Source organism: Oryctolagus cuniculus, chromosome 5 (assembly GCF_964237555.1).
Source record: "Oryctolagus cuniculus chromosome 5, mOryCun1.1, whole genome shotgun sequence".
In the NCBI taxonomy this organism is placed as follows: domain Eukaryota; kingdom Metazoa; phylum Chordata; class Mammalia; order Lagomorpha; family Leporidae; genus Oryctolagus; species Oryctolagus cuniculus.
The window spans coordinates 95,932,011-96,004,099 of record NC_091436.1 but is presented as its reverse complement, the minus strand read 5'-3'; the positions used below and the strand labels follow the sequence as shown (position 1 = coordinate 96,004,099).

The 72,089-nt window shown below is 39.1% G+C and overlaps 1 pseudogene; it reads left to right on the top strand.

The window, feature by feature from the left end:
* The first annotated feature begins 15,597 nt into the window (after positions 1–15,597).
* Positions 15,598–52,195, top strand: LOC127493257 (mannose-P-dolichol utilization defect 1 protein-like; annotated as a pseudogene).
* The last annotated feature ends 19,894 nt before the right edge of the window (positions 52,196–72,089 follow it).

The following is a 72,089-nucleotide window of genomic DNA, read 5'->3' as shown; positions in this document are numbered from 1 at the left end:
CACAATGCAATAAAACGAGAAATCAATAAGAAAACATATGTAAACTACTGAAACACATGTAAATTAAAGTACTCATCCCTGTTCAACCGATTAATTAGGGAAAAAACCAAGGAGGAAACAAATGAAAAGGGAAATACCACATACTGAAACCTATGGGATAGATCAAAAGCAGCACTAAGAAAGTTTATAGCAATCAATGTCAGGATTAAATTCAAATGTTACCACAAAAAATTAAAGGAAACAAATAAAAGGAAGGAGGGTTGAGGGATGGAGGGAGAGGGAATAATGGTTATCTTCTTAGAATAGTATCTGTGAAATACATGCAATATGTTCTCTTTGTATTAATAAAACTTTAAAATTGAATTAAAAACTCTAAAAGATCTCAAATAAGCAACTTATCACTGTACCTCCAAGAACTAGAAGAACAAATCAAATTCAAAATTGGTAGAAGAAGGCCAGTGCTGTGGCGTAGCCAATAAAACTGCCTCCTGCAGCACCAGCATCCCATACGGTGCCAGTTTGAGTCCTGGCTGCTCCTCTTCCAATTTGGCTCCCTGCTAACGTGCCTGGGAAAGCAGCTGAAGATGGCCCAGGCGCGTGTGCTCCTGCACCCATGAAGGAGACCCAGAAGAAGCTATCGGCTTTGGATGGGCTCAGCTCTGGCCATTGTGGCCATTTGAGGAGTGAACCAGCAGATGGAAGACCTCTCTGTTCTCTGTAACTCTGCCTTTCAAATAAGTCAGTCTTAAAAACAAAAGAACAGAATTGGTAGAAGAAATAAAACAGTAAAAATAAATGCCTTAGGGAGTAAAAAAAAATAGTGCCAATACTAATCAATTACATATTGAGTTGGTTGTTTGAAAGCAAAGAGTTTATACTCTTAGCTAGATTCATCAAGAAAAAAAGAAAAGCTGGCATTGTGGTACAGCAGTTAAGCTACTGCTGTGATGCCAACATCTCATATCAGGCTGCTAATCTGAGTCCCAGCTACTCGAATATCCAGCCCAGCTCCATGTGAATGTGCCTGGGCAAGCAGCAGATGCTGCTGAGTACTTGGGGTCCTGCCTCCCACGTGGGAACCCTGGTTGGCAGGGGATGGAAGTGGGGAGGGAGACATTGGGAACGGTTGATTGATGAGCACTTGATTAAATATAGGTAGTATTAAGAACTTCGGAGGTTCTATTGCACTGTAGGGTAAGGTTAAAAAAATGGTAATTTACTGTATTTTTCTCTATGGATAACAGATAAGACTTTTGGATGCTTTCTCTTCAAGGAGATGTTAAATGCTTGAAAGAATAAATGTATTCATATCAACTTGACGTTATACAATGTACTCATTTAAAGAAATATCACCTCATATCTTGAAAATATGTATAACTTTACATTTCTGTTAGCTTTTTAGTAAGGAATTGTTTAACTCTGGAGTTTGTAACAGGTGGACACATCTTTTTTGGAGAATCCAGTTCAATAATAGATATAGGGACTGGGTGAAGGAAATGAGAAGAGGGAAAATATTGGAGATAGGGTGACTTTAATAAGTTTGTCATCTACAATGTTTCAGGTTACTTGATTTTAATAGTTCAAGTCCTTACTTCATTTTTTAAAGATTTTATTGATTTGAAAAACAAAGTTTAGAGATAGGTAGAGAGAGAGGTCTTCCATTTGCTGGTTCACTCTCCAAATGGCTGCAATAGCCAGAGCTGTTCCAATCCAAAGCCAGGAGCTTCTTCCAAGTCTCTCACATGGGTGCAGGGGCCCAAACACTTGGACCATCCTCCACTGCTTCCCAGGTGCATTAGTGGGGAGCTGGAATGGAAGTAGAGCAATGAGGATTAAAACCTGCACACATATGGGATGCTGCCACTGCAGACTGGGACTTTAACCTGTTGCACCATAGCATAGCCACCCCCTCCCCCTTCATTTTACCAGTTTAATGGTTTGAGAATATCCAGTGTAGGTACAAATTAAACATGTAAAGTAGTTTTTCTGTGAGCTGATAAATATCTTCACTTTCTCACTGGCTACATTAAAAGTCATCAAATAGGGTAATTCCATTTTCCACCACTTAAGCTTTACAAATGAGGAAGTGTCATATTTTTGCAAATTCTCCCCCAAGGGCTGTACTGAATTTTAGTTTGCTAATGGACTTAGAATTTTCTAATCGATAACAAATATGACATTAGAAAATCAAAATGATTTTAATTATTTTAATTGCTCTCTGAACCTTGTCTGGTACATTTAGAAAAACAACAGTGACCCTTTCATCATTAATCAACAAAAGATGTATAAATAATAGAACCCAGAAATGATGTATTTTTCAGCAGAATTCTTAGTTTAAAATATTGAGAGAACAGGCTGCATTTATTCCAGTTCATTGGCACTGGGCCCTTTGGGGTTCTTCAGTCTGAAGAAAGCTAAAGCTTTCTCTCCAGAAATACAATGAACATAGACTCTTTAAAATAATTTTGGTCAGTGAAGTTTTTTGCAATGGGGTCAGGGACCCAACCTGCTTATTTTTCTAGTTCCTTTAAAAAGCTTCAGAAAAATACCTTTCTATGAATAACATTGTATTTTTCTGCCATAACATGTAAATACTGATTTTATCCTTCTTATTAATAGCCTAAAATGTTTTCCAAATGTCCATTTAAAATGACATAATCTATTTTACTTAAGAAGCATGCCCCTTGGGGCCTGCGCTGTGGTGCATGGGTTAAAGCCTTGGCCTGAAGCGCCAGCATCCCATATGGGCACTGGTTCTAGTCCCAGCATCTCCTATTCTGATCCAGCTCTCTGCTACGGCCTGGGATAGCAGAAGATGGCCCAAGTCCTTGGGTCCCTGCACTGTGTGGGAGACCTAGAAGAAGGTCCTGGCTCCTGGCTCCTGATCAGTGCAGCTCCAGCTGTTGAGGCCATTTGGGAGTGAACCAGCAGATGGAAGACCTCTCTCTCTGTCTCTACCTCTCTCTGTAACTCTTTCAAATAAATAAATCTTTAAAAAAAATAGAAGCATGTTCCCAATGAACTGCCTCTTTCAATATCAGTAAGAATAAAATGCCACATTTCACAAGACCAGTGACATATTTAAAATTAACTACAAAATAAACAATGCAATTAATAATACATTCTCATCTTGCCAGGCTATGTAAATTTTATATAATTACCATGTGAGATGGTGTTGGGACATTAACTTGCTTTTGAACAAAAAGTATGAGTTACAGATGCATCTGATATGTAGCTCACACTTAAGAAATATTTGGTGAATAAGTGGCCCAATGCTGCCTTTGAGATGGAAGTGAAGTAGGCAGGCATACAGGATAAAATAGATTAGGTTTGTGAGCTGGAAGACCATGCCTTCGCCACACCCCTGTGTGACCTCATTCCCCTACCTGGCCACACCTGGGTGCCCACCGCCAATCAGGTTAATTAACCACTCCCCTTTGGAAGTGGGTTAAAAGCCTGGGACTTGGTGTGTCCTGGCCCCTCTCTTCTTCGCCCTGGCCTCTAGTCAGGAGGGGTCTGGCTGTAGCCCTGCGCCTCCAGGGCACAAGGCCTTTGGGCCACCCGCCCTAGGCTTCCTGGCCTAGATGCTCCTCCATGTGGCTGGTTCCTGGTGCTCAGTATGAACCCAGATTTACCTCTCTTAGATAAAGCTCTCACTCTCCTATGCATCTTTCGCACTAAATAAAAGCCTAAAATGTATCATGCTGCCTCGTTTATTGATGCCAGTATTTAGAATTCTTCTCTAAATATTAGGCAAGAACTCTCTCAGGCTTATTAATATTGGGATTTATTAATAAGGATATAGTGATATCATAAGTCACCCCAAATCCCAGTAACATATGTGGTATTCCAGATGGCGCTTCTGGGGAACTTTAAGAAGCCACATTTTGGTATAGATTTTAGGGGGTCACTCCCGATATCAGAAGCAAGTGAGAGAGTGTGTGTTTAGGGAAGCCTCCACAGCATGTCATATTATTGTCCTTATTAACATTAACATTCCTTGCTCATATCTAACATTTTCACATCTTACACTAGCAGTGCGGCATATCTGCTATCAAAATGTCATGAAGTATCCAAAATGCACTCATTTTTCAACCAGGGGACAGGTCTACACAACTGTTTAATAAAATGTATATATTCTTCTCATTTAAGCTGCTGGTCCCTAGGAATAATTTAACCTTTTCTTATTGATTCATGTTCACCTTTAACAACATCAATAAAAGCAAGAATTCAAGCCTCGGGAGTATGCCCTCACGGACACTAAAATTGGGTGTGACAGTTTTTACTTAATATTAAACAATTACAGGAAAACTGCTTAAATTATTTTCAGAGAAAAACTTTTGCATCATTTTGTTTGGGTTTCATGGATTTTTTTCCTGTTCTCCCTGTTATTGCCAGATGAATAAACATTTCAAGATTGGTTCTATCTTTGCTGACACAAAACAGACAACTTCACTTTTCTAAGCTGCTCTGTCTGATCTGCTTTCAATTAGCACAAAGGGTAATTATGTGCAAAATTAGACTAAATGATCAGTTGAGTAAAGCCTTGAGGGAAAAGTAATACTTGGCTATTGGACCTGTATGTCTGATACTTGTTCTGTAGTATTTGCAGTTGCCAGCTATATCTATGTGTCATAATTACTACACATAGGATGAACACTGAAAGGATAAACATTGATAAGATCCACACTTCTTTGTTGAGGTTGTGTTTTATAGGCAAAGGTCCTCCCTGTGCTTGTTATGTGTCTGATAATTCCCATTAGTTCCCACCTCCTACTCTACTATGTCCAGTTGATTTGACCAAGGAGGGCACTCGAAGACAGTTAGATAGCTGGAGGAGGGGGAAGTGAGTGTATTTTCCCCACCACCTGCTTAAGTGGCATTTTTATTTGGTCAGTGGCTACATATCCTTAATATTCCAGCTTCCATTCAACAGCTGCTCCCAATCTGGGTCCAGATGCAGGCTTCTGAGTCCTGCTGATACCCTCTTTTCAGCATTTTTTCAACTCTGGGAGTGCTGTCACCATCCTCTTATTGCTAATCTCTGGATAGAGTTGTCATGACATTGTTTACAAAACATAACCTGTCAAATATTGCAGTTTCACTCTACATACAGTAAAGGAGAATGACCACTCAGATTATCCATGAGCCTTTAGAATACACGAAGTGAAAGTATATGGATATTCACAGCTCGGCAGTCTAGAAAAATTTTTTAAAGCTTCTAGATACTACTTACCCTTTGCTTTTTTATTTTTTTTTTATTTGACAGATAGAGTTAGACAGTGAGAGAGAGAAAGAGAGAAAGGTCTTCCTTCCATTGGTTCACCCTCCAAATGGCCGCCACAGCCGGAGCTACGCCGATCTGAAGCCAGGAGCCAGGTACTTCTTCCTGGTCTCCGATGCAGGTGCAGACGCCCAAGCACTTGGGCCATCCTCCACTGCCTTCCTGGGCCACAGCAGAGAGCTGGACTGGAGAGGAGCAACCAGGACTAGAACCCGGTGCCCATATGGGATGCTGGCGCCACAGGCAAAGAATTAACCAAGTGAGCTACGGTGCCGGCCCCGGCAGTCTAGAAATTTTGTCCTGTCTCCTTACACATTTTTTTTATTTGACATATAGAGTTATAGACAGAGAAAAAGATCTTCCTTCTGTTGGTTCACTCCCCAAATTGCCTCTACAGCAGGACATGAGCTATGCTGAGCCGAAGCCAGGAGCCAGGAGCCAGGAGCTTCTTCTTGGTCTCCCATGTGGGTGCAGGGGCCTGAGCACTTGGGTCATCCTCCACTGCCCTCCCAGGTCACAGCAGAGAGCTGGACTGGTAGAGTAGCAACCGGGACTAGAACCCCATGCCTATATGGGATGCCGGCACTGTAGGCAGAGGATTAACCAAGTGAGCCAAGGTGCCGGCCCTGTCCTTCCACATTTTAATGTATTATTTTATTTGAAGGGCCAACGCAGAGATGGAGGGGAGAGGGAGAGAGGGAGATGGGTCTAGGGGAGAGAGGGAGATGCGTGGAGGGGAGAGAGGGAAATGGTTGGAGGGGAGAGAGGAAGATGGGATACAGGGGAGAGAGGGAGAGAGGGGGAGAGGGGGAGAAGGAGAGAGGAGAGGGAAAGAGAGGGAGAGAGGGACCAACCTTACTTCTGCTTATTACTCATTAAATGCCTACAACATCCAGGGACAGGCTGAAGCCAAGGGCCAGGAACCTACTCTGGACCTACCACATGGGTTGCAGGGACCCAACTACTTGGGTCATCACTTGCTGCATCTGAAGGTGTGTATTACTGGGGAGCTGGAATTGGAAGTTGAATTGAGACTGAAACACAGAAACTCCAATACAAGATGCAGGCATCCCATGTAGAATCTTAACTGCTGTGTCAAATGCCTGCCCTCTTCTCACATTTTAATTTTAGAAATGTGTCCTTAATCAAAGGCTAGAAGAGAGGTTATATAAACAAACAATACAGGAATAGACAATTTTGGCCTATGTGGCTGAATAGAAAATCAGCATGGAACAAACCAGAAGCTTCATTGTGTAATTGCTGAGATAATAATGTGACAACTACAAGGAAGGCAATATACTTTATAAGAACACAGTGTCATTGCCAGGTAACTAAGGAGCCCTGATCGTGTGGGGCCTCCCACAATAATTGCCCAAAGTCCCAGCTGTGCCCTGAGTCTTCCCACATACCCTCAGTGTTTTCACATTCCCAACACACAAGCCTCTCCTAGTCATGGGCACCCAGCACCCTCTATTCTCCCCACCAAGCTCAAGAACCTCTGCTTGGCTGGTTGCTGGGCATGGACATGAGCTAGTGCAGCTGTTACATATGTCTAAAATGGCACATGCTTTCTGTCAGCCTGTTATAGGACGCTTTTGCTGGGTGATCAGGGAAAAAAGAAATTGTGCCCCTGCCCTTTGAATTTTCTCCTCTAGCTTGGTGGGTACACATCCCTCATGGGGCTCCCTGCAGCGTTTCTACCAGTGGCTTAGGCTGCTCTCTTCTTGCTCTCCAACACTGGTGTGCAGGTTGGTGGAGTCCCAAGTAGTGCGCATCTTCACCCTCCACATAGATCCACTGTGTTCCTCCAATTTACATAGTTTCCTTTGCTATTTTCTCCCTGTCTTCCCTGAGTCTGTACTCTTTCCACTTTTTTCTTCATATTCTTTCATAAAGATAACTATTTTATGTGCATAGCACATCACTAAGAATCATTTGTAAGGCTGGACAAGTAGTGACAAATTCTTTCGGTTTGTTTGTTATGGAACATCTTTATTTCACCTTCATTTATAAATGTACTGGGTACAGTATTCTGGGTTCACATTTCTTTTTCTGTTTTGACTTGTACTATTTCTCTCCATTCTCTTCTAGCTTGTAGGGTTTCTGATAAGAAATCAGCTGTTACTCTAATTGAGTATCTTTGCACGTAATCTGATGTTTCTCTCATACACGTTTTGAAATCTTTTCTTCATGCTTTACTGTGGAAAGTTCGACTATAGTGTATTGTGGTGAAAATCTTTTCCGATTATGTCTGTTATCAGTTCCATATGCTTCCTGTACTTGAATGTAACTTTCTCCCAACTAGGGAATTTTTCTGCTATTATTTCACTGAATAGATTTTTAATCCATCCTTTTTTTCAGACCTTCAGGAATTTCTAAGACACATATGTTTGGTTGGTGATAGTATCCCACAGATCTCAAACTTTCTGGTTTTTTATTTTTAAAAGTGTTTGAGAATTATCAAATGCTTGGGACAATTAAAGTTTTTTGTAAATGGTTTTAAGCATTTTGGAGGCAGATGTTGCACTTAGCAGTGATGATACATGGCCCATCCATATCCTACATCAGAGTGATTGGATTCAAATTCTGGTTCCATGACCAATTCCAGCTTCCTACTGATGAACATCCCAGGAAGGTAGCAGTGATGGTTTAAGTAGTTGTGTTCCTTATACCTAAGTGGGAGACACAGATTCAGTTATTGGCTCCTGACTTTGACTTGACCCTTTCCAGCTGTTGTGGGCATTTGGGGAGTCAAATAGCAAATGGGAGAGCTGTGTGTGTGTGTGTGTGTGTGTGCCTTTCAAATAAAGATTTTAAAAATTCAGTAAATGATTCCTTAAACATTGCATTTTGCTCAAATACAATTTGGAATCTTTAATAAAAATATTCAACTGTGATTATTCAACACTAAGCCTACCAACAGAAAGGCATTAAAATTTCTACCTTAAAAAATCAAGACAAGTTGGGGCTGGTGCTGTGGCTCACTTGGCTAATCCTCCACCTGTGGTGCCAGCATCCCATATGGACAACCAGGTTCTAGTCCTGGTTGCTCCACTTCCAGTCCAGCTCTCTGCTGTGGCCCCCGCACCTGCATGGGAGACCAGGAGGAAGCACCTGGCTCCTGGCTTCAGATTGGCACAGCGCTGGCTGTGGCGGCCATTTAGGGAGGTGAACCAATGGAAGGAAGACCTTTCTCTCTGTCTCTCTCTCTCATTGTCTATAACTCTACCTGTCAAATAAATAAAAAAAAAATCAAGAAAAGCAATAAATAGGCAATAAAGCATAGGTTCTATAAAAGGTTTAATTTAAAAAGTTTTAAATTGTAGTTTTGTATCTTAATAGTGGGAAGATTCTCGGAGCCAGCATTGTGGCCCAGCAGGTTAAGCCACCACCGGCAACACTGACATCCCATATGAGCCCGAACTTGGGTCCCAGCTGCTCCACTGCCAATTCAGCTCCCTGCTAATGTGCCTGGAAGGGCAGTGAAAGATGGTCCAAATATGTTGATCCCTACCATCCACATGGGAGACCTGAATTGAGTTCCGGTGTTCTGGCTGAGTCCTGGCCCAGACCTAGGCTGTTGTAGCCATTTGGGGAGTGAACCAGTAGATCAAAGATCTGTCACTCCCTCTCTAACTCTGCCTTTAAAAATCATAAATCTTTAAGAGAACCTTTCACTTTTTTAAATGTAACATTTATTTTTATTTGAAAGATGTAGGTTTCATGTCCTTGTATTAGCCTATTTATTGCTGCTGTAATAAAATACAACACACTGGGTAATGTATGAAGAACAGAAATTTATTTCTTAAAGTTCTAGAGGCCAGGAAGTGCAAGGTCAAGAGGCTGGCATCTGAGAAAGACTTGTACTGCACAATTCTATGGCAGAGAATAAAGGATTGGGATAACCAGAAAACTTTTACAAGAAACTACTCCTTCAACGATGAAATTCATTCGTTCATGAGAACAAAACCCTATGGCCTTCTCACCTCTTAATGGTCCCACTTATTACCATTGCAATGAAAATTGAACTTTAGTCTTGTTAAATGAAAGCAAGAAAGTTTACAGTTTTGTAGCATGTAAATTTGATAATATTTTTAAAGAAATCATAAATTACAATAACATGTTAGCAAATATTTCATGCTAAAAGCATTTGTTGGAGAGATACTTTGAACAGAGGGAAAGCGACAGCGTGAACTAAGTATGTAAACTCCATTTGCATCTGTCTCTCTGTGTGACTTGTAGCCTAGTTCACAGAGATCTAACCTGAGTTACTATTATGTTACTTTTGTTCTTATAAAGTATATTGCCTTCCTTGTACTTGTCACATTATTATCTCAGCAATTACACAATGAAGCTTCTGGTTTGTTCCATTCTGATTTTCTATTCAGCCACATAGGCCAAAATTGTCTATTCCTGTATTGTTTGTTTATATAACCTCTCTTCTAGCCTTTGATTAAGGAAAAATGAGCAAATGGATATAGAACAATTCTCACTTACCCAAAAGCCCTCTCTCAAAAATAAGTATGTAGATACATCTCCTGCAACTATGTGTGTAAAGTTATTGCCTTAATGCACATAAGACAAGGGCTAACATTTTAGTAGGTTCTGATAATTTTTAGCAGTATTAGTGCTTGTTTGGATTTTTCTTTGAATTTTTAAATTTAACATAAAATATCTTTACACTTTTGGGAAAAAGTGTAACATTTCAGCAACTTAATGCAATTATGCCAGGCATCTAATCCTTCCATTTCCTTTATCACATATTATAGTTTTCCTACTCTTCGGTGGAACACCAGAATCCACTCCCTTGACCTGCATGCACTTTAGTTTCCTTTTTTAAAAAATTTATTTGACAGGTAATGTTATAGACAGTGAGAGAGCGAGACAGAGAGAAAGGTCTTCCTTCCATTGATTCATTTCCCAGATGGCCACTATGGCCAGCGCTGCAACGATCCGAAGCCAGGAGCCAGGTGCTTCTTCCTGGTCTCCCATGCAGGTGCAGGGGCCCAAGCACTTGGGCCATCCTCCACTGCCCTCCTGGGCCATGGCAAAGAGCTGAACTGGAAGAGGAGCAACCAGGACTAGAACCAGTGCCCACATGGGATGCTGGCACCAAAGGTGGAGGATTAACCAAGTGAGCCATGGTGCCAACCTCAGTTTCCATTTTCTGATCACCTCTATCACCTTACTCTTTCCAGCCTCTAAGAATCACTATTTTAGATAGACTATATATAACATACATATTTTTATTTATTTTATTTTTTATTTGACATGTAGAGTTAGACAGTGAAAGAGAGAGAAAGAGAGAAAAGTCTTCCTTCTGTTGGTTCACCTCCAATGGCCGCCACGGCCAGAGCTACGCCGATCTGAAGCCAGGAGCCAGGTGCTTCCTCCTGGTCTCCCACGTGGGTGCAGGAACTCAAACACTTAGGCCATCCTCCACTGCCCTCCCAGGCCACAGCAGAGAGCTGGACTGGAAGAGGAGCAGCTGGGACTAGAATCTGGTGCCCATATGGGATGCCGGCACCGCAGGTGGAGGATTAGCCCAGTGAGCCACGGTGCCATCCCAACATGCATATTTAATATGTAGTATTTGTCTAGATTTTTTCAGTAAGCATAATGATCTCCATCTCTGCCACGAGCGTCTCGGGGAGTCTGGCCAGCAGACTCAACCCAGGGCCCCCAGGGCCGTGACAACGGTTTCTCGGAAAAGAACGAACGACGTTTATCCGTCTTCAGTAGACTTTTTATTAGAGAAAGTAAACGTGACAGAGGTAGAGAGGAAGGAGGAAAGGAGAGGAGAGAAAGAGAGCTTCCTCCTTACACCCGCGGCTTATATACAAAATGCGACCAATCAGGAGCAAGCTAGAGTCCATGCATCAGGCACACCAATCCGGTCTCTGTTCGTGTGAAGGGCACGCGTCATTCGGGCAATCAGGTGAGGTGTCACGCAGCAGGCAGGCAGGGGTCCTGCCGCCATCTTGTTGCCTCGATCCCTCTGCCTCCGGAGAGCCCCGCCCTTAGGAAAGCCCCTGGTCAAAACCGAAAGTAAAAACCTCCGCCTAGCGATACTGCTGCGGACTATTCCCTGACACATCTCATCTGTATTTTGCAAATATAATGATTTTGTTCTTTTTTGACTAATATTCTAATAATATGTTTTATTCATTTATCCATTAATGGGCATCTATGTTGATTTTGTATCTTGCTTGCTGTGAATAGTGTTCTAATATACAAGAACATTACAGGTACATTTATAAACTAATTTCTTTCAGTTACATTTCCAGATTGGGATAGCTGTGTCATATGTATACCTATTTTTAGTTTGAGGAACTTCCATACTGTTCTCCTTCTGGTTTTAATTTTATGAATAATCTCTCTATAGATTTCATGGGAGATGTAAATATTGATAGACATGTACAAGTTGCACAGTCATCAACTTTGAGATTCAGATATTCAATTTTAATGTTTAGTTAAGCATGTGGTCACATTTTTTCATTTACTGCTTCCAAAATGCATATTGATAAACTGTTTATGAAATAAAGGATCTAGTTGAATATTTACATCTTATGATAAATGACAGATGATAGCAAACATGCTATTGATTTCTACATGTTCTAGAGAAGGTTTAAGTCTTCACTCTCTGTAATAATATTTTCCTTCTAGAAACCTTTTGTTTAAGGTACACAAACTTCATGTATTTCATAAGCACAACTTTAGGAACATAGTTATTCTTCCCACCCTACCTGACCTTTCACCCTCACTCCCACCCTTCTTCCTCCTCCCTCCCATTCTTGATTTTTACTAAAATCTATTTTAAATTAAATTTATACATATATGATTAACTCTATTCTAAGTAAAGAGTTCAACAAATAGTATGGAGGGAAATTATGGGATATGTACACCATGTAATACTATATAGCAGTTTAAAGTGGAAAAAAAAATCCTGTCATTTGAAATGGATGCAACTGGAAAATATACTGAAGTAGGCCAGTCCCAAAAGGACAAATAGCATATGTTCTCCCTGTTCTGTGGTAACTAACAGAACACCTAAAAGGTAACCTATGGAAGTGAAATTGACAATTTCAAATGTGATGAGTTTGAACAGCCCTTGTCTCAACTACAATAATATACTTTACTGAAATATACTTCAGTACATGTAATCTACAATTTCCTACATTTGTTTTTGTCAACTTGAAAGCTTGCAAGTTCAGCATTAGCCAAACTCAGGCCAAGGCACAATAGCTAGTACACCAAAGACCAGCAGAGACAACAGAAGATGTGTTCCATCACTACCTAAGATCTACTGTGGTGCCTAGGAAATCTTTATTTCAATTTCCTTTTCTATATATGGACATACTCTCCTGCACCAAAATGTTGGTTAAGCCAATTAGGTGAATGGCCAGAATAAAGAATACCTCATTTAAAGAACTCAGTGGAGGGCCGGCGCCGCGGCTCACTAGGCTAATCCTCCGCCTTGCGGCGCCAGCACACTGGGTTCTAGTCCCAGTCTAGGCGCCGGATTCTGTCCTGGTTGCCCCTCTTCCAGGCCAGCTCTCTGCTGTGGCCAGGGAGTCCAGTGGAGGATGGCCCAAGTGCTTGGGCCCTGCACCCCATGGGAGACCAGGATAAGTACCTGGCTCCTGCCATCGGATCAGCGTGGTGCACTGGCCGCAGCGCACCGGCCGTGACGGCCATTGGAGGGTGAACCAATGGCAAAAAGGAAGACCTTTCTCTCTGTCTCTCTGTCTACTCTGCCTGTCAAAAACAAAAACAAAAACAAAAAACTCAGTGGGGAAAGGAGGCTAAGCTTCAGAATGAAACTATGTATACTACATATAATTGGATGTAACTCATTACTAACATTGCATAACATCAAATAAGGCAAGAGCTGAATTTAGAGGAGGCTTTGAAATCTAGCTGTGGATGTATTTTCATTGTTAGTAGTGTTCCCTTTATTTGAGTTTCCATGCTTCTAAACCACCTTCAATTTAATTAATGTGTATAATTTCAATTTGGGGGGCCAGCACTGTGGCACAGTGGATAAAGCTGCTGTCTGCAGTGCCAGCATCCCATACGTGTGCCTATCTGAATCCCAGCAACTCAACTTCTGTTCCAGCTCTTCTGCTCTGGCCTGGGAAAGCAGTAGAAGATGGCCCAAGTCCTTGGGCCCCTGCAGCTGCAAAGAGCTGCATGCTAGAAAGAAGCTCCTGACTTCAGATTGGCTCAGTTCTGGCCATTGCAGCCATCTGGGGAGTGAACCAGCAGATGGAAGATTTCTCTGCTTCTGCCTCTCTGTAACTCGCAGCCTTTCAAATAAGTAAATAACTATTCAAAATAAAGAATTTCAACTTGTTATGAGAAAAAAAGAATATCGGCCAGCGCCGCAGCTCAATAGGCTATTCCTCCGCCTGCAGCGCTGTCACACCAGGTTGTAGTCCTGAATGTGGTGCCAGATTCTGTCCTGGTTGCCCCTCTTCCAGGCCAGCTCTCTGCTGTGGCCCAGGAGTGCAGTGGAGGATGGCCCAAGTGCTTGGGCCCTGCACTCGCATGGGAGACCAGGGGAGGCACCTGGCTCCTGGCTTTGGATCAACGCGATACGCCAGCTGTGGCGGCCATTGGAGGGCAAACCAATGGCAAAGGAAGACCTTTCTCTCTCTCTCTCTCACTGTCCACTCTGCCTATCAAAAAATAAAAAAAAGAAATAAAAGAATATCTTAAGAGGTAAAGAAAGTTGAAGAAGTGAAAAGAAAATCAAACAATAAGAAAAATGAGGCTATGACAATAAAGGAGAGATACTAAGAAGAAATGTATGAAACTTGTAAAGCCACATCACTGTCTACAAATTAATAGCTTGATGAGAAACAATGTAAATAGAAAAAAAAATTTAAAAATCAAAGGTAAGTTATCAAAGAATAGTCACAATGCAACATTTTAATTATAGGTGATTTTCTTTTCAAAAAGAAATGTCTTCTCTTAGTTGAGGCAGTTTTTGGTTGTAAAAATAGGAGATGTAAACAGTTACATTTAAACACCAAGTGGGGTCCCAAAGATAGGAAATTGGAAAGGCTGGTATTCTCTACACTGTCAAATATTTAATGTATTATTTTTGTAGTGCCATAAGTTTTTGACTCTTATATAGCCTTTTATTGACCCTAGAGGCTATTTTATCAAAGTGTTCATAAAGTAGCCTGCAAAAAAACTACTTACCTACTTTTGCACTTTTATTGGCAAAGGAAATTGTCATATTCTAATTAAATTTTAATAAGGAGGCATTTGCATGTTTACTGTTACTTATCCAGCAACATGCCTTACACAGTAAAGAAAAATAAAAATTTGTATGTCTTTAGAATTTTTATTTACTGTAACTCCTACAATAATTTTTCTACAGAATAAAAAGTGTTTAAACTTTACAGATATAAAACATTAATTCTATGCAAATAATTGCAAATCCTGAAAACTCAGATCATGAAAGAAACATCCTACCACAAAAGTGTTATCCCCAGCCTTTACAATACATACTGCAAAGGCAGTTTTTGTCTTCAGCTTCTCTATATTGATCTAGATTATATGCACAGTTCTTGGGATTGCTTAGAAAACACTTAGCACATACCACTACCCTACAGTTTTCTTATGAAGCCCTTGGTTTCTGAAAATATATATTTCAGCATTTTTGCTTATTTGATTTATATTCAAAGCTTCCATGGAAATGCCCCATTTTATCACTTTATCCAAGATAGGTGAAAGTGAAAATATAAGTGACAAGAACAAAGTGACAGAAAATATTATTTATATAATGTACTGAATAAAACTGATAATCATTTTCCCTTATAAAATGTCATTTAATTTTCAGTCTTTGTCACAGTAAAATTAATATTTACTTGAAAGTGCTTTCACCAACTTTGATAAGTTGTGATTCTGGATGTTCTCAGAGGAAGAAACTCTTTATAATAGATTTTATTATAATACATTATATATACTATATTACAACAATAAAGCCATCAGACTAATCTGCAAATGGGATGAAAGAAGCCATTTTTCTTCTAAAAGTTATTGAAAAGTTGATACAACTATTTGTTAAGTTTTTCAAAGAGTTATTTTTAAAGAAATTTGAACACTTAAAAGCTGGAAAAAATCTTAGTAAATTCACTGAGATACAGGATGATACAAACTGCTCAGACAAGAGCTGTGGTTTGGATTAATAATCAAAGACATGACACACAATAGGTTTTTCCAGTGAAAAGTGATTTAATGTTAACAAAGAGGCAGCAAAGGCACCAAGCATAGAAAATCCACAGCAAGGCAGAAATACCATGGCTGTCCCCAAACTCAGAAGGTCAGGAGAGATGACACTGCACATAAGCAATCACCTCAGCCTAAGGAAGACATCAGCCCTAAGTTCCCCTACTGCTCCCTCAGGGTACGTGACCGCATCTTGTATTTATGTACTGCTAGTCTCATTGGGCCCTGAAGGTACAAGAGTCACACTAATTCTCTGCTGGAGCAACTTCTCACCAATTATACTACTTCAGCAAATACTAGTACAGGTGACTCAATAAGCTATTCCTAGGATGAGCTATAGGTGCTTGGTAGGCATGTACTGTTATTAAAAATCTGTTATATTTTTATAATGGCTTGAGTCATAGGAGGATTCAATTCAGCATCAAATTATCAGGTTTTGGAGGTTTTTTGGAGGTTTCCTTCCACAGAAAAAATTAAAACCAGCAAGTTAAAAATAAGCATCTAAGTACCTGGGATGCACTTGATACTTCTACAATAACATCTGCTTTTTTTCCATTTGTGTGGCTCTTACTTTTCTTCAGATGAATATCTCTCATTTCCACTCATTTATGGTGACCACTGATTCTCTAGAATTATAAGGTCAGATTCAGATAGAGCACATCATTAGTGCCACATACTCTATATCTTCAAATTCCCAGTAGTTATGTAGTTTTCAATCTCTCATAAGAAAATCAGGTTGATTCTCCTAACAAGTTTTACGTCCATTTTATTCTTAGTGGAAAATGAATTTTTTCTAAATGTAAAATGGCTAAAATACAAATACAATTGTATAGAAAAAGGGCTGGAAGAAAAGTATAAAAATAACCTAGAGTTTTGACTTCAGAGAAAACCATTGCTACAATTTCAGTTATGGGAGTAGTATTGTTATTATGTTGGGGGATGCCATATTTGAAATTGTATTATTGGAGAGAAGACCCTGAAGGTTGAATAAGCTATTGTTGAGGGTTATTGCTGATCCTGCCCACATCTTTCCAAAGGGAACTCCCCATGCCTCAATCTGGAGCTTGAACATCATGTTGCACATCATGTGGGTACTGCGATCATTCTCTTAGAATGTAACACAACTCTTATTAAGGGGGAGTCTGCCAAGATGTTCCTAGTTTTTCATAGACTCAGATGAATGACAAGATAAGCCAGGGCTCCCTCTTTCTCACTTAGCCATCAAACCCCTGCATTTCTTATCTTAGTGCATTTCATCATTTAGAAATTAATTTGAGGTTACGTGTATGCTGATACACGGAAAACAAACATGGAAGGTCAAACATTCAAGCTTTCACACTTAAACACTCTCCTGTCACTAACTTATTACTGCTTTCAACACACTGATGGAGTGGGGAAAACTGGCGGAAGAGCTGAATGAAGGATTCAGCACCTGCTGCAGGGAAATGGGGAGAAATTTTCTATCTTCAACACCATCACCCTGAAATGTGCAAGAGCGTTCAGAATATGAAAGTTGGGATAAGCACATGCTGATCTGCATTCTTTTTTTTTTTTTTTTTTGGACAGGCAGAGTGGACAGTAAGAGAGAGTGACAGAGAGAAAGGTCTTCCTTTGCCGTTGGTTCACCCTCCAGTGGCTGCCACGGCCAGCACACCACGCTGATCCGAAGCCAGGAGCCAGGTGCTTCTCCTGGTCTCCCATGGGGTGCAGGACCCAAGCACGTGGGCCATCCTCCACTGCACTTCCAGGCCACAACAGAGAGCTGGTCTGGAAGAGGGGCAACCGGGACAGAATCCGGTGCCTGACCAGGACTAGAACCTGGGGTGTCGGTGCCGGTGCAGGTGCTGCAGGCAGGCAGAGGATTAGCCTATTGAGCCACAGAGCTGGCCTGATTTGCATTCTTTTAAGTTGTTTTATTCCTAGAGTGAGAGTGGCACAATGTATGCTGTATTCTCCAATTCTAAATAAAAGTCAAATATATGAATGTGACCTAGACTTCCAAAGGAGGAATAATTTTGAATTCACGGGAAGGAATGTCAAACTCCCTCCCCCTCTAAAGACTGTAAGTTAAAGAAGTTCAAAGCCATTCTGTAAATAACCTCTCTCATACTTTTAATGGTCCATGAAGTTATCAGCTAGGTTATATCCTAAGAACAGTTTTTTATTAATATGGTTAATGGGCTAGACAGAAATTTTTTTTCTGCTTCCTATTTTGCCTCTTTAGGTTACAAACATTAAATCTCACTCACATTTAGAAAACATAGATGTCTTTACTTCAGGAAGTAATATATAGCTTAACATTATTGCCTTAGTACTATCCTAAATCTTCTTATCTAAAACTAAAAAACATTGATAGTATTTGTTCACATTTCACTGCATTTCTACACTCAAGAAGTTTTCATTATGCAACTCTAAATGCTGCAATGCATAGTTGTCTAGGAAGCTAGAGATAATTGTGCATTTAGAATACAACATATGTGAGCATAATGATAACTACAGGTCTGCACTGCCTTTCCAATGAGCAATATATAATGCTGTTAGAATATCTGCTAATGGGGCCAGCCCAATGGCACAGCAGGTAAAGCTGCCACCTGCAATGCCGGCATCCCATATGGGTGCCAGTTCCTGTCCTGTCTGCTCTGCTTTCAATGCAGCTCTCTGCCGTGGCCTGGGAAAACAGTGGAAGATGGCTCAAGTCCTTGGGCCCCTGCACCCACGTGGGAGAACTGGAAGGAACTCCTGGCTCTGGATCAGCACAGCTCCTGCTGTTGCGGCCAGCTGGGGAATGAACCAGTGGATGGAAGACCTCTCTCTCTGCCTCTCTCCTGTGTAACTTTGACTTTCAAATAAATAAAAAATCTTTAAAAAAAAGAATATCCTATAAAGATATCCACAGTTCTAATTTGTTAACAAGAACAGGGTACAGCCTTGGGGAATGAGAGAGGGGTTCTTCTTTTGCAGGCAGACTACCCATATTTGAAGTATTTTCATGACTTTGCAAGTACTTACTAACATATAGCATAATTCTATAGGGTTGATGCCACTAATTCAAACAAAGAGATTTTCCTGAGAAATCATTTCAAGTAGGAGAAAAATTTTACAACCTCTTAGACTAAATCATGTACTGTGACAGGTATCTGCAATTTAGATGTCAATATCACATATACATCTGAAATCCCTTGAATGATTAATATTTACATTTTACCTCCAGTTTTTGGTATCCCTTTGCCCGATAGGTGGGAAATGGGTGTCCTAACCAGGAGAGTAACAATTCCCAAAGTGAAGCAAAATTCTAGGTTTTGTAGCCCAAAGTAGGTTTGCTACAAAAGATTTCTTACCATGCAGCAATATAAAGGTAATCATCGATTAAGTAAGTAATCTCATGAAATTACACTTGTGTAATTCAATTTTGTCTTTAGAATAATAAAATTCTCAAAGCCTTGCTTCATTTTTATTATTAATGAAATGCTATCCACCTTGATGATGCATTTATTCTACACTGTAGAAGTGAGATAGGGCAATTAAGGCCAAAGTGATGACTTGTAGCCTAGTTCCTGGCTTACCTGGATGGCAGGCTACTTCAGTGTGATCATTAAATCTTTTGTTCTTCTCACTCTACTTGTCAGGCAGTGAAAAGGAGTCTATTTAATGCAGTTGGTTGGAAATATAATCTAACTCACAAAAGTGTGAAAGAGAATAAATTTCAGGTTAAGATTAGTTATGTTCATATTTCTTTGGGACAAGAAATATGAAGGTGCACAATCATAATGGTTCAAATGGTTCATTGTTTTAATTCTTTTTACAGCAAGTGCTTATGGGAAAGGTTCACAGAATTAACATAAGGAACCAGGCTGCAAGAAATCTCATTTTACAGTGGGATTTGCAGGCAATAGTATATTTTGTAGGCAGGATATAGGAATAATTTACTCAGTATATTGCAAATAGAAAATAGTTAAAGTAAAATTGATTTTTTTTGGCTGTGGAAACAGCAATGTGCCAGTTTTTTAATTAATTTATTTGACAGGTAGAGTTACAGACAGTGAGAGACAGAAAGGTCTTCCTTTCGTTGGTTCACTCCCCAAATGGCCACCATGGCTGGCGCTGTGCCGATCCGAAGCCAAGAGCCAGGTGCTTCCTCCTGGTCTCCCACGTGCGTGCAGGGGCCCAAGCACCTTGGCCATCCTCCATTGCCCTTTTGGGCCACAGCAGTGAACTGGACTGGAAGAGGAACAACCGGGACTAGAACCCAGCACCTATATGGGATGCCGGTGCCGCAGGCAGAGGATTAACCAAGTGAGCCACGGCACCGGCCCCAGCAATGTGTCATAAAACTTGTTTTAGTTCCCTAACTTTTTCTACAGCAGGAAGAAATGGCAGTGTTTTGAAATGGGAAGACAAGAATTTTTTAAATCTCAGAAACAGAAGTCCTGTATCCTAAAGTACTGTCTTTTTTTCTGGGTACAGTCATGGTAGAGGCACTCTGCTAGGGAGACAGGCTCCCCAACATCCCAGGAATCATGAGAGTATGTAAACCAGCTCTCCTATCACAGCAGAAACTAAGAATAGCCTGCAATTATTCAGGCTCACCTCATCTCACTTGGGAAAGCCCAGGAGAAAAAAAACTTATTTCTCTGCAATAAAGTATAAATCCTATAGGAGAGTTTTTGGTTAGCCAGCCAGGTTCCAAGCTGTATCAACACACTCCTTCCTGAGGGGACTGGACAAAGAGCAGTTCCCCAAAGAGGAGGAGTGTTGTGATTACAGACCCTCCAATTCCAGGGAATGCTAAAGATTCCCCCCACAACTCTTCTGTGGTTGTTAGTTGGGTCTATGCAAACCCATGCTGACTCTGGAAACCTGTTCCCCACTTAGCATGAAAGCCTGGTCGCATACGTAAGACAAGATAGTTGCGTGCCTCTCAAAATTGCTTTTAAATTATAATTTACTCATTCCTGTATAGTACAACTATCTTACCTTGCCATTGCAACTTGTTAATCCCCGAGGCCCTAAGATAACAGTGTGCTCCCTGAAACTGCCGTGGTACTGCCTTGGTAAATTTAAGGTATGAAAGCAGGGAAAGGACAGAGGATCGGGGCTTTTTCTCTTGAGACAGGAGTGCAGTCAAGTCCACACGAGTAAATAAACTGTTCCTTTCCTCCAAAAGCCTCCAGTGCCTTTTGATTTATGTGGTCTTTGTCCGTGACAGTCTCCAGAAAAAAAAAGAGAAGGGATGGTAGTCAATTAAAAAACAAGTAATTGTCCCCCACAAATGGGAGAGATGAGTACCTCTGCAAGGAAATAGATATCTCCTATACTGTTGCATGCTCTAGATGTTTAACAGTGTGGTGGATATTTAAGACGAAAAGGATAAGCTGAAGTGCATATGATGCCTACTTGAGTAACTTTTCTGAAAAAGTCTTTTGGAATGCTCTGCAACATGAAAAGCCCAACCTTTCAGGGCTCTTGGTGGGAAGGGCGTTTCAAAGACAGTCACTGGACAGTTGTTGCAGAGGGTGATCACTGGATCCATTCATTATAAATAGAAATTGTCCTTGAAGATTCTGAGTTGATGAGCCATAGTTTAGTGATTAAAATATTGATTATGTAGCAATCTGTGCCTACAGAGACAGTATAAGAGGGAAAGTGAAAAGAAAATTCGCGCATAGAAAGCTTTACATCACATCAAAGCCTTATGCAGGTTCTACGGTAGAGAATTTTATATTTGGTAGCAACCTGCTCTAGTCACTTCGTTTTCCATAATGAAATATTACTCTGAAGCTTGACTGATTAAGAAAATAAAAGTGAAGCTACTAGATTTGAGTGTGGTAGGGGAGCATTGCATAGCCCTAATTGTCCAGTTCTAGCTTCTTTTGCCATCAAACACAGTGGAGCTGGGACTTCAAGGAGAGCAAATGAAAATCCAGCATGCTGGTGAACAGTAAGTCTAAAAGCAAACAAAGAAGTAGGACTTATGTTAAAGTTATTGCTCTGCCTTATGCCAACTTCTAGACACACAATAAAATTCAGAGTAATTTTTAAATGTGGACAATTTAACTATAAATATGCCAGTAGAAGACAGCAAAAGGAAAAACCCTATATGGGAAACTTCAGCACAAAATACAGAATATCTGGAAAGCAAAACGTCTGCTGTGACAGTAGATATGATAAAATGAAGCATTGAGTGGATAAAAATTCAAGGTACTACATCTAACCCTCGAAGAGCAACACAGTTTTCCTAGCAATATATCCATATTATAAGGCCTGGAGGGAACGGAAATCTCTGCAGAGAGAATATCAACCATCAGTTTATGGAAGGGAATTAAAAACTTGGAAGACAAATTCTAACTTGGAAAATTTCTTTTAAACAAGAATTGAAAAATAAGATTTTAAATAGCTTTCTGGGAGAAAATGTCATTGAAAAAATTATCATAAAGCAATATCTCAGATTGACCAGCGATTATTTATATTTTCCCAAATGCACAGAACAATTGCTTTTCTCACATTGAATCAGTCACCAAGGTAAAGTATATAGAAAAGGAGCCATCTTAATTATGTGCAAATTCCTAAAAGCCATTAGGCAAAGTCTAGTAACTTCTAGAGGACTAAATAGAGGTAGGCACTTGGCCTGTGAGGGCCCCAGTAAGATGCACATGCCCCACATGTACCTGGGTCTGATACATCTCTCCAGTTCATGACTCCTGCTTCCTGCTAATGCAGATCCTGGAAGGCAGCAATGATGGTTCAAGTAAAGAATTGCTGTCATCCACACTGGAGGCCTGGACTGAGTTCCCAGTTTCTATTTTCAGCCTATGCTCCAGTCATTGTAGGAATTTGAGAAATGACCAGCAGAGGGATCCTGTCTCTTTCTACCTCTCCCTTCCTCTCAAATAAAAAGTTTAAAGAAAGAGGGTAATACAAAAACGTTTGTAATGGTATCTAACTAAAAATCTCCAAATAAATTTATTCTCCTCAGAATCCTGACAGCATCTAGAGGGTGTCATCAAACCTGTCCATTCCAACTGTTTATAGCCCTTGTCTGTATTCCTGCTGAACTATGGTCTTTTCACTTGAACTATTTAGCAGAGTATTAAGCCTTTGACTATAAAATAAATTAAAAATATTACCTCAAGGAGGGAGGTGGGGAGAGGGTAAAGTGGGGAGAATAAAGTGGGGAGGGTAAAGCGGGGAGGATAAAGCAGGGAGGGTAAGCAGGGAGGGTAAGCGGGTAGGAGCAGAGGAAATAAGAAAGGGCTATCATTACATTAGAATTATATCTATGTGTTACATTGAATCGGCTCTCTTTGTATTAATATCACATTCCCATGAAAATGAGAAGTATCAGATGGTATAAAAAAGAAAAATGCTATTTTATGGGATAGCCATCTGTTATATTAAAAATATTTTGAAAGACTCAAGGAATCTTACAGAAGAATTGGATGCTTTTATCTATCCACTTAGCAAACAGATACCAGGAATGGTGCCCTCTATATTGGACACTTGAGATGCATGGTGAATGAGATACAATCTCCATAAAGAATGCACAGTCTAATAGTCACAACAGTTCAAGAGGTCATTTCAGTATACTGTATGCATTTTCAGAAACAGTTAAGATATTATCTTTGGAAACATGAGTTTGGTATTTACTGACGCTAGGAGAGAAGATTTAATCAAGAAAGGGTTTTACTCTGAGGCTGGGTACATAAGTTTGCCAGGTAAAGAAAACAATGAAAGGATATTCCAGTGAGGAGAGACAGACTATGCAAAAGCATAAAGACCAAAGAGGAAGAGATATATAGGATGCTCTGGTACAGTGTAGGGTGACTAGAGAAGTGGGGTTGAAGGGGGTGTACTGAGATACCAGGCTGCTGGGACAAGCAGCGTCTTGGTAACAGAAGGCTGTGGATATTACATTAGATATGTGTGGCACTGGCGTGCACACGAGAAAGCAATAAGGCTTTTAAGCATAAGACGTATTTAATTAGATCTAAACATAAAATAGATTATTCAGGGTAGGAATAGAGAATGGTTTGAAAGTAGGCGAGACTAAAGGCAAGAAGGGCAGTTAAGAGTTTATTATAGCAAGTTCTTTGAGAGAGGATTCTGAATTCAGTTCAGATCAAACCAAGGAAGCAGTAGTGACAGCAGAGCAAGTTAGCCTAATCTAATCTCTTTATGAGGAAAAACAGGTAACTTCACAGCAGACAGGATATGGAGAGTAAAAGGGAGAAATTCAGGATACTTCCTCAATATTTGGCTTTGGCACTGAGTGTCCCTTGATGGGAAATATAGGAGGGGATGCCACGGACTCAAGATGAGTATTTTGAATTTCAGGTACTTGTGATTCATCCAGAACAGAATTTTTATTCTTATAGTTATCCTGCCTTGTTGTATGCAGCTCTTTAAAGTGAGACAAGGAAAAGGAAAGATTATATAACAAATGAAGGCAAGCAGCAATGAAAACAGAAAGGGCAATTGGAAAATAAAACACTGAACCAGAAAGGAGAAGAAGGTACTTCTTGATGAAATAGTTACATAATCATAATAATGTAAATTTACACAACTAATAGGAACATTTGCAAGATGAAAGAAACATGCAGCTGCTGGTTTGAGTGTATGTATAGCTTCACTCTGGGTATGACCCAGGTATGTGCACACAGAAGTCAGCAAATACATGGGGTCAGTAGACAGTAAAGTTGTGGACCAAGTATGAGGTTGGTTGTCTCAATCTGATTCACCTTTTCATCTGTGCTGACATCTTAAGGATGCAGTGTATGGGCAGAGCAGCTCTTTAGTACAGTACACATTGTGTATCCTGAGGCTTCTTGCCTGGAGTTTTTAAACAGAGAAAGGTACAATTTCTGAAAGACCCATTGTTATTGTGAACAAAATTTTGCATGGTCTCATTTCTTCCCCTTCAGTCAACTTATATATAGAATGCAAATATCATTAGTCGTGAGTTTGAGGAACTTCCCCTCCATGTAGTATCTAGTTGATAATTGTTAATATTGGCGATGTAAGAATAAAATACAAATAAAAATTTGGACTAGAGGTTCTGCCAAGAGGAATAAGAATCCATAATATCTATGTTTATAAGGTAGGAGTTTTTAAATTACTTTTATAATTGGCAGATCATAAGTAGACATATAAGAATACTTTTTAATGTTTCTGGTAAAGTTAAGGAACAAATGCTATTACAGTTTTTTGGAAGAAAGGAAGAGGACCAAATATTATTCTATCTTATCAAGAATTTAGCATAAAATGTATAAGAACTGGCAATCAAGAAATTCCACTACACAAATTTTCAGATATGCAGATAAGCCTTCAAGTGAAGGATGTGGGAAAGATAGTGATAGGGGTGGAGAGCTACTCATTTTGCTTAAACCCTTCAATTTGTCTCTAACAGAATGCTTTTACAAAAATGGAAAAAAATGTAAAATCATAGAAAGCACATTACTATGTCACCTAAGATTTAAATAGCTCCTAGTTCTGTGCAAGGTTCAACTGTAGCCATTACAAGGGCATTGGCAAGTATGTGTAAGCAAAGACTATCAATCAGGACAGGTATAGATGATGAATGTGCCAATGTGCATCTAAAAAACTCAAGGGAGAAGTAAGCTGTGTCCAACAGACTTGGAGAAGAATGACTTAGATATATCATACTTAGAAACTTTGCTTAGGATCACCTGTTCTCATTCCACACTAACCAGGCTACCTCATGTTTATAATCAAATATGCCATTCAAACTAGTCCCTGAGAAGACAAGCCATTTCACACTAACACAAGTATTCTGATATGTGCTGAATTTTATCACACTATAAAGTACTAGATCAACATTCGAGTTTATACGTCATCTCTGAAGAACTGAGTTATTGTAATTTAACTTATTTTCATCTGTCCAACTCTAATGAAACCCATTCTTGGTCTGGAAGACTGAGATTAAGATTTTGGGCAGTTTTTAACTTAACATAGACCTCTAGTTACATAGACCCAGAGAGCATCCTGGGAGTGCCTGAGCTCCCAAACTCATGTTTTTACCTTCAACAGTTTGAACTGACTAGGCCTCCATTTTTCCAGTTGGGCACACACTCTTTGCTTCCTTCCAACTTCTTACTGTCTAGAATGTTGTGAGCCATTCATATTTTAGTATCCATATAGAATTGCTACTCTAAGAAATAGAGAACTCTGAGGTCGCAACTTCAGTGCCTTTGGAATAACTCAACTTTTGAGAAATAGGAATAAGAAAAACAAATAAACAAAACAAGATCAAAGGTGTCATACCTGTGTTTGGAGAAAGTAAGTCTCTCTGGGAAAGCCTTTTACTCAGAAGTTGTAATTAGGGGAAAATTTGCTGTAACACTGATAAAGCTTAATTCTAAGGCACCTCACTTACATGAGATCATTGTAATATCCTAGGAGGCTCCCTTGTGATGTATTCATGTAATTCTGTTTTTCCTAAAGTTTTCAAAAGTGAGATAATCAGAAGCACTGGTTTTGCTAGTATTTCTTTCCTGACTTTCTCTCCATCACAAATCCTCTAGACTCAAATAGCAACGGTGGGGTCATGGATATTTAGAATCTGATTAAGGGAAAATTAATTGAAGATATATTTATTTGGGTCCAATATAAATTTTCTTTTGCAGTATTTTGCATTTGTACTTAAGTTGTTGCTGACTAACCAAGCATCTAATACATAGATCCAGATACCATAGTGTTATATGAGCATGCCTATGATTCCCAGTACAGAACATTCATAGTTTACACTGCTAATATTCATGGTTAATAAAGTAATAAGGGTTGAAATGTATGGAGCAGGAAATTAGGATATGTAAAATTTTTCTAATTATCAGATATGTGGAATTAGAAACAGAAAGTTCAATTCTTTGATGCCAGTCAAAATAGAAGTTCTATTCAAGAATATTTTCAATAATGCTACAATATGATTATACAACAAATTTTACAGGAATCCCACACCATAGAATTTATTAGAATCTCTGCATTTGTATGGTTCCAACTAAGAACACCAATATAAGCAATAAACATATTGTAAAATTTCACATTGAATGCATCATAGCTATTACTAGTAAGAAATAACTTTTAATCAGACAGAAGAAAACTAAATTATCTTTCTATGGACTTTATACAGAGTACTTCAAAATTGTTTTATAATGAGGTAATCAAACAGCATGCAACTAAATGCATAAGGAAGAGTGATATAGAACATTAGGCATTATGATTATTTAATAAACTTTCTAGATTTTAGAATATGTAAACAATTTTCACATTTGTAGGTTGTATTTTTTGTCCTATGAAAAAGTTCAGTTTGTAACTTTTGTATTTTATATTCTTTTATGAAATAGGGCCCTCAACATTTACATAATATTGGGATACAAAACTGGAAGTTAATCCTGCATACATTATAAAATTTAATCTCTGAAAACACAAGTTAACAGAATGTGCTGGAGTACCATCTATCTTTTATCAGACTTACATAGCATATATACTGAGAAGGCTTCCTGTTTCTAAGGAATAGTAAACATATACATATTTTGTGTATTATCAAATGATACCAATGAGGTGAATCAATAGCCAATTTTCCCTAACTTTTTTTTTAAAGTAATCAGGAAAAGAAAGTTTGTTTATTAAGGAAACATAGGGAAGAAAAATCTTCTCAGATGCTGTATGGAATTCCAGGTACTTTTATAAGGGAAAAAATACACTAAGGCATTTTGAAGGTTATCAGTGGTATAGCAACAAAAGGAGTTTTATCTGAGGACAAGTGAAGTAGCTGTCCTTAATGACTCCCCAAAATCATAAAAAATGAATAGCACCATCACAGTACAAATGAATAATTAAAGTTGTGCTCCAATTCTGCATCTATAAGAATCAGGGAAGCACAAGAAGAGGGAACTATTCATACTTATTCTTTCTAGATTGAGGCCCAAATTTTATGATAAAATTTAATACTAAATAAGACTATCAAGAGGACCGTAATATTACAAACAACATTTGGTATGCATTTGTGGAGCAGTTATACAAATAAAATGCTGAGTAGGAATACAGGTAGACTCCTACTGGTTAGGAGAAAAAAATAAAGTGAGACAAGAAAGGTCTTTCAGTCACACAGAAGAACGTAGAAGTAGTGGTGAGAAAGGAGACCCGAGAGAGTGAACCAATTTGGGCAGACAGCATTTTCAAAGACATGCATGTTCCCCACAATGCAGTAAGTATTTGCTATTTCCTAAAACCATTTAAGAAATATCATAACGCCCAGAAGATATTATAGTAACTATTTTATAGAATAAAAACTTGAAGCACACAGAATTAAAATGATTTGTCCAAGAGTACGTAACTGTAAGAGTGAAGCTTAGATTTACAGGAAGCAGAACATCTACAAGTTTCTTTAAAAACTTGATGGAAGATGTGTTCTTTTTATGCTATGCATAAATTTCAACAAATTTTTATGCCTAAAAATTTTTTAATTCCATTTTTCCTCAATCTTTTTGACATATTGGGCAGACTGTAACAATAACAATCATTCTATTAATAATAAAGCAAACATCCATGGCATTTACTATCTGCAAATCAGGATTCTAAGCATTTTATATATATATTACCTCATTTAATCCTCCTAAACTCTTGGTATGGATAATATTATTTACATTGGACTAAGGAAAACATTCCCTAGGTTTTTCTTTTACTTTGCCCTGATAAAATGATCTGCACTTAATGATGTTAATGGCACCAAGATTCTTTATCTCAATAAACTGGGTGGAGGGGCCAGCACCATGGCTCCCTTGGTTAACCCTCCACCTGCAGTGCCAGCATCCCATATGGGCACTGGGTTCTAGTCCCGGTTTCTTCTCTTCCAGCCCAGCTCTCTGCTGTGGCCTGAGAAGGCAGTGAAGGATGGCCCATGTGCTTGGGCCCCTGCATTCACATGGGAGACCAGGAGGAAGCACCTGGCTCCTGGCTTTGGATTGACGTGGCTCGGCTGTAGCGGCCATCTGGGGGGTGAACCAGCGGAGGGAAGACCTTTCTCTCTGTCTCTCTCTCTCACTGTCTAACTCTATCTGTCAAATTAAAAAAAAAGGGTCTTTTAAAAAAAATAAACTGGATGGAAAAGATATTAAAATATACCTAAAATGGGAAGAAAATCTCCAAAAGCAAAGGAAATTTTAAAAATATATTCTTTTCTGTAACATGATAAAAAGACAAGCTGTTTGTAACATAAGCCCACTATTTGAAGTATATAGAGTAATTTCCCCAACTTCATTGCTATCATATTCCAGATAAGACAGGGACACACGGACATTCACGAACACTTAATTATGCCTAATGGGCATCTTTTTAAGTACTTAAATTGGAGTCATAATGCATGTGAATATTTTGTAAGCAGTATGCCATAATTTATATGTTCTATAATTTATTGAAACAGCTGTTTTTATAATTAACATTTTAATTAAAATTTTAATGACACATATCTATATAAGCTTTGCCTACCAAAGGCAGAAATTACCCCTACTTTTGTAAAAACATATCATAGATGTTAAGAATTCTACTGCAGCAATAGATCATTTAACTGACTTTACCCAATTGACTCAAATTAGCCAAAGCTCTTCATTTCCTCAGTGAAATTTCATAAATTATCACTGTGCGATATATTAAATACAGAGTTGTGAAGCTAATCTGTTGGGTCTTTTTTGTTCCCATCAAGTTCCAAGTCCCGATTCTGTTTTTATCTAGATGAGTTAATGCCAGTTTTACATGCTATTATTTCAAATGGAAGAAATAAAAGTGGTAAACCTAGCTATTTTTGTGAGAACTAAATTGAATTCTTTGAGGAAGATAACAAAGGCAAGTTGCTAAAATAAAACTATCACTTTATGGTATATACCAAACAGAATTTAAATCAGTATGTCAAACAGATACCTGAGCTCCTAGTTTAGCATATGGAATCAACCTAAGTGCCCAAATAGATTTTCTAAAAATACAGACTATATATGCAATGGAATACTATTCAGGCATGAAAGTGTATGGAATCCAATTATTTGCTGCAATATGGATGGAACTGGAACACATTATGTTAATGAAATAAACCAAACAGGAAGCTACTGCATTCTCTTACTCAGGTGTGAAATTTTAAAACAAGTAGATTTCATACATTTAAAATGGAATAGTTGTTATCAAAATCTGGGAGAGTAGACAAAAAAGAAGATGGTCAAAGAGAACAAAGCTTGGAGGACCAACTTCTATTTTAGTGCACAGTAGCCTAACTATAGGTATTTCAAAATAGCTAGCAAGAAAGATATTCAATGTTCTTTCCACCAAGAAATGATAAATATTTTAGGTGATAGATATGCTCAGTACCCTGATTTGAACATTATACAATGTATACATGTATCAAAATATCATGCTGCATTTTATGAGTTTGCATAATTGGCATACATAAATTAAAAATGAAGCTAAAAACAATTGTGGTACAGTGGAATAATATACAACAAGAAAAACAAATGAAATATTGATAAACACAATAGCATGAATGAATCTCAAATGCCTTAAGTGAAAGATGGCAAACATGAAAAGTTCCATATTACTTGATTCTAGAAAATCTGGACTGGAGGTTGAGGGGCAGGGGATGAAATCAGAAGTTGCCAGAGTCAGAAGAGAATAGAATTTATAGTGACATTATGAATCATTTGAAGTAAATAGAATTGTTCTATATCTTAGTTATGATGGTGTTTACAGGAATATGATTACATACAATTTTTTATTAAGACTCATACAATGGCATAGCAAAAGGTGAATTTTACCAAATGTAAGTCCTACATCAACAAACCTTACTTAAAAAAATCAAAGGGCTATGAAATAAGATACATAAGAAAATAATTAAAATGGCAAGTAAATCTACAAAACTCTGCAATGATTATGTGCTCAGAATACTTTGCAGATGTCTTCAAAACACCTATACTTTTTAATTAACACACAATTATTCTTAGGTGTTTAATTTTAACTGAAAAGTGATTGCTGTTAAATATAAGAGTGGGAATAAGAGAAGGAGATGTACAGTTTGGCACATGCTCACTTAGACTTAGCCCTAACAGTAGAGTTAGAAAGGTGCCAGGGGATTCCAATTCAATCCCATCAAGCTGGCATGTACCAATGCCATCTCCCTAGTCCAAGTGATCAGTTTCAGTTCATAATTGATCATAATGATAGGATTAAGAGTCAAAGGGATCACATACACAAGACTAGTGTCTGCTAATACTAACTGACAGAATTAAAAATGAGAGAACAATCCAACATGGGAAGTAGAAAACACAGCAGACTCATAGAATGGCAGATGTCCTAAACAGCATTCTGGCCTCAGAATCAGCCCTTAAGCCATTTGGATCTGGCTGAAGAGCCCATGAGAGTATTTCAGGCATGAAAAGCCAAGACACTGTGGAAAAAAAAAACAAAAACAAACAAAAAAAAAACACCTAAATGTAAGATCTCTGTGAGATCCCAGTGGAAAGAATGGGCCATCAAAGGAGGAAGTACCTTTCTCTGAAGGGAGGAGAGAACTTCCACTTTGACTATGGCCTTGTCTAAATAAGATCAGAGTTGGCGAACTCAAGAGGCTTCCATAGCCTTGGCAGCTCATGATAAGAGCCTAGGGTGATTTCTGATGCTATAAACAAGAGTGTCAATTGTTGAATCAACAACAGGAGTCACTATGTACTTACTCCCCATGTAGGATTTCTGTCCTTAATGTGTTGTACAATATGAATTAATGCTACAACTAGTACTCAAACAGAACTTAAAACTTTGTCTTTCTGTGTGGGTGCAAACTGTTGAAATATTTACTTAGTATATACTAAATTGATCTTCTGTATATAAAGATAATTGAAAGGAATCTTGATGTGAATGGAGTGGGAGAGGGAGTTGTAGATGGGAGGGATACAGGTGAGAGGGAAGTTATGGGGGGAAAAAGCCACTGTAATCCCAAAGCTGTACTTTGGAAATTTATATTTATTAAATAAAAGTTAAAAAAATCCATTCATGTTATTGCTCATTTTAGACATCCATTCTTTAAATCACTAAATAGTATTTGATTGCACAAATTCACCCCTGTTTAGTTTTTCCCTCTTCATATGCATTTTTGTTGTTCTCAGTTTGGAGCTATTATCAATAAAGCTTTTATAAATTATATTTATACAAAAAACACTTATAGTAAACGCAGCTAAATACACACATAAAATATACAGGAAGATAAGTACAAACAGAAAATATTCAGAGGACCAGAGTTCTTCCTCCATAACAGTACAGGAAAATTGTAGATTTAGTGAGTGAATTGGCATTTAGGAAGATTAATTCATTCTCAGTCTCTCTCCACCCCCCCTCCTTTCAAATAAAATTATAAAGCAAGTCCTAAAGTGTACATTTAAGTCTGTAAATAGGGACCTGGGATGACTTCAGAGTTCAGGAAGGAGTCATATGGAGACATGTCCTTGGAGAGAGAAGACATGAGAAATGGGTCACCTAAAAAGGATCAGAGGACTCTAAAGCATTGCTGTTTTATAAATGGAAATAATCAAGTGAGTTTAGATGTTAATTTGTAGGGAATGAAGAACTGGAAAACCTCCTACTTTGAATAGGAGATGATTTGGAGCAGGCAAGGTCAGTCTTATTTATTTGAACAGACAGGGATCTCCTATACACTGGTTCATTCCCCAAATGAATGCAACAGCCAGGTCTGGGTTGTATTGTACCAGGCCAAAGCCAGGAGTCAGGAACCCAATTCCAGTATTCCCCCATGGGGGTCAGGGATCCAGCTGGTTGAACCATTGTCTACTACCTCCTGGAGTGTTCATTAGCAGGAAGCTGGAATCCAGACCAGAGCCTGGACTTCAATCCAGGAACACCAATAGGGGATGCAGGCATCCCAAGCTGATCCTTAACTGCTACATCAATTCTCCCCTGATTAACTCTTTTCCTCTTCTTAGTCCCCTGCCTCAGGTTTCTCCGCAGCAGTCTGTGCCTGGGTCACTTCTTGTGAAGCTGCTCCAGCTATTTAAACTCATGGGAGCCAACAATGCTGAAGGGCTGTCTCTATTCAGTAATGCTGTAGCTGGGACCATCAACAACTACTTCCCATTTGGGAATGCTTTACCCCGTGCTCTAACTCTTGACTCTGCAGCTCCTAGGGTAAAGCCCTCGGTTCCTGATGTTCCACACTATCACAATCTGCCTCCTGGTCATGCATTCCATGGGACAGACTGTGAAAAGTGGGGCTTTCTTTGCTGCTATTATGCCCTCATCCTGCTGCTTTCAAAGCTGATGCCCTTGGCGGTAGTCAGCCTGCCCCAGGCCTCCAGTGTGCTTACTGTGCTGGTGGGGAAGCTGCTGCAGACAGCATCTCAGTGGTCACAGTCTCTTGCTACTGGGGGCTTCCAGACCTGAATCTTCAGTTCCAGCCAGGAAGCTGGAGACCAAGTCATGGCTAGAGTCTTTGCGGTCTCCTTCCTCTGCCATGGCTTCATCACTGCTGAAGTCTTCTACTAGAATGCAAAGCTCCCGACAAGCAGAAAAAGGAGCAATAGGGCTGAAGCACCTGTTGGATCCACTGCCAGTCTCCATTTATCCACTCAACCTCCAGGTGCTTGCCACCTGAGCCACACTGCCAGTGTGACTTCTAATCTCCCTCTATTCTTCTCTCCACACTTCTGCATATCTCGTGCCAAACACAGAAAGTACGTTTTCTGGAGACATTGTGCCTTTACTACATGTTACTTGACAGGTAAATTGGAAACCATTATACTTAGTGAAATAAGTCAGTCCCACAAAGACAAATGTTTCCCTGGTCTGGGGTAATTAATAGAGTACCTAAAATGTAATGTATTTTGAGATTTGATGATGGTTTATAGCTCTTGTCTCTGCTATTGAGGAACAGTGATTTTATTTCTTCATCCTATTTGTTGAACTCTAAATTTAGAGTGTGGTTAACCTTATGATTATAAAGTATACTGAAAATGGATGTAAAAATCAAGAGTGGGAATAGGAGAGGGAGGAGGAAGAAGGGTTAGGAGCATGTTCTTAAATCTGTATATATGAAATACATGAAACTTATACCTTAAGTTTGAAATGTATGTTAGATCTTAAACTGCAAGTTAAAATTAGAAAAAAGCACACATAAGCATTCAAAGTACACATGTAGCTATGTTGAAAAGGAAAATGCTCATGATGTAATTTATATAAAATTTCTTTATAAGTGTAAATCAACATGGATGTATAATCGATAGAGAAGGTAGGTGAATTGTGCTTTAGAACTAAAGTGTAAGGTTTCACTATCTTTTAGAAAAAAAAGGTATGTGCCCTCAAAGAAATATCATCTTTCCAGGCATAAAGTAATACAGAAATTTAAGAGGTAGATTTTTTTCTTAAGGTTTTAGACTTTTCCATTCCAATTTTTATAAAATTTTTAATGATTGCCTTTTTTAAAGATTTATTTGAAAGGCAGAAGGAGAGAGAAAACAGATATGATGTATTTCATAGATACAATTCTAAGAACATAAAAAAACTTATGTCTATTCATTTGCCCTAGATTATATCCTATCAATTTATGTGAATAGAATAGCAATTCTGACACTTAATTGAAAAGAATGCTTTAAAAAATTGTTATTTAGAATATTTAAGACATTTATAGATTTCCTAAAAAATCATATAGATAATAAAAGGATATATAAAATATATTCTTTTATTTTTATTAGAACTAATAGGCATATAAGTAGTTACTATACACATAAATTATATTTCAATGATGAATAATTTTCACATTTGAGTATTTCCAAAATATTTAACTATCTTGCTAACAAATATTTATAGATTGTTTCTGTTATTGCACATACTGCAAACTATATCTTATTTCCAAGGATATCAGCATTAAAATAACTAAGACATATGTGTATATATATATAAGATTCTGTAGAAGGACAGAATTACAATGTAAAATGTTTGTCAAGTAACCCTCAAGTAGAAATCAATAAGTTTGAAATTTTTTCTGAAAAGCAATTCAGAGTCCATCCAAACACTGGAAATTCTTTGTAATTGCTAATATAAAGATAAAGATAATTATTTGCAAAATTCTGCAGAGCTTGCTTGAATGTTAATGATCATGAATTTTTAAAAGGTAAACAAACTACAAGTGTGGAAAATACAAATAATAGAGGTTAATTGTACTGAAAACTTTCAGATTGGAACAAACTTTTTTCTATATAAACTTCTCTGAAGGTAATACTGTTCTGGTTATACTACTTCCCCTTTCCCTCCTGGAGCACTTCAAGATACAAAGTTCAAAAGAATTTAATTCAATCAGTGTTCTGGGCCAGTAACTAGTATTTTAGTTAACAACAATATATAGCTTCTATTAACAAAGAAATACTTGTTTCTAAAGTTCATCACTGAAACTACAAGATTTAATAGAAACATACTTGATTCTCACCAGGATGAGCTATACCTATCATTCTCACAACATGAAGTACTTGAACACTATCTCTAATCCATTTCACCATAAATCTGAGGAAATCCCTAATTTTATTAAATCAGGATTGGTGTCCTTAAAATGTGTCCTGGAGTTTCTAGTGAAACATTATGGATTAAATATATACATTAACCTCCCTCTTAAGCCCCAGTAGAGTTACAATGAAAGAATTAAAATATTGATCTAGAGGGGCCGGTACAGTAGTGTAGTGGGATAAAGCCACGGCCTGCAATACTGACATCCCGTATGGGCGCCAGTTCGAGTCCTGGCCACTCCACTTCTGATCCAGCTCTCTGTTATGACCTGGGAAAGCAGTAGAAGATGGCCCAAGTCCTTGAGCCCCTGCACCTGTGTGGGTGATCCAAAAGAAGCTCCTGGCTCCAGATCAGTGTAGCCCCGGCCATCACAGCCAATTAGGGAGTGAACCAGAGCATGGAAGACCCCTCTCTCTGCCTCTGCTTCCCTCTGTGTAACTGACTTTCAAATAAATTAATCTTAAAAATATTTAGAGAGTAAATTCTTTTATTTTAGAAGTAACAGTGATAGTGCACGGATATCTATACAAAGGAGAGAAGGATGTTACTTAGCAGATAAAGTGTGTGGAATTAAAAAAAATCAGAAAATGCACATCTCAGAAACTTGGAGAAGTCTCAAGAATTAGAGCTACAAGGAGCTCAAAAAACAGAGCTACCAATAAAGCAGAAATACTATGGAGTTTTAGAATAGAAGGATTGGCTAAAGATTGTAGGATGTAATTAAACACCAAAACATTTTAGAACTGCCAAGCAGTTCTCTCTACTCTGGGAAACCCAGCCATTTAATCTCCAGTGATGCTGAACAGAATGTCTTTTGACTTGAGTTACTAGATAGAACTCATGGGGAGGTCAGAATCAGGAACTGGAAAACTGAGCAAACTATGACAAACGAGCAACAAGAACCACTGGGGCTCCCAGAACCTTGGTTTATATCCCCAGACATGATTGAGAATATTTTCTTAGGGGAAACCGACTAGGGCAAGAGAAATGGTCCATTGATACTGACAGTTATGGATCCCTTAATGAGATGGCCAACCTTGACTCATCAGTAAAACTCTGCAGTCAATAAGTTTTTCCCTTAGAAGAATCCGTAGTCAGAATTTTAGTGTTTTACTCCATAACATGAAAATATAACTGAGAAACACTTGACAAATTAAATAAAAAGCTTCAATATTAAATCTAGATCTAAAACAAGTAGCTGAAGGCAACAGACTTTTCTGGAATCAAAAGAAACTTAAAATAAACTGCAGTTTATAACACTATGTATATATTTTACAAATTACATATGCTTATACACAGATAACGAAATGCATCACATCAGTTAATGTGTTTTGATTATACTATAATTAATACTATATCCACTCAAAAAGGAAAATGCTTAAAAAAAGCATCAGGACATAATTCTCAGATATTAAAAATATAGGAACAATATTAATTCAATGAAGTTATTCATCTGTCTCAGAATGTGAAGTAAAAATAAAAACAAAAAGAGCTAAGAAAATTGACAGCAACTTGCAGTGTTTAATGCTCAGGTAATTTCTCTGAAGGGAGGAGAGAACTTCTACTGTGACTGTGACTCTGTCTGAATGAGATCGAAGTCGGTGAACCCAAAAGGCTTCCATAGCCTTGGCAACTCATGACTAGAGCCTAGGGAGATTACTGACGCCATAAACGAGAGTGTCAAATTGTTAAGTCAACAACAGGAGTCACTGTGTACTTACTTCTCATGTGGGATCTGTCCTTAATGTGTTGTCCAATGTTAAGTAATGCTATAACTAGTACTGAAACAGTATTTTTACACTTTGTGTTTCTGTGTGAGTGCAAACTGATGAAATCTTTACTTAATACACACTGAATCGATCTTCTGTATATAAAGATAGTTGAAAATGAATCTTGATATGAATGGAATGGGAGAGGGAGCAGGAGATGGGAGGGGTGCAAGTGGGAGGGAAATTATGGGGGGGGAGCCAATGTAATCCATAAGCTGTACTTTGGAAATTTATATTTACTAAATAAAAAAAGAAAAAATGCTCAGGTAAAAGAAATCCCAGACTATAAAAAGACAGTTGACAGGGTAAAAATTCTTAAATAACAGTAATAATTTCTTCAAGGTCTGAAGTACATAACAACCAGGTTTAAAAAGACCACTGAAGCACTGAAGAAAATTGGATGAATACTACACTTACTAAGGAATAACATCAAATATTTGAGAACTTCAGATATAATTACAATCTTTTAAAAGCAATGAGAAAAAAAGGCAAAGACTAGAAGTAAAATATCATACTTCTGTCTGGTAACTTTTGGATGTGTGACTATAAATTCTGAGGCTAAGGGATTCTGATCCATTATTTTATACCCAGCCAGACCATCCATCACATGTGAAGGGAGGAGAAATACATTTTCAGAAAACTCAATTTTACTCCAAAATATTTTTACAAATAGCATGAATGATGCAAGTTCATCTGAAAGTAGAACATAAACCAGGAAGATAGAAAATGAAGGCAGGAAACAGTAATCCAAGAAAAGGAAGGCAAGAAGGAAGTTCTAGAAGGATGCCTGTGTCACAGTTTGTGGGAACTTAGTTTCGCTGGAGAGAAGGGCCTAGAATAGAGAATGAGGACTTCAGGAGGGGTATCTTCAGGAAAATGAAAAATATTTAACGATTCAAATGAGTTGAAAAAAATAAAGCTGGGAAGTTAATGGGTCAATCCCTAATAAGGATATTAAAACTAACTTTAAAATGTAAAATTAACATTAGAGAATCATACAAGAAAGAAAATACTTCCGCCCACTAAAAACTAGCTGAGTTGTGCTCATATAGCTGATAGAATGTAGGCTCTAGATGTTAATCCAAAAATTTGATATAAAAATATCAGGGTGATTGGAAAAACAAAGATGTGTATGAGAAGAGATTGGTACAAAAAGGGAGAGAAATATAAAAGAGAAAGATAGTTAAGAAACAGCAATATGGACATGTTTTTACCAAACAATGGAGGTATATAGCAGAAGCAATTCTTATCTGTTGAAAATTAGAATTTCAAGGTCAAAAAGGGCAGGAAAGTAGATAATTCTTCATGCTATAAGTCTTACTATGGTCTGAGGATTTTTATAAAAATATCTACAAGTCTTATTTGGATAAAAATTGAATCAAAAAACTAAGTGCATATGGGAATATGACTATCACATAAGAAGTGGAGATCCATGTCCACTCTTAATAGTAATCCCATTTTGGCCAAAACAACACTCTCCTCTTTCACATTTGTCTAATTTCTTGGGTACCTCAGTGCCTGGAAGTGGGGTATGTATTCTCCTTGCTCTTCACTATTGTTTCCAAATCACTTCCCCACTCTTCTCTTTCAAAACTGCTGCTCCTTTAAAGCTAAAATCTTCCAGCAGTAGCAACTTACTAGTTATTTCTTCTTTTTTAAAAAAAAGATTTATTTTATTTATTTGAATGACAGCGTTACAGAGTTACACAGAGAAGTAGAGACAGAGAGAGGTCTTCTATCTGATGGTTCACTCTCCAGATGGCCGCAACGGCCAGAGATGCACCGATCAGGAGCCAGGAGCCAGGAGCCTCCTCCTGGTCTCTGACATGGGTGCAGGGGCCCAAAGACTTGGGCAAACCTCCACTGCTTTCCCAGGCCATAGCAGAGAGCTGGGTTGGAAGAGGAGCAGCCGGGACTAGAACCAGCGCCCATATGGGATGCCGGCGCCGCAGGCCAGGGCTTTAACCCGCTGCGCCACAACACTGGCCCTTAGTTATTATTTCAGTCAGTGTGTTTTCCTGTCACTCTTCTTTACTAGTAAAGCCTTTTCTTCCTACCTCACTTTGTCACTTCAAGTGTGTTTTATTATGTGTATACTTCAATAGATTTAAAAAATAAAAACAGAAAAACTAGTGTCATAGGCTCCCAACATTTATCCAGCCATTGATCAAGGTACTAACCTCTCTGGACATAAGAGAATGAAGAAAAGATCAATTCAATGATAACAGTGAGACGAACAACAGAAAGATACAGACGAGGAGAAGCTACCAGATTCCAAGTGAGAAACCTAGACTCGGTAAGTATTGCTAAGACCCCACAAACTTCTTCAAATACGCAATTGGAGAGCTGTACATCCAGGGCAAAGACAGTAACTGATTTGATTAGAGGATATTTGAGACAATAAATCCCAAATAAAAGCTATGGACTGCACCAGTTCAGTCACCACACTTCTTCCAAATCCTTCATTAAAAACATACCTGGTCACATTGAAACCTAAGTAATACTCAAAAAATCAGCCAAAAATTTTAAAGAGGTAGTAAAGGCAAAACTGATATATGAGTATGAATTAAAACACAAAATTTGTTCGTGTTTTTCTAGTCTCAAATTACAACAAACATATCTCCACAGAGGGAAGAAGTTCAAAGAAAAAGTTTCAAAGACAAGTTTGCATGAAAATGTGAAAAGACAAAAAGTAAGCTGGTAGGGCTCAGTAAAGAAAAGAAAGCTGTGTAAAAACATCACCAAAAAAATCAGGTTAATCAACTTAAAATGCAATAAATAAACTCTAGGAAGAGGCTCCATTGGTCAACAAGAGGTAATAAAATTAACAATAATTTTTTGTAAAATAGACCTTTCCTGGAAAAAATGCAAAAAAGTAGATCTAAAGCATATGTGATGATTATTCCTGAAAAAAAATTCCAGCAGATGAAATTGCCAAAGGTACAAGGTTGCTGCAAATGTTCATGGAATAAATGGAATTAAAAGTATGTTTATTTTGGGGCAAAATATTTGAAGTCAATACAGTTTTATTCCATACTGATATTTTCTATGAAACTCTTGAAGCCTCTACATACACGAATTTGAAATTTGCACCAACATAAATATTTTAATTTTCCATTAACTTTCTTTTTAAAGGCAGGCAGGCAGAGAGACAGACACAGACGTATCTTCCATCCACTGAGAAACAGAGATGGTATTTTGTGCTGTTCCATGGTGACCATGGTTGAGTCCAATAGAAGATGTAGATTATTTGGATGTCTACCAGACTAGGATTCTTTATTATAATTGTATCCTTTTGGGTCCCTATAGCTATATATGGATTTTTGTCTGTCTCATGTGTCTCTATCATACAGGCTGAGATGATGGGACATGAGTCCATAATTAAACAGAAGACAAATTAGATGCTCTTCCCTGAGGACTGGGGTTGAGACACTGTAATAGAAGATATGCATTACTATAATTTGCATCATGGCTAAGCAGAATGGAATAGAATATATGGAGAAATAAATGATAGAGATGAATAATCAACTTAGAGGAAACTAAGAGGGTATCTATTTAAGTTTATATTTCATGTCTTTCTTAAAGCCTAATACACTTCTCCTGTTAGACTACGAAGAGTTATCAGTTTGCATTTGTAATAGCTTCTTTTACTTAAGCTGCTTTGAGTGGATTTCAGTTATTTGCAGCAATATTGATGAGAAAAATGAAGTATATTAACTTTTGGAATGAAAGTATGTGCAATAAGGTGGAAGGTTAGAATATCACTTTGCTCATTTGGTTCCTTCATGAGGTAGGGTGGGCATCCTGTGTGCTACACCCTAGCAACAACTTATCACATAAGTAAATACCCTAAAAGCTAAATTGAATTTCATGACTTGGAAGTGATAAACATGGATAAGGGGATAAGGAATGTGCTCTTTTGGATTTTTGTTTCTCTTTTAGGCCTTAAGGCAAAGATTATTAGGCAGATAAAGATGGAAGAAGGCAGAAATCCCAGGAAGGAGTGTTAGTAAGAATAATAACCTCAGCTCTGGCAAATCAGCCAAACAAGCAGACCAACACAATGCTACACATTTTCTGGCTTGGTTTACTGTAAACAGAGCTCCCTCAAACCAAACAATAACAATAATTTTACCAAAGATTACAAGACTTTTAACACCAGAAAATAAGACAAAGAGAAAATTCTCAACCTTATCAAAAGAACGTGGATCAAATCAAGATAGGAAATGCTAACAAGTTTTATTTTTTTTCACTTTTATTTAATAAGTAAAAATTTCCAAAGTACAACTTTTGAATTATAGTGGCTTTTTTCCCCCATAACCTCCTGCCCACCCACAAATATCCCATCTCCCTCTCCCATCCCATTCACATCGATTTATTTTCAATTATCTTTATATACAGAATATCAATTTAGGATATACTAAGTAAAGATTTTAACAGTTTGCACCCACACAGAAACACAAAGTATAAAGTACTGTTTGAGTACTAGTTATGCTGTTGATTCACATAGCACAACACATTAAGGAAAGATATCCTACATGGGGAATAAGTACACAGTGACTCCTGTTGTTGAATTAACAATTGATACTCTTATTTATTATGTCAGTAATCACCCTAGGCTCTTGTCATGAGCTGCCAAGGCTATGGAAGCCTCTTGAGTTCGCCAACTCCGATCTAATTTAGACAATGTCATAGTCAAATTGGAAGTTCTCTCCTCCCTTCAGAGAAAGGTACCTCCTTCTTTGATGGCCCATTCTTTCCACTGGGATCTCACTATCATGAGCTTTTAGCCAGATCCGAATGCCTTAATGGCTGATTCTGAGGCCGGAATGCTGTTTAGGATCTGCCATTCTATGAGTCTGCTGTGTATCCCACTTCCCATGTTGGATTGTTCTCTCCTTTTTAATTCTATCAGTTAGTCTTGTGTATGTGATCCCTTTGACTCTTAATCCTATCATTATGATCAATTATGAACTGAAATTGATCACTTGGACTAGTGAGATGGCATTGGTACATGCCAGCTTGAAGGAATTGAATTGGAATCCCCTGGCACCTTTCTAACTCTACCATTAGGGCTAAGTCTGAGTGAGCATGTGCCGAACTATACATCTCTTCCCTCTCTTATTCCCACTCTTACATTTAACAGAGATCACTTTTCAGTTACATTTAAACACCTAAGAATAATTACGTGTTAATTGAAGAGTTCAACCAATGGTATTAAGTAGAACAAAAAAAATACTAAAAGGAATAAAATAGTAAGTTGTTCCTTGACAGTCAGGACAAAAGCTGATCAAGTCATTGTTTCTCATAGTGCCCATTTCACTTCAACAGGTTTCCTTTTCAGTGTTCAGTTAGTTTTCAGCAATCAGGGAGAACATATGCTATTTGTCCCTTTGGGATTGGCTTATTTCTCTCAGCATGATGTTTTCCAGATTCCTCCATTTTGTTGCAAATGACAGGATTTCATTGTTTTTGACTACTGTATAGTATTCTATAGAGTACATGTCCCATAATTTCTTTATCCAGACTACTGTTGATGGACATTTAGGTTGATTCCAGGTCTTAGCTATTGTGAATTGAGCTGCAATAAACATTGAGGTGCAGACAACTCTTTTATCTGCCAATTTAATTTCCTTTGGGTAAATTCCAAGGAGTGGGATGGCTGGGTTTTATGGTAGGATTATATTCAGGTTTCTGAAAAATCTCCAAACTGAGTTCTATAGTGGCTTTACCAGTTTGCATTCCCACCAACAGTGGGTTAGTGTTCCTTTTTCCCCACATCCTCGTCAGCGTCTGTTGTTGGTAGATTTCTGTATGTGAGCCATTCTAACTGGGGTGAAGTGAAACTTCATTGTGGTTTTGATTTGTATTTCCCTGATTGCTTGTGATCCTGAACATTTTTTTCATGTGTCTGTTGGCCATTGGATTTCCTCCTTTGAAAAAAAATGTGTATTTAGGTCCTTACAATTTTTAAAGATATGACTAGGCCAGGGCTGTGGCTCAGTGGGTTAAAGCTCCAGCCTGCAGTGTTTGCATCCAATATAGGCAACACTTCGAGTCCCAGCTGTTCTACTCTTGATCTTTTAATTTTTGAAAGGTAGAGTTACAGAGACGCTGACAGAGAGGGAGGGAGGGAAGGGAGACAGAGGAAGCAAGGGAGAGGGAGAGGGAGAGGGAGTCTTCCATCTGCTGCTTTACTCCTCAGATGGCTATAACGGCCTGAGATGTGCCTATCCAAAGCCAGGAGTTCTTAAGTCTCTCCCATGTGGGTGCAGGGGCCCAAGCACTTGGGGCATCTTCCACTGCTTTCCCAGGCCATAGCAGAGAGCTGGATCAGAAGTGGAGCAGCCAGGACTTGAACTGGCACCCATATGGGATACCTGCCCTGCAGGTGGCAGCTTTATCCCTCTATACCACAGCATCTAACCCTGACCCAGATTCTTGTTGATGAGCCTGGGAAAACAACAGAGGATGGCCCAAGTGCTTGGGCCCTGGCACCCATGTAGGAGACCCAAAAAAACTCCTGGCTTTGGTGTGGCTCAGTCCTGGCTATTGGGGCAATTGGGGAGTGAACCAGTGGATGGAAGATAGGTCTCTGCTTCTACTCTGTCTTTCAAATAAGTAAAGATTTACAAGAAGGATATGATTACAAAAGATATTGACATAGACAGACTGGATTCCTATAAGTTGACTGGTCCCCTTGTGGAAACGCTCCTCATTGTACTCCTCAGGTGCCTCTGAAGGCCATCAGAGGAGATAGTACCAGTGGACAGAACCTAAGGCAGCTCCATTAAGTATGCAGCTTACTCTGCAGCAAAGAAGATGAGTCAGCAAAACGTCAGCCTAGGATATTAACTGCTTGGTCACACTCCTTCAATTTCCAGTGTACCTTTCCTTGGTCCCATAATGTATCTCAGATAAACTAATGCAAAGAGACATAACACACAGCTATATTAAAAACTATTCAGTTTTTTTTTCTTTTGCAATGGTAAAATCTTAGTATTTTGTGAAAATAAAAGCTAAAAATAAGGAACCACTGAATGCCATCTCATGGAAGAAGCAATCAATATCTTCTCCAGCAGGCCCTCCTCCAATAGTTTTAGTCACACTATATCTTTGACCTTCTCATAGCAACCCTGGGCCACAGGAGGCTCCAAACATAAAAAGCCAGAGGCAACAATTACAGAGTGATGAGAGTAGAGAAACAGAGTTTTGGTGCCTTGCAGAGAGCAAAGCTGTTCCCAGGGTATAAGTAATCAACAACAAGCATTTTGTAAGGTATTTAGAGATGTAAAAGCTCCTCCGTAAAGCAGTGATAAAGACTAGGATTCAAATGAATGCTGAGCAAAGGATCAGGCAGCAGCTAGAAATATTATGCAAATCACAGTTGCAGAAAAACATCCTGGAACAGATTGACATAGGACTAAAATACTGTGGAACAAGAACAGGAGGGGTACAGAACAGAGTCAGTAGGATCTGGAAGAAGAAACACAAAAATTAAACATGAAAAAACTACTCTTATGTCCATATTCTGAGCGCTTTTCACCAATTCCATTATGAAAGAAATGGAAATGCATTAATAGCACCTATTGCTGAGAATCCACAAGTATAAAACACACATAACCAAGTTTATAATCCAGTACTGCTATACATAGTGTTTGTTGCATAGAAAGCATTCATTGTGTTGTCTTATAAAAATACTAACTTTAACTCCTCCATATATTCATCAAAACGTTTTTCCTTTAGAGCAAGCAAAACTGATGAGTAAATAGGGAAGATAAACAAGTGGAGGGGCCAGCACTGTGGCTTACTTGGTTAATCCTCTGCCTGCGGCACCAGCATCCCATATGGTCTCCAGGTTCTAGTTCTGGTTGCTCCTCTTCCTGTCCAGCTCCTTGCTGTGGCCTGGGAAGGCAGTGGAGGATGGCCCAAGTGCTTGGGCTCCTGCACCTGCAGGGGAAACCAGGAGGAAGCACCTGGCCCCTGGCTTCGGATTGGCGCAGTGCCAGCTGTGGCGGCAATTTGGGGAGTGAATCAGCAGAAGGAAGACCTTTCTCTCTGTCTCTCTCTCTCTCTCACTGTCTCTATCTCTACCTGTCAAATAAAAAATATATAAATAAAAAAAGTGGAAAGGTTTAACGTACAGCATAAAGACTATAGTCATTGTATTGTATTTGAAAGTTATGCTCAATAGTCCGATTATATTTGTTCTTGGTGTGTAGCCATTTTACCATTTATCTGTATCTTATAACATCCTGTTAAATACTTTAAGTATATAGAACAGCATTAATTTTCACTCAATCCAGCTCTTCCCAATCCAGCTCTCCCACATGCATGGGTACACAATGGCAGGAAACTGGAATCAGAATAACCAGGACTTGAACCCAAGCACTCAAATATGGAATGCAGGCATCATAAGAATCATCTTAATCACTGTGTCCAATGTCCACTTTTTTTTAGATTTTAGTTATTTGAAACAGTTACAGAGGGAGGTAGCACGAGAGCACGTGAGAGAGGTCTTCCATCTTTAACTCGCTGGGCCACAGTGCTGGCACCCCCAACTCTATTCTTAAAAAACAGTAATATTGTAGGGCCAGCACTGTGGTGCAGCGGATTAAGCCACCACCTGTGACACCGGCATCCTACATGGGTGCCAGTTTCAGTTCTGTCTGTTCCACTTCTTATCCAGCTCCCGACTAACGCACCTGGAAAAGCAGCAGAAAATGGCCCAAGTCCTTGGGCTCCTGCAACCCGCCTAAGAGACCTAGAAGAAGCTCTAGGCTCCTTATATAAGCCTGGCCCAGGCCATCTGGGGAGAGAACCGGTGGATGGAATCCCTGTTCCTCCCTGTCCCCTCCCCACTGTTACTTTTTCAAATCAATAAAAATCTTTAAGAAATCCTCTAGTACATTTAATACATAATTTTCTTGATTTTCTCAGAAATGATCTTTGTTTAGATAAATATGCCCAATATCACTGGCTGAGATCCAACACATAAAGCATTTATGTGCCTGCCACGTAAAATATATGATAACTATTTTAGCAATCATTATCACTAGCACCATTCCCATCATCACTGCAATGACACAATTAAATTTAGCACATGTAAGAAAATGTGTTATATCTATTAAGTAAAAGAAAGTTAAGAAGCAGTGAGTAAAAATAAAAATGTAAATGATTGCCAAATATGAGTTTAAGGTATACTGGTGTTCTTAATAATTGAGTCAACCAAAAAATTTCCTTTTAAAGTGTAATCCCGAAACAGTACAATATAGGCTAGTGAGTTCAGTAAATACAGTTTATATAATCTGTGGCTATACACTTGTTAATGTGTGTATATATGCAAGCATCATATGCATTATAAACATCCTTATAGAAAAAGGGATTATCTCAATCAAGAACAATTGTACTTGTTTATGTTACTTGGGATAATATTTTTATACATGTTATATCAATATTCAAATTTTAAATAGATATTATGTCTGAAATAGAAATAGAATATTTTTTGTTTTTTTTTGTTTTTTTTTTAATTTTTTTAAACTTTTATTTAATTAATATTTATTTCCAAAGTACAGCTTATGGATTACAATGGCTTCCCCCCCATACCGTCCCTCCCACCCGCAACCCTCCCCTTATCCACTCCCTCTCCCCTTCCATTCACATCAAGATTCATCCTCGTTTCTCTTTATATACAGAAGATCAGTTTAGCATACATTAAGTAAAGATTTCAACAGTTTGCTCCCACACAGAAACATAAAGTGAAAAATACTGTTTGAGTACTAGTTATAGCATTAAATCTCAATGTACAGCACACTAAGGACAAAGATCCTACATGAGGAGTAAGTGCACAGTGACTCCTGTTGTTGACTTAACAAATTGACACTCTTGTTTATGGCATCAGTAATCAACCTAGGTTCTTGTCATGAGCTCTCTAAAAATTGAAAATTCTTTAAGGGAAGTTTGAATAACAGCTTCAAAATACAACTCAGCCCCTATACTTTTATATTTTTTTAATTTATTTGACAGGTAGAGTTATAGACAGTGAGAGAAAGAAAGAGAGGGAGAGAAAGGTGTTCCTTCTGTTAGTTTACCAACGGCCGCTACGGCAGGAGCTACGCTGATCCGAAGCCAGGAGTCAGGTGCTTCCTCCCGGTCTCCCATGCGGTTGCAGGAGCCCAAGCACTTGGGCCATCCGCCACTGCCCTCTTGGGCCACAGCAGAGAGCTGGACTGGAAGAGGAACAACCGGGACTACAACTGGTGCCCATATGGGATGCTGGTTCTGCAGGCGGAGGATTAACCAACTGAGCCACAGCGCCAGCCCCAGCCCCAACTTTTATTTAAATCAAAGTTTTCCAGTAAGATATTTCAAAGAATACTCATTATGCAAGAAAATGGGAATATGAACTTTCAGAAACTCATGAAGAGGGTTGGCATTGTGGAACAGCAGGTTAAGCCACCACCTGCAACTCCAGCATCCCATATGGGTGCCAGTTGGAGTCCTGGCTGCTCCACTTTTAATCCATATCCCTACCAATGTGCCTGGGAAAGAAGATGATGGCCCAAGTACTCAAACCCTTTCACCCACATGGGAGAGCAAGATGAACTTCTAGGCTCCTGGTTTATGGTTTGGCCCAGGTCCAACTGTCGCAACCATTTAAGGAGGGATGGGATGGAAGACATTTTCTCTCACACAATTTCCCCCTCCTCCAACTCTTTCAAACTAATCACACACATAAGGAGAAATAGATAGAGAATGAGAATCTTCCACCTGCTGGTCCACTCCCCAAGTGACTGCAATGGCCAGGAGTAAGCCAGGCCAAAGTCAGGAGCTTTATTCCGGTCTCCTATGTGGAGATCAAACTTAGGAGCTTTATTTGGGGGTCTCCTGTATGGAGACCATGGAACCATCTTTCACTGCTTTCCCAGGCACATTAAGAGGGAGCTGTATCACAAGTGGAGCAACCAGAACACAAACTAGCACCTACGTGGGATGCCGGCATTGCAGGCAGCTCACTACACCACAACTCTAGCCCTAATTTTATTTAACTCTGCCTTTCAAATAAATCTTTAAAAAAACAAATCTTTAAATGGCGTGAAGTTCAAGACTGAACTATAATGTTTGGGGTTCCAACTTGGTTTAAGCTCAATCTGAAGAAACCATGGAGGTGAAGGAGACTGTCTTACAAGTCCACTTACTGGACTCACTTGATCTAACGGAGTTATGTTCAAGTTACACAGAGCAGCTCTAATTGTAAGTTAACACACTGATCAGAGGAATGGATTTTGTATTGAGTAGGCAGAGCAGAATAAGTGAAATGCCAGGAGTATCTGTTAAAAACAAAGGGAGGATGAACGAATCATCAAGAGCAAAGGAAAATAAATCTTGAGCTGGCAGAATCTCAACTTGAAAATTTAGGTTCCAAAGGAGTCCGTGATGCTTGGTCCTGTTTTCTGATCCACATCACAGATCGTGAAGGACTCCCTGGGGTGGGGAGGATAGTCACTTGGCTGAAAGTCTGTTTTCCTCACATGAGAAGGCTAATAAAGAAGACTACCATTATCCCAAGTAGCAAAGAACCAATACTCATGTTTCTGAATAAAATTCATGTTCTCCAACAAACAGTAAAACTACATTCTAACATGTGAACATATCTGAACACTTTTAAATATTGGGCAATTTTTCCATGCTCAGCTGTTCCTCTGCTCTTGAGTATAACTATTGAATAAATATTTACCAAAACTTCAGAGACTGAACTCGTTTCTAAAGGGAAGAAGTATTACAGAAATCATTGCAATTAACAAGAAAAAGATTTTCCTATACAGTGTGACAGATGAAAAAGCAAGCATTTTTCAAAAGTTCTGAATGCTCCTAAGAAAATTCAGTATTGGTTCAGGGTAAGAAAGACATACCACTGCAATAGCCTTCACTAAGGTTTCCAGAATGTCAAGGAAAAATGGCCACAAACAAGAGGTAAATCCCTCATTTCTCACAAGAGTAAGTGCCCATGTCAGTGGTTCAGCCGTTACTATACAGAGATTCTGCATGGGCTCCTCTGCTCTACCCCCAGGCACAGGTTAATTGTTAATTTTCAAACACATTCCCAGGCTAAAATTCAGACTGAACAGCTAGCTATGCCTATTACCTAATTGGTTTGGACTAGCAGACATTCAGCTTTGGGGGTGCACAATAAGTAAATGGAGGTCCTGTTTAGAATAAGGAGTAGTGGTGGCATATGCATTCAGGCATCATCTGTCCTAGAAGAGTTCCAGATAGAGCAAACCAAAAAGGGACAACTATTTTGCCACCATACGTGAGTCCCATGCACCTTTGCTGCAGCTTTAACTTTTAACTTGAACAGGGAAAGTCTTACACTCATCCTGTCTTTGGAAATTTGGTCCCTTCATCCTATATTGCATTTCCCACCATTTTATTTCAGTCATAGTTAGATTTATCTTTCAAAGCAACTCCTCTGCTTCTCCATAACACAGTTTATTCCTCCTGTCCCTGGCATTGAAGGGTTTAAGAATGTCTGTTTGGCACTTAGGGCTTTCTATTTTTGTATCAGCCATATCTTTCACCATACTGGAGTGAAACTTCTTACAAAAATGGTGTTGTAGTCATCTTTCATGTGTGATTATAGATATTTCTACATAATAGCTATTTAGTAAATACCTGTGGCATGTGTTTAAAAGTCATTCTTTAAGAACAGTGAAATTCTACAGTAAGACCTCAAATCTGTCAATCATGTATTTTTTAAGAATGCATAATGAGGGATAGGTGTACTGGGAATGCTTAGGATTCTTGCACCCCACATCCTAGTACCTGGTTTGAGTCCCAGGTACCTTGCTTCAAATACAATATCCTGCTAATGCATCCTGGGAGGTAGCAGCTAATACTCAAGTAATTTAAATCGCTGACATCCATGTGTGAGAGCCAGATGGAATTCCAGTCTCAGCTATTGAGGACATTTGAGAAGTGAATCAACACATGGATGATCGCTCCCCTGTGTATACCCACTCTCCTGTTACTCTGACTCATTTTTTTTTTTTAAAGAAAATGGGCAAAGAGATAGGTCCTCATGAAATCAATTTCAGAGTAAATTCATTTTTAAGATTTAATTGCGTGTTTTGTTTATATAATTAGAGAAACATTTACATTTTCAAAATACTCAGTGGAATCACAGTATTAGTTTGTCACTAAAACTTTGGGATGCTTTTGCAAAAGAACAAAGTGTTCTTACGTGACTTATCAGATCCCGCTCTGTCCTTTTCCATTTGTGTTTTGTCTATGTTTAAAGCCCTAATTTCCTGCTCCTTTAATGATGAAACTTTCAAAATAAGCATCAGTTAAATATTACAAGCTCAAAGAGGTAATATTGATAAATGATTTACAAGTCTGATCAAATGACAATTTATTTCTAAATCTCTGGGAGACAGGTGTTTGACCTAGAAGTTAAAAGGTCTGCATCCTATATCAGAGTACCTGAGCTCAGTATACACTTCTACATCCTTACTCTTGCTTCCAGCCAATACAGATCCCAGGAAGCAACTGTGATTGCTCAAGTAATTGGGTTCTTACCACCCATATGTGGGAGATCTGGACTGACCCAGTCCTGGCCATGGTCACATTTGGAATGTGAACAATTGGGTTAGAGAACTGTTTCTTTCTACATATAGAGAGGACTGTTTCTCATTATATATATATATGTGTATTATATGAAGCAAGAGAGAATTTTGTCTCACTGCTTCCCATTTTTTTAAAATTTTTTTTATTTGACAGACAGTGAGAGAGACACACAGAGACAAAGGTCTTTCATGCACTGGTTCACCCCTGAAATGGCCGCATGGCCGGCACTGCGCCAATCTGAAGCCAGGAGCCAGGTGCTTCCTCCTGGTTTCCCATGCTGGTGCAGGGGCCCAAGGACTTGAGCCATCCTCCACTGCCTTTCCGGGCCACAGCAGAGAGCTGGGCTGGAAGAGGAGCAGCCAGGACTAGAACCCGGCACCCATATGGGATGCTGGCGCCGCAGGCAGAGGATTAGCCAAGTGAGCCACAGCGCCGGCCCTCTGCTTCTCATTTTTAGAAGATATCTCTAGAAAGAGGACAGCAGAGCCATTCAGGAAATTACGCTTAATAGTTTCTGATCAGGACAGCTTTTCCTTTGACCTGTTATAGATGTTTTATACATCTTAAACCCTCTTTACTTTGAATCTATTTGTAATAGAGCTAAAACTAGACTCTATATAACTATGGTCAGGTTTTATTTTATGTTTTCATCACCCAGCATCTAATCATTCCAGCTTATTTGTGAAATTCTCAAACTAATGACTTATAAGAGACAGTCTTTTCCAACAGAAATAAAGAAAAACAAAAAACTTCCAGGTCCTCAAGACTCTAAGTCCCTTCCAGGTGGGGTGTCATCATGTGATACAGGCCAGCTAATTAGGTGCAGCAGATCAGAAATGTGATGCCACAGCCAGTGATGGAGGAAGGAATCTTAAAGATTCATTTATTCTTTTTCATTTGTTTCTTAGTTTTGAGGGGCTAGGATAAAAGGTTTTGCCATTGGGGTGGACACTTTAAGACAATTAGGGTATGTAAGCCTCCCAAGTGGTATCCTATGGAAGTGTCTGGCTTCTAAGCCCAACTCCACTGATAATTTAGCTTCTTGCTAATGAATACCTTGGGAAGCAGGTAATGGCTGAAGTACTCATACCACTGTCACCATGTAGGAGACTCAAATTGAGTTTGATTCAGCCTAGTCCAGCCCCAATTGTTAGAGGCAGTTTGGAAATGAAACTTCAGAGAAAAGATTTTTCTGCCTACCTGGCTCTCTGATTTTATGCCTTTCAAATAAAAGCTCTAACTACACAAATATAAAGATTTCTTAGAAAGCTTTAATGATATATACTTCACGTTGTCAAAAACTTTTCTCCATCTCTAAGTTCAGTGATGGATGTAAAACTCATGGGAAGCTAACAATATGGTATAATCATCACTGACCTTCAAACATCCCATAAAGAACGAAATGGGCAAAGGTGTTTCTGGCACTTGAAAGCCAGCTGATTTTCCTTGGCCAGGTTTTAAACAAGCATGGTATTGCATTTCCTGAATAGTAGTAATTACAATAATGGGCAAGTCACATTTTGTTCTAAATATTCTTCATATATCTTGTGCGGGGGGATTTTGTGCAATGTACAGCATGAAGTTTTTAGTTTTTGACCTTCTGCCTGATACACCTCAAAGTGCAGTGAATATGCAAGAAAATGAGCCCATGTTAAACTCGGGGAAACACTGCTACTTCAGAAGATACCAGTGGTTGCTCTCAGAAGAACCTTGTTGAACTTGTTGCAAGAATTCTGACTTATCACAAGGATACATATACAGCAAATCTTATTTGGCATGTGAAAGTCATGTGAGAAACTAGTAAAGATAAATTCTCATTGTGAAATGCTGAGTAAGGCCCTCAACAAGACAGGTGCTCATTCACCTTCCTCATCATATTCCAGTATGCCCTCCACTTCATCGTCCATTCTGGACCTGGTGAGGGTGACTTGCAGCATCTCCGAGCTCACTAGCTGATCAGCTTCATTTAAGCCAGTGGAATTCACAGACAGGAGATAAGGATGTGGGAGGATAAACAGGAAGCAGCATTTCTGCCCTGTTCCTTCTCTGCTTTTTTTTCTGCCCAATATCTTCAAATAGCCACTTCCTTCCATGACTGCAACTCCCACTAGACTGCCAAACATGCCTCAGTGGTTTCCACTTCTGCAGTATTCTGATAACTCCATCTCTCCTTATCCCTAGAGATAGTTTTTGTTTGCAGTCTGTAGGTAAATCACTCTCTGCTTGTTCTTTTAACCTTTGCCCACAGTGGGGCAGGGAGTTCCTTAGCTGAGGCTCTTTGTTTGAAACACCCAGGGTATATTCCATTTCTATCAAAACCTGCCCTGCATAAAGGATGGAACTACTTGGTGCACTTATCCTTAACCATGAGCTTATTTACTTCCTCTTAGTTCAGGACCCTGTCTTGTTAGCATACTAGATTCATACTTTGAGAAGGCCTCAAGGAAACAGAGCTCAGGAAGGCATCATAAAATCTGGTTTTATTGAAATATGAGTATTGTTAATACTGTTTAAGATTGGAAGCCTGAGCATTCCAAGTTTACTTTTTTGCCGTAGTATTTTACATGAAAAGCCAACTTGTGTTTAGTAAGTCTAGATTCAGATTGAGGAGAATTAATTACATTACTTGTATATTTGGTAATCTCAGTCTGACATACCTTGGGACCTCTTCATTTGCCTTTGATATCTCCAGAGGTGCAGTGGGCCATAAAATCTATCCTCAAAGAAGTGCCTCCATCTGCACTGCCAAAATTTATCTCACTTACTCTCCTTTCATGGAGTTTAAGGTAACAGACATGTCCTCCCCATTCTAGTGCTTTTCATGTACAGTTATGATCAGTAGGTTTCTTTCTTCAGTTTTTTTTTTCTTCATTTATATAACTTATAGTTTAGGGCTATTCAGTCTCTACAAGGTCATTTTCATTCATGTTTTTTAAAAGATTTATTTATTTATTTGACAGGTAGAGTTACAGACAGTGAGAGAGAGACAGAGAGAAAGGTCTTCCCTCCGTTGGTTCACTCCCCAAATGGCCACAATGGTTGGAGCTGTGCCGATCCGAAGCCAGGTGCCAGATGCTTCCTCTCGGTCTCTCATGTGGGTGCAGGGGCTCAAGCATTTGTGCCATACTCCACTGTTTTCCCAGGCCACAGCAGAGAGCTGGACTGGAAGAGGAGCAACCAGGACAGAATCCGGTGCCCCAACCGGGACTAGAATCCAGTGCCCATATGGGATGCTGGCACCACAGGTGGAGGATTAACCTACTGTGCCATGGTGCCGGCCCCCATACATGCTTTCTGAACACAGACAGTGTTTACTCCAAGATATGGAGACTAAGTTTAAGAATGTACCCTACGGAGTCAAATTATTCTTCTTACTCATTATATTATATTTTCATTTCTTATTTTAACAGTAATGCTCTTATATCCTTAATTCCAACATGTTTGGGGACATTACATAGTATAGTATTACTATACTGTTGGTATAATTATTATTCATGTGAATAAAGGAATCAGTGCTGGATCAATAAAAAAGGTATAAAAAAATCTTACAGAACCATTTTAACATTCTAAACATCTTGAATTCTACCAACAAGGATCTCTTTTCTAATATGATTCAATTACTTTTCTTTACTTTTTATAATTATGGTCTGTTTATATGTAAAATATATGGATCAATTGCCACTGGAAAGCAAGGCTGATCCAGATCAACTTGCTTACTAGTCAAACTGTCTACTCTATTTACATCTCCATCTACCTATGAAAATGTTCTTCAGTAAAGCACACTTCAATATGCATATTCAGCTGCTATATTAAACAGGCTGTCAACACCGAAGTGAAGTATGAAATAACTGAAGCAACTATGAAGGGAAAAGGTCTATTTAGCTTACAGTTTTGGAGGCCTGATGTCCACAATTCTGTGGCCCCGTTGGCTAGGCATCTGGTGACAGTGGTAGATGGCAATGGGGAACACTTGCGGAGAAAGGATCACGTGGTGAGCCAGGAAGTAGAGAGGTTGGGCACACATCAACCTTCTCTCATGAGGCACACCTTCCAAGGGCATGCCCAGATGACCTATGGGCCTCCTGCTAGGTTCCAGTTTCTATCCTCTCCACCAACTGGCAAAAGTTCTACCCTGGAAAGCAAATACTTCAACACTTGGGCTGTGGGGGAACATTCAACACAAACTATATCCAATCCATAGCACTCACACAACCAGTTCTTTTTACTACTCTTTTATAGTAGTCTTTGCTAGCTTACCTGCTTTTATTGCCACTCTACATGTTCTCTATTCAGCAGTAAAGAGATCATTTAAAAATCTCATCCAGATTTGTCACTTCCTGGCTATGTGACCAATGGCAAATTAAGTGACACTGCTTTTTTGTGCCTCCATCTCATCTGTGAAGCAGTATGTCACAAGATGGTTGTGCCTTAAATGAGTGAAGGTGTGGCAGTTGCTTAAATGGATGTCTGTTTATTAGTAGGTTAGCTATTGTTTCAGATTGACAGTGTTTTCCATGGTTCTTGTGACACTCCCGCTCAGGCTGCAGCTAGGGCGTTTTATGCTTGTTGCCTCAAGGGAAGAATGGTATGGGGGGCTGTTATGCCATCACAAAACACACTGAACACCAGAGTAAGGGAAAGGGTTTATTGGGGAAAACTCAACATACCAGAGGGGTGGGGTGACGAAAGGAAAAAGGGAGAGAAGGAGAGTGTAAGAGAGAGACAAGAGAGAAGAAGAGCTAGTGAGGAGAGAAGAGAGCAGAGAGAAGAGAGACGAGAGGATGAGAGGAGAGCAGATGAGAGGAGCCAAGAGAGCCACTTGTTCAGGAACAAGCCCTTTTTAAACTTTGCCGGAGGGTGGCAGGGAAGCAGGAATAGCCAATCCCATTAGGTTGGGGGTGGAGCTTGGCACCGGTGGTTGGGCCATGTGGTTACCTGGCTTTCAGCAATGGCAGCGGGAGCAGGGGCATAGGATGTAAATCAGGATGTAGACTGCGCCATAGATAAAACTGCACCAATTTCATAACAGGGATGGAAGAGAAAAATATTTGGAAGTCAGTCTTGACAGATGCATTCATTTGAGAAACCAAAAGACAATTTGAGTTTCAAAGGTTTCAGGCTATATCTGAAAACAGATGATTTGGGGGAAAGAAGTTTACAGGGGCAGGAAAGCACCTTGCCCAGCTCCAGACTAGAAAAGTATCTATGGTCAGGAAAGAATCAGAATATTGAGACAGCCCCTGGACTTTTCCCCACCCATATGGATAAATTTAGGCAAAGGGAAAAAACATAACCTGTGTATGTTTGGGAAAACTCAGAACAAGGGACCTTGTATCCCAAATAAAACCTTGGACAAACTGTTACACCCAGGAGTTTTGAGCCCAACACAGTACAGGAATTTGAAAGAGAAGACTGCACATTTCCTCTTAAAAGAATGAAAGAGGAACCAGCATTTTAGCACAGTGGGTTAAACTGCCACATGTGACCCACCCGTCCCAATATTGGGGTGCCTGTTCAAGTCCTAGATTCACTGCATCTGACAGAACTTCCTATAATGCATGCAAGAAGGCAGCAGAGGATATCCTAACTACTTGGAACCCTGACACCTATGTGTGACACCAGGATGGAGTTCCTGGCTCTTGGTTTTTCCTTGACCTAGATCAGGCTGTTATAGTCATTTGGGGGAGTGAATCCACAGATGCAGGATCTCTCTCCCTCTGTCATTCAAATATTTTAAAATATAAAAGGAAAAGAAAAATCCATGAAGTTTCCCTCTTTCCTAGTCAACCAAAAGAGAGTAATCAAATACTATTTGTCTCCAAGAGACAGAAAATGAGAAAGGAGGGAGCATTATAATAGAAGGACAAAAACATAGTTTTCAGGGCTAATTACTAACGATCAGATAAGAAATACACCTCAAGGAAGGCCCATATGGAGAAGTGGAACTGACCACAGCCATCTATACCCTCTCCATGCCTTGGTAAAATATAAGAATCCCTTCCAAGATGGCAGGTGATTGTATACTTCATACTGAGTTGAATGATTCACCAAAAAATTAAGTCCAACTGTAGAAACATAATTACCTACATTTTAAAAATACCTTCACTATTTGTTTTAAATATTTTTTTTTGAATGACAGAGTTAGAGAAGCAGAGGCAGAGAGAATCTTCCATCCATTGGCTTATTCCTCAAATGGCTGAAACAGCCAGAACTGTGCCAATCCAAAGCTAGGAGCTTCTTCCAGGTCTCCCATATGGGTACAGGGGCCCCAAGGACTTGTGCCATCTTCCACTGCTTTCCCAGGCCATAGTCATGAGCTGGATTGGAAGTGAAGCAGCCAGGACTCCAACGAGCGCCCATATGTGATGCTGGCATTGCAGGCAGTGACCTCATCCACCATACCACAGTGCTGACTCAACCATTATTCTTAAAATCAGCCCCAAGGTGCTTATCTTCACATACAAGCACTGCATAATGAGGCTCCTGCATCTTTAACTTCATCTGGTACCATTTTCCCTTTGTTAGTACATGCCAGCTTTAACAGCATCCTTTCTTATCTGAGAACTGTATGGAGGCTCAAATCTTTTCCATCCTGTTTCTTTGCAATGTTGTATGCTTCTAGCACATATACTAACATGGTGTAGGTATACAATAAATACTTGTTCAGCAAATGAGGAAACACTTTCCCTCATCCAACCACAGAGAAGTTCATATTGTAGTGGTGACTTACTATATCTTTTTTTTTTTTTTTTTTTTTTTGACAGGCGGAGTGGAGAGTGAGAGAGAGAGACAGAGAGAAAGGTCTTCCTTTGCAATTGGTTCACCCTCCAACGGCTGCCACGGCTGGCGTGCTGCGGCCAGCGCACCGCTCTGATCCAAAGGCGGGAGCCAGGTGCTTCTCCTGGTCTCCCATGGGGTGCAGGGCCCAAGCGCTTGGGCCATCCTCCACTGCCTTCCCGGGCCACAGCAGAGAGCTGGCCTGGAAGAGGGGCAACTGGGAAAGAATCCGGCTCCCTGACCGGAACTAGAACCCGGTGTGCCGGTGCCGCTAGGTGGAGGATTAGCCTATTGAGCCGCGGCGCCGGCCAGACTTACTGTATCTTTTTAATTTAAAAACATTTTTGAAAACAAATTTTGAAAGATTGTCTATCCCACGTATATAAAGTGCATTACATGTTTAGGAATCCCCAAACCACCCTCAGAGTCAGTGATCTTTGAGAAGGTCTTTGAGAACTCTATAAATCTGATACACTAAGAAAGAGTTTAGTACAATGGAAAAAGTCATATAGGGTAATATCTAGGAGAGGCGAAGCGGAAGCACTTAGTTGTTTTTTCAGGGTTTAGTTTTTCTAAGCAGCAGTGTTTTATGATATGCATGCAGTATTTCCCCATGGATAAACTCCCCAACTCTCAGGGCTTTCACTAGGGGCCAGTCACATAGTAATGGCCAACTGCCATAGGTCAAACCAAGATTGTGTGACCCAGGACCCCTAGTTAAAGAAGATTAGCTATCATGGTGCAAGGCTCCTAGAATAAACAAAAACATTCTGGTAAATCAGCATATTCTAAGAGTTTAGAGGTTGCCTTCCAAGAGCCCAGCAAGTGCCCAACTTTTAGAATATTCAGGATTTGGACCACTCAGATTTGCTTAGTTCATACTATAGTTTCACAATAATAAAGTATCAGGATATTGAAAACTAGCTCATACATATAAGGACCATCTCCAAACCTCTAAAATACAATCATGTAAACAGACCACTGTAAGTGAGCTCCAAGAAATTACTGGTTGTGTGTACATAACTGTGCATGCTAACATAGGGTACAGTGAAGGAGAATTCTTAGAGATGGATTGTTGCACATCTTGTGAGAATGACCCTGAAGGAGAAAAGCTTAACCTCCATCCGAATAATAGAATATCTGGAATGGCTCTAAAATTTCCTTTCAGGAAGAGAATGCCTTCTCTATATAGCAAAGAGTATACATTAGCTTCCTATTTGGGAATTTCCCTTAGCAATAAATTATCTCAAGGATTCTAGAAGTCAATTGATTAATACTAATTCACACCTACTATTTCAATGCAACAAGATATCTACCCAGACTGGCAGTACTTGAGGAGAGAAGAATGGAGTGGGAGGGGAAGATCAATAAAATCAAGCATCTCACATAAATCCGATAGCCAGTGGGACCGTCTCTGTCCACTTTACACAGAAGGAGGAAGGCAGAAACAGTGACCAACTTTGTTCAACTTCTGAGAATTACTTTATTCTTTTCCAAAGTCCGCAGAGAACATAATTCAACCATTAAGGCAGAAATGGTGCGTCTATTGAGGTTTTCTATCAGACAAAAGTATTGCTGAGGATGTGATGTCCTACTTGGCCACAGGTCTTAGGGAGGAACCTGAATAACATGTGGCAACTCTGAAGAGATCTAATTGAATATCCAGAATTCTGAAGTAGAAGATGAAACTGTTCATGAACCCATAATTTTAGTTTATGCTATCAAAGACATGGAATCCCATGAGGTTCCTTCTGGCAAACAATCTTGTACACTCGATTCATCAAACATGTGAACATGATCCAAAACAAATATGTTACCACAGGGTAATGTTTATACCCAGTCTCAACCCAAAAAAGAATTTGACAAGTTTAATTTACCTATGTATTTATCACATTAAACAATAGTACAGCAGTGAATATTAAAATATTGGGTAAGTTTCAAGAATCTTGGAAGAACATTCACTACCCCTAACAGATTTCTAAGACAGAGTTACAATCAGGTAAATAAGAGAAGCGAAACCTTTTCACCTACTTGCCTTTGAAACGGGGACCTATAATATCCTGAGGCAAGACTATCTCCACATGCAGAAATTCTGTGTAAGGATTATTAGCACTTTTTTAGAACTCATACCCTCATCTTTCTGCTCTCAAGTTTTACTATTTTATTCATCCCTTTTGTGATGATATGGTATGTAATACCATATAGCTAAAAGAATGCATAAAGGAAAGCGTCTGTACTGTAAATACTAGGATTAATGATACTATAAAGGACAAACATTAACTAAAAGTTGTACGGACGGTGTAAGGAACTTTGAAATCCTTCAAATTGTTTTTGCATCAAGTACCTTGCATGTTAAGATAATAATGGCAGATGAATTTGCCAGTCTGGAACAGTCATATTCAATAGGTTCCATTGACACTATCACTTTGATCAGAGGATGAATTCATCATTTGGCCTGAGATCTAAAAGGAAGCATCTAGCACCCATGATCACAAAAGGATTGGGTGGGGGGAGGTTCCATCTGGCTAGTTTGTTATTACAATAAATGACCAGCTGTCAAACTATTTTTCCAGATAATCCAATCTCCTTCAGCTGTGTTATTCCCAAATTTCTAAGATTTATTCTTGAATGAATAAATTAACAGTAGAAGCTATAGGACTGTGGACCTGGAAAAAGTGAATTTTTAAAAATGAGACAAATAAAAAAATTTATGAAGTCCCAAATATATTGATAATAAAATCATATGTTCTCCTATAAGGTGCAGACTCTGCACTGTAGAAATTTTGAATTATTGATTTGGTATACAAAATTGAAGTTCTTCTCTAAAGACAAAGAAGGCAGGCGCTGCAGCTCACTAGGCTAATTCTCTGCCTTGCGGCGCTGGCACACCGGGTTCTAGTCCTGGTCGGGGCGCCAGCTTCTGTCCCAGTTGCCCCTCTTCCAGGCCAGCTCTCTGCTGTGGCCAGGGAGTGCAGTGGAGGATGGCCCAGGTACTTGGGCCCTGCACCCCATGGGAGACCAGGATAAGTACCTGGATCCTGCCATCAGATAAGCACGGTGCGCCGGCCACAGCACGCCGGCCGCGGCAGCCATTGGAGGGTGAACCAATGGCAAAAGGAAGACCTTTCTCTCTGTCTCTCTCTCTCACTGTCCACTCTGCCTGTCAAATAAAAATAAAAAAATAAAGACAAAGAAAAATAACAAAGGAAGGCAAACTATGAAAAATATGAGGGGTGGGCATTGTATAATGGGTTAAGCCCTCACTTGGGACACCCCCATCCCATATTGGGATACCTGTTCAAGTCCCTTCTATCCTACTTCTGATCCAGCTTCCATATATACACCCTGGGAGGCAATATGATAGTCAAGTAGTTGAGCTCCTGCCACCCACGAGGAGACCTGGATTGAGTTTCAAGCTAAGCTCCTGGCTTGCATCTGGCCCAGCCTTGGCTGTTACACGCATTTAGGGGAATCAGACAGTTGATTGAAGACACCGCTCTCCTTTCTGCCTTCCAAGTGGATGAGACTAAATAAGCATTTTTAAAAAGGAAAATAAAAAGATTCAATTTACTAATAACTTCATTACAGAGTATGTCAGACTAAGCAAAAGTAGAAAGAACAGAAACTGGACAAAAGCTGTCCCAAATTTTTTAATCCAAGTCTCTGTGGAGATCCAAGTGGCTATAAGGTCATCGTCTTGTGCCTATCCTCCAGAACAGCACGAGAAAAGTAGTCAACAACTACTTGTACAATAAATATAAGTAATGAGAAGGTCTTTGCCTTAATCAGAAAGATTTTAATTTTATTTTATTCCTAAGGATATTGAAAATATTAACAGATGAAGATATATTATGTACGTATGCACCTTGTACAGTGTCAAGACTGTTAGAAGCAAAATGTTGTTTTAAAGCATTTAATAAGGATCATAGAATAAAACCTCAGAAGCAATTACTCATCTTCTTCCTCATCACTACTCTGAACAGTTTTAACCACTTGACAGACAATTGATAAAGACAAGTCTGTATTACAGAGACATCTTCCAAACACCTTTAGTCCTAAAGGCTTCCTTAAGGGCCTCTTTTATTAATGGGATAAAGGATAAATACTTTAAGTATTAGTGTCATGCATAATTTATCTGAGAAACAGCTTATTTTGTTGTACTAATGTTATCAATTAAAGAGAATAAGCACAGGCTTACCTAGGAAAATCCTGCACCACAACTTGCTGAGGTGTTCAGGCAGGACCACATCAGCTTGAAGGGCAGAAAGCTGTGACCCGAGTCTTTCCCAATGAGATGATAATTATGCACAAAGATAAAAGATAATCTGGAATCAAGCCCTCAGACAGTGTACAACTCATATCCTTCCCCAAATAAAAACTTAGTTCAAAATGTTAACTAGAGGGGGTGGTACATCTCGTCCTCAAAGAACTTGAAAGTAAAAATGTCATGGTATTTTTAAAAAGAATTCCTAACCAACACAAGAAATAAAAAAATGAAAAAGCAAAGCTTCCAATATTTGCAGATGAAAAAATTATCTTTCCGGGAATCCCAGGATGATCAGCAGAAAATTTTCTGGGATAAATAGCTCTCTAAAGGTGTCAATTTAAACAGATATTTTCATGCCTTTATTTTACACCTGAAATCAAGGGAAAATTACTATTCAAACATGAGAGTAAAGTACATACTTGAGAATAAGAAAACAAAAATATGGAACCTATTTGTAGAAAACTGGCACTAGTTATCAAGGCATATAAATACAAACTTTAAAAAACTACTATCTCATTTTCCTTAATTGGAAGGCTGAAAGAAATAGAGATGAATTTTTAAATACACTTGGAAAAAATAAAGGATTTCTAAGCTTTGCAAAAGTCATAAAGGATGGCGCAGACACATAAAAAGCATTAAAATTTTTAATATCTGTGAATCTACAATCTCTATAAGCAAAATAAAAGGTACACATCAACCTGGGAACAAATACTTTCTATATGGCAGGCAAATAGTAACTTTAGATGAATTAAAAATACATTTCAATATAAAGATGTCATTCCCTCTAGAACAATACACATGAATATCACTACACTATCTCCGAAAGATAGAAGTAAATGGCTATTATGAAGAGCTATTCAAGCACAGTGGTATTTTTGTGAGAGAAGTTGAAATACAGTTCCCCTCTCCTTTACAATCCTCTTCATCATGTTTCTAATGTGGCTGAGGTGAATTCTTAAAATCTTAGTTCATTCCCAAGAAAACTGTTTCAATAATATCACAAACCACAAGTATTGATCTTTCAAAGGATTAAAAGATCACATAGAGAAATCAAATTATCTACTTGAGTTTATATATATATCCACATGACAAAAAGAACCAGCTTGCCTGCCCACCCCCCTTGTGTGTGGTATGGGCATGTACATTCCTTGCATCCCTTCCAGTTTGGGTATAGTTATTCACAAAAGCATGGACGAAAATACAGAGTTGGGGCTTTCTTCCTCTGATAGGATGCAAAATATGACTTCAGACATATATATACACAAAGACAATGTGACATTTTGCAAACAACTGACAGATAGCAATATGCTAAAAATATATGTAGATAAATGACCAATTACATGATTGACATCACGAAGTCTTAAAAGTATATATACCAAAGTGGTAACTGCCATATGTGTACCCGATTCTGTCATTTTTTCCATTCATCCTAGTTCTGTTTCTAACATGGATCTTCTTGTTCATCCAATAGTTTCCATCCCCTAATGACTTTATTAAGGAGTTTATTTCTTTGTATCCAGTGTACTACTGTGGGAATTTCATGTGCATATTTAATGCATTCTGGAACTTTATAGTAACCACTCTATTAAACTTTTATTACATTCTAACAATTGAACACCTTGTTTTGAATATTGAGCTCATTTTTTGCATCAGCCAAGATTAGTAACAACATTGTGTTTATTTTTATACAAATGAGTAAACCAAGCCTCAGAGAAGTGAAACAAGTTTAGTTTGTAAGAACAAGGGGTTGGTGTTGTGGTACAGTGGGTGAAGCTACCACCTATATGGGTGCCAATTCGAGTCCTGGTTTCTCCACTTCCCATCCAGTTCCCTGCTAATACTTCTGGAATGGCAGTGGAGGATAACTTGTATCTCAAATTAATCAAAAAAGAGACAGGATATGAGCCAATATAGTTCTGATTCAAAGTGAATGCACTGTTTACCATCTGCAGTGATGGCTGTTCCCTATCTAAGGAAATATTTAAAGGCAGCGACAGATGAGACAGAGACCTTCTGTCCACTAGTTCACTTACCAAATGGCCTTAATGGCCTGGGGTAGGTCTACCCGGAGCTAGGTGCCAGGAACTCCATCCAGGTCTCCCACACAGGTGTCAGAGACCAAGACACCCGTGTCATCTTCACTGCCTTACCAGAAACATTAGCAGGAAGCTGGATCTGAAGCAGAGCAGCTGGAACTCCAACAGGTGCTCCCATATGGTTTGCTGGGGTCGGCACTGGTGACTTAACCTGTTGGACCACATTAGCGGCCCCATTTGCTTTTCCTTCTATCAGCCTATAACCCTAAAATGGCTATTTATCTTTACTTTCTCCCCCAGCATGTTTGTAGTAGAGTGATGAAAATGTCATATACAGTGATACTATTAGGCAAGAGGAAAACAATTTATAGAATAAGTACTACCTATAAAAGTATACAGTTATGCATTTCACTAATCCATAATTTTTCTAAATTATACCATCATGCAGGAAGTAACCTGAGGTTTCACACTTTAGTGAAGTTATCCATATCCCATATTGGAGTGCCTAGAATCAATTCTTAGCTCTGGTCCCTGACTCCAACTTCCTGCTAACACAGATCTCTGAAGGGAACAGTGTTGGCTCATGTAATTGGGTTCCTATCACCCATGTGGGGAACCTAAGTTTCATTCCAGACTCCTGGTTTTGGTCACAGCTCAGCCCAGCATTTTTGGGCATTTGAGGAATGAAATAATAGGATTGATCAGTCTGATTTTTGTAGATTATTTTTAGTCCTTCACTTGTACGAGTAAAAGAGGGAAAGAGAGAACTTTCCATCAACTGGTTCAATCAACAGATGTCTGCAATGGTCAGGGCAGGCCAGGCCTAAACCAGTAGCATCTTCCAGGTCTCCCAAACGTGCAAAAGGGGCCTAAGCATATGGGCCATTTTCATTGCTTTTCCTTGGCCATTAGCAGGGAGCCAGATTGAAAGCGGAGCAGTCAGGATACGAACAGGTGCCCACCTAGGATACCAATATTACAGGCAGCAGCTTTAGCTACTCCACGACCCTGGACCCCAAGTCAGTTTTTAGAAATAAGTGATTGACAAGTATCTTTTATTTTCCTATGGGCTAAATGCTGTGCTCTGTTTTGGTATATAATTTAAGCAAGAGCAGAGTGGCCTTTTCACTCATGAAGCTTGCAATTAGGAATTCTCTTTAGCTCATCCATGTTTTATATAATTCCTATAGCACTCAATATCTGTATAATAAATACATTATGATTAAATTTCTAACGGATAGAACAATGTTTTGTCCATCTTTGTTTAATCTCACTCTCCAACATAAATCTTGGTAGAAGGATATATTCAATGCCTAAGTTTCGGCATTTTTACATTCTCCAACCAAAGTACCTGGTATCATGAAAGACTTCATAGGCATGAATGCATTTTGTGTAAAAAAAAAATGTGCCCAGCTTGGGGTCAAATAGTTCATGTGATTTTTTTATTTAATAAATATAAATTTCCAAAGTACAGTTAATGGATTACAATGGCTCCCCCCCCATAATTTCCCTCCCACACACACCCCTCCCATCTCCCGCTCCCTCTCCCATTCCATTCACATCAAGATTCATTTTCAATTATCTTTATATACAGAAGATCAATTCAATATATATTAAGTAAAGATTTCATCAGTTGACACCCACACAGAAACACAAAGTGTAAAATACTGTTTCAGTACTAGTTATAGCATTACTTCATATTGGACAACACATTAAGGACAGATCCCACATGAGAAGTAAGTACAGGATTTGTATAATAAAGTTAATGAGTTTAAGTTCACATTTTACAACTTAGGAAGCTGCTTTTGAATTTGAGATGTAATGTTTCCCTCCAACCCCCTAGAAAGTCTCCATTCAAACCATTTTCTCCTGTCATCAAAATACACCACACAGAGCTCCCTCAGGCATGAATTCTGTCAATACACAGCAGGTTTCTGAGAGATTCTCTAAATGCAGCTGACGCTACCTTCAAAACAATGCAGAACCACTGCCCAGAGCATCAGAACAGGTGGAACGAAACACTGTCAGAGTCAATGATTCACTCAGGCACCTCACAGGAAGGGGAAGTGGAGTCCTCCATTTCAGGCATCAGGTGCCATTTCTCCACCTCTGCAACATCCCTGTGGCTCAGTAGAGGCGCAGCCGACACAACTGTTTCTCGTTGTGAAATTCGACAATGAGCACCCTATGGACCATCAGCCTCAGCTCCCTCACTTCTCCATCAGATGTTGATAAGCAGCCATTTGACCAGTGAGCGCCAGATGGCAGCTGAGCCGGAAAGATGGGCTGTAGAAATGGCTGCAGTTAAAGAAAAGCTTTCCTTCCCATTTTTAACTGATGAAATTTCATCTTAAAAAAATAAAAATAAAAAGAAAGACCTTGTTCCAAGGTAGGTGTTTGGTGCTACAGGAAGGACAACATTTGAGATGCCCATTTCGGAGGGCCTTGGCTGAGTCCCAACCCCACTCTCAGCTACAGTTTCCTGCTAATGCAGACCCTGGTAGGCAATAGGTGTTGGGTCAATACTCGTGTCCTTAGCACCCATGTGCGAGACCTATGCTGAGTTCCTAACTCCCAAGCATTTGGGGAGTGAACTAGTAGATGCAAGGTTCCCCTCTATTCCTCCCCACATAGTTTGTCCTCCTAACACTCCTCCACTCCCATCTCTCATTTCATCCCTCCCTCAAATAAACATACCTGAAAGCTAGCACTGGGGCATGGCTGGTTAAGCTGTAGCCTATGATGCCAGCATTCCACATCAGAGTGCCAATTCAAGTCCTGGCTGCTCCATTTCTGATCCAGCTCCCAAGATGCCTCAAGTTCTTGGGTCCCTACACAAATGGAAAACCCAGAAGGACTTGCTGGTTCCTGGCTTCAGCCTGGACCAGTTAAGGATATTACAGCCATTTTGAGAGAAAACCAGCAGATGCAAGAACTCTGTCACTGCATTTCAAAAAACTGCATAAGTGTTGCTCACACAACTCAGGTAACTTTTAGCAATGTGTTCCCAATTCTGCCCTAACATGTAGTTCTCCCTAAATTACAAAAACAAAACAAAAACCTTACAGTATAGTGAACCACAAATATTTGTCCATAGAAGTACATGTGTGAGTAATTAGGGTAATTTTGTTCAAGTAAATTTTGTTACAATCAGAATAGCATCTGTCTCACTAAAACTTACAAAATTTTCAAATTACAACATTTCAAGTACATTAACTGTTTAAATTTATTGTTTACTGTCCTGACAATAGCGTAGATATTTTCACATGGCTTCAGTGTAAAATATGAATGGAGACTTTTGTTTATGAACTTGTTACTTAAAAATAGCAACTCTTAAAATTATGATGCATTTCTCTCCTGTTTATAATGTTAACCACCACCAGTACTCAGACTTATTTAGACTTCCTCAAAATTGTTAGGGTACAGTAGTCAGGATTTTGCTTCCAACAGCCTTGGAGCGACGGGAAACTATGAGAGAATATATCCTAAGGGAGGAAGGAACAAAAGTCAGTTGGACCTGCTAAAAAAGCCACTCACCAGTCAACAGAGAGGGACACCAAGCCTGGCATGGAGGTGGTCACTTGGGTTTGCCATACGATCTAGCTTCAGGGAAATCCCAGGGAGAAAGGTGCACGAGCAAAGGCCTGAAAATGACCTGTTGCAGGTCTCAGCAGTGTGCTAGGGACGCGAGGCCGTCCTGTTCTGAGTCCTCTCTAGCTGCCTGCAGCACATGAGTGAAGGTCATTCTCTTCGTTTCGGCAAGAATTGGCATGGCTATGGCGTGTACCTTTGGCAGCGCCTCTCCAGTCCTTTCCTCCACGGAGCTGAACTCGGACCCCGTGTTGGTCTCCAGCTCCTTTTAAGTGGTCTCTGGGAACAGGTGTTTTATGTAGACATTAAGATGCCCATATCCCAGATCAGAGCTCCTGGATTTGATTCTTGACTCTCATAACTCCAGCAAGGGCAGACTCTAGGAGCAGCAGTGATGACTCAAGTAATTGAGTTCTACAACTCACCAGGGAGAACTATTTTTTATTCCTAGCTCCTGCCTCTGGGCCCTAGCTCACCCCACCCATTTCAGGCAATTCAGGAGTGAACCAGAAAATTCTCTCTCCCAATCTCTACCCCTCAGGTAAAAATAATACATTAAGTATTCCTTATCTATCAAATTTTTTCCAGTGCAAATGCTCAATTTTTGCATTGATGTTCCTTACAGCTATCCATAAAAGCAGAATATTTCTATATGGTACAAATGTAATTATCAATTATTATAAAAATAAACTAAAATGTTTCTTTAAATTCTATGTTATTTCTTTTTCATGTACATGTATAAAATACTCCCAAGGTTGTAGCATTAATTGTTTTACTCAGGAAATGTTAAATTATTATGGGACTTTGCACAAAGTATGTAATTTCTCTGTTGTTTCCTTATTTATAAAATGGGATTTGCTAAATGACACTAAGATTCCCCTTAGGTTTAACAGTCTAGGGTCCAATTCACTCTTTTAAAAATTCCAAGTCACTAAACAGACTACTTTGCTATATAATGTGTTTCTATAGTACCAATCAAGTGATGTACAATTGGGAAAGAGAAGAATTATGTCAGTATAATGTGGACATAATCTGGTTAATAGGGATTTTTTTTTTTTTTTAGAAGCACAGAGAATCAGAAAAAAACAAGAGTAGAAATAGAACTTTCAGGAAGTTGATGACCTTTTTGCTTTACTTTAGTAAAATTATCAATAAGTCTTTTATCAGGGAATCTATCTGTAGAGAGGAGCACCTAACCATTATGTGGGTTTGCCTTGTGAGAGGTTGCACTCCTCCCCAGATTACCTTCAAAACAACCTCACTGGTTTAGAAATATACTTTCATCTACCTGCCAGCCTGATGCTAATTAAGAGTTGCCAACATGTCCACTGTATTTTTCTGATCTTTCTCTTCTGTAGCAGTTGTAAACTATACTGAATTGCCTGAGTGGTCTGTTATCTCCAAGGTATCCATTACTCTCTTGTTAGAGAGCTGGTCACGAGTCACACCTGTGAGTGGTCTCCACTCATGCTCTCTGTGTTTTCCATTAAATCTTATTAGTGCTGGTGAAAAACTTAGTAGAACAGCAAGTTTGGGATGTGAGGCTTTTCAATATCACAGAACCCCTGCACTGATCACACATTCTTCTAATCTACCTAAAACTGAGAAAATATAGTAATAAGGCTCTACAGATTGCTTGCCTGTTTACCCAAAAATTAAGTGTCTGCCCTGTGCCAAGCACTGTGCTATCACTTCATTATCCCAGCTGAAAACACCTGAATGTTTTGCAGCTCCAATAAACGCAGAAGCATTTTTGGTGCATTGTGCATTTACATTCGTGTTTTCCATCCAAATATCCTTTATATGCATGAAAATTCACTCCCAGACCTAGAGAAAATTCTTGCTTTCAGACTCATTCATTTGCTACTTCTATGGAATGCTGTAACTCAGATTTTGTCTCACTCGCATTTCAGCATTTTCTCTACCTCACTGTTACCAGGCTCTGAGGATGGGGATGAGCCCTGACAAGAAGATCTCTATCAATTCCAGCTGGCAGCTCCCTTCACAGCTGCTCACTCTTTTACCTCCACATCCTCAGGCTTTATTTCACAGCTGTTGGTTTCACTCAGCAAACCAGATCACATTTGGCTTTTCATCTTCCTAGAGCTGATTCATAACACAGCCTCTAAAACAAAGCAAACCTGAACAAAACACACACACACACACACACACACACACACTTCACTCTTATTTTATTATAAACCAAACATTTCTCTACCAACAAGGGGAAATAATTCTGTAGAATTTAGTACTTCCAAAGCTATCATTTAAAATGGTAAGGGATATTCTCATTCAGCTTTAATTTATATAGCCTCCCATGATTATTAGGATTTTTGCAGAGACTTTTAGACTAAAATATATTATTTGCTTTTATAAGAACTGGTAAAAAAAAAAAAAGAACTGGTAATGACACAAGTAATATAGAAAGGTAATCAAAACCTTGTCCTAAATAGATGGTGGGATGATAAAGTTAAACTTGCCTTAGTGTATGTATGAGTGGAAGCACACCAAGATATGCCTCAAAAATATGATACATTGGGGCTGGTGCTGTGGCATAGCAGGTAAAGCTGCCACCTGCAGTGCCAGCATCTCCTATGGATGCCAGTTCGAGTCCTGGCTGCACCACTTCTGATCCAGCTCTCTACTATGGCCTGGGAAAGCAGTAGAAGCTGGCTCAAGTCCTTGGGCCCCTGCACCCCTATGGGAGACCTGGAAGATGCTCCTGGCTCCTGACTTCAGATTGGCACAGCTCCAGCCATTATGGCCAATTAGGGAGTGAACCAGAGGATGGAAGACAGACCTGTCTTTCTTTCTTTCTCTCGTTCTCGTTCTCACTCTTGCTCTCTCTGCCTCTCCTTCTCTCTCTATGTAACTCTGACTTTCAAATAAATAAATAAATAAATCTTTAAAAATTATATATGATACAGAAAATTCAAATAATAAAATCAGTTTCCCCACCCCAACCCACATACAAATGGGAAGTAGGAATCTTCATGCTGTATACTAATATATGTGTTCCCGCCAAAATCCATATGTTGAAACCCTAACCTCCAAAATGATGGTGTTAGCAGGTGGCACCTTTGGGACATCAGTAGGTCAGGAGGACAGTCTTATAAAAGAGGCCTGAGGGAGCTTGCTCTCTTCTTTTACCATGTAAGGCCACAATGAGAAGGTGCGATTGTTGTGCCTGAGTGAGTGCTGACAGAGGAGCACCACACATTGATAAAATTTGACTGTCCTTTATTGATGGTGGTGGAGAGTGAGCTCATGCCCTAAAGAACTCTCAACCTCAGAGCCCAAACCAACAGGGTTCATAAAGGCAAAAACCACAATATCTGGAGGGGAATATATGATTGCTAGGATCAGGGGGATACATGGTTAATAGGGTCAAGCTGACCTAAGGCCTATAGGAAACTAATATAAATTACAATCTTGACAATAGAAAAATTACAATCTTATAATCCAGGTGAAGCCTATCTGTTTTAAGCTTGAGTGATCATGCTAGGGAGTTTCTATGCTCTGCCAAATGGGATGCAGTGTCCTGTTATAGTATGAGGATGGTTATTGTCTGAGTTTTTTAGAATATAGTTTCAGACCAGAGTCTCATGGTGTGTGTGTGTGTGTGTGTGTGTGTGTGTGCTTTCTCAAGATGGAGTCTCAGGTGCTCCAAAATGGAGTCCCTACAGTCAAGGTGTTACTTCACAATAAATTAACTAGAAAGAAGGCCCTTACTAGATATCAATTATGCCTTTATCTTAGACTTCCCAGCTTCTAGAAATGTAAGAAATAAATTCATTGCTTATATGTTGCTCAGTTTATAGCATATTTTTAAAGCAACATAAACAGAGTAGGAAAGTTTGTTGCAAGCATTAATGATTTACAAGCAATTATTTTAAACTTTATCCTAGGTACTTAGACAATGGCTTTTAAGAAGCATATGACTCAACTGTAACCCGAGGGACACCGTTCCAAAGCAGAGGGCTCAATTATTGAATAATAACGTGAAGTGCTGATTGCATTATCTTGAGGTAGCCTTTCACTTTAAATTGTAGTTAGGAAACTATCTTCTTTCTCCTTAACATTTCAGAATATACTGTCTCAGGGAATTAACACATATTCTCCAGAACTCTGTAATTTGTGTGTGCCTCTGATCTTCTAGATGAGTGAAAAGACTCAGAGACATATCTAAATTACATGCCTAGAAAAGATCACCCTAGGGCTGGAGGAACATTTCACTCCCTGTGCATCTGCTGAATAGGATTTGGCATAACTAATATCAACCACAGATTGAACTCTTGGGGCCCCTCAGGGTGTCATTCTAGACCACTGATTCTCCACTGTGGCAGCACAGTAAAATCACCAGGACATTTTAAAACAATTCACATAAACATATTTTGTAAATGACTGGGTCTTAGTCCAAACAAGTAAGTCAGAATATCTTGGAGCTGGGCAATTCTAGCTCAATTATTCATAGTTGAATAATTGAAGTGAATGACAGGTATAGGGATGATGATGGTGAAGCTGTGGGGACTGGTAGAAATTTGCATGGCTGGAGTCAGAACCTCATGCTTTCAAGAGAGGCCTAGGAAGGGGAACACAAAAACAAGTCTAAGAAGTGAGTCATTTACAAGAAATCTCTCTCATGAAAATCTAAACTACCCAATAGGATGGAGAAAATCATATGCATCATTTTCTGGTACTGTATAACAGACTACCCCCTTAGCTATATCAAATGGAACTCATTCATTATCTCACAATTCTGTAGTGCATGTCCAGGCACATCTTGACTTAATTCTCTGATCAGAGTCTCATAAAGCTGGAAACAAAGTTCTTTCTAGTTCATGTGACTCTTCCAAGTTGAAGTGACTGTTGATAGTGCTTTATAGTTGCTGGATGGGGGTCCCTAATTTCATGCTGATTATTAGTCTCAGTTGTGAGAG